This window comes from Manihot esculenta, chromosome 2 (genome assembly GCF_001659605.2).
Source record: "Manihot esculenta cultivar AM560-2 chromosome 2, M.esculenta_v8, whole genome shotgun sequence".
Lineage (NCBI taxonomy): Eukaryota > Viridiplantae > Streptophyta > Magnoliopsida > Malpighiales > Euphorbiaceae > Manihot > Manihot esculenta.
Genome location: NC_035162.2, coordinates 32,438,287 through 32,510,375, shown reverse-complemented (window position 1 = coordinate 32,510,375; position 72,089 = coordinate 32,438,287).

The window sequence follows — 72,089 nt, the reverse complement described above, 5'->3', positions numbered from 1 at the left end:
AGAGGTAGGAGAGAAAGCTCTTGCAGGGCCAGAGTTAGTAGACATTACTAGTAGAATGGTGCCCATGATCAGAGAAAGAATCAGAACAGCTCAGAGTAGACAGAAAAGTTATGCAGACGTTCGTAGAAAGCAGTTAGAATTTCAAGAGGGTAATTGGGTATTGCTGAAAGTGTCTCCAATGAAAGGAGTGGTTCGTTTTGGGAAGAAAGGTAAATTAGCTCCACGGTACATTGGACCCTTTGAGGTGTTGCAGAGGATCGGAAATGTGTCGTATAAGCTGGATTTACCTGCTTCTATGGAGAGGATTCACCCGGTATTTCATGTTTCTATGCTACGACAGTTTGTGTCAGATCCGAATCAGGTTTTGAGTGAGCCTGAGGTGGAGATTTACACAGATCTCACCTATATAGAGCAGCCAGTGCGGATTCTGGACACGCAGATCAGACAGCTAAGGAACAAGGAGATTCCGATGGTGAAAGTTCTATGGAACCACCATAACCTAGAAGAGTGCACATGGGAGACGCGAGAGTCTATGCTCCAGCAGTATCCATATTTGTTTTGAGGTTAGTTTCCTCCATGTGTTTTGTTTTTGTATGTTTTAGGAACATCCGAGGACGAATGTTCTTAAGGAGGGGAGAATGTAATACCCGGCTAGAATCCGGCATCGGAATTCCTGTTGTTTGATGGAATCCGGGGTGTCGGAATTCTAAAAAGGGTAGGATTTATGTTTTTACTAGGTGTTATGATGTGTTTAAATGTTTTAAGGATAATGACCTAAGGCAGTTGAGCCAAGTTCGGCCGCCAAAAGTAAGTTCGGCCGCCGAAAGTGTTTGGCTTCCGAAGGGAAGTTCGGCCCCCGAATGTTGCATGGTCTTGCATGTCATTGGGCAGCCGACGATGAGTTGGCCAGCCAAGCTGAGTCATGGCTTTTGACAGATGTTGGCCTCAGATTCTTGCCATGAATTAGCCACGTCTTCTATGACTCATCTGCAAGTGTTTTGAGCAGCTCATGCAGGAGTTTGCTCATTCACCAAGTTTTGAAGGGTTTGAAGCAAAAAGTGAGTTTGAGAGAGTTTGAGAGTGTGAGAAGAGGTGATTCGTTTTCCCTTGTTCAGAGTGTTTAGCTTCTTGCTACAGGAGGTAAGTGATGCACTTGAACATGTATATATGTTTCTGAGTTTATGGGGATAAAGGAAGGAGATGCATGCTTAGGGTATTAATGGTAGTTTTAAAGAGTTATGCATGTATACATGTTTATGTGTTATGTTTGATTTGTTGTTTGGGGTTATTAGATAGTTTTGGACCCCTGTGATCATATACTTATGTATATGTGTGTTGAGGAGTTGGTATATGCATGTATGGAGAGCTTGAAGGGAAGGAGGAGATGGTTTGCCATTGAAACTGAGTTCTGGATGAACTCAGGTTCGGCAGCCGAAGGTTCATTCGGCCGCCGAACCTCTTGCATGGTGGCTTAGGCTGCCATAGCTTGCCCCCGCGAGTTGTGCATGTTCGGCTCTGTTTGGGGGATTCGGCCGCCGAAGGTGCCGCCGAAGGTTAGAGACTTTCGTCTCTGGAGTGCCTTGTGGCCTCCGAAACTTGCCCCCGAAAGGGTTCGGCCGCCGAACATAAAGATTCGGCCGCCGAAGGTGCTTGAGTTTCGTCTCTGGAGAGGACATTCGGCCGCCGAACCTGCCGCCGAAAGTGTTCTGTCCAGCTTTCTTTTGCTTGCTTTGCATGACTATTAGAGTGAGTGTAAGGGGATTCTTGGGGAGTTTAATAGAGTTGGTCATAAGCTTGTTTGGTCCCTCATTTGAGTCTTTATGTGCTTATACAGACCAGAGGAACCAGAGAGAGCAGCAGTGAGTACTGCTCCAGAGATTCAGAACCTGCAGAGTCAGTCAGTACAGTTAGCCCGAGGTGAGTGGAACTACACTTAATGCTTTTAACTTGACCAAATGACATGTTTTTAGCATATCTCATGCATCATGTTTCTGCCATAGGTTGATTGCATTAGTATCCACGAATATGTTGCATTGCATTGTTATTTGATGATGTGAGTAAATGCTGAATGATCCAATAGTCACAGACAGGAAGTCCAGGAGCCTTTGACTACGCCCTGGCACGTATAGCAAAGACCAGGAGCCTTTGACTACGCCCTGGCAGGTATATAGCAAAGTCCAGGAGCCTTTGACTACGCCCTGGCAATGGTAAGTTCACAGGTGTTATATACACATATACATATATGACAGGAAGACCAGGTGCTCGATTCTACGCCCTGGCACAGAGTTACTGGGACTATGTGGTGACAGGTTTACTCTTGATGTGGCTTGTCTGTGATATGGTGCATTCCATGAGATCATATTTTATTGAGATGTTTTACTGTTCTACTCACTGGGCTATAGAGCTCATCCCACTCCCTTAACCCCAGTTTTGCAGGTTCAGTATTCAGTGTACAGTGTACAGGAAGGGACAGTCCAGCAGAGTACAGGAAAAGAGAAGAGATCTGTAATAGCTTAGAGTGGACATGTAATATCAAAGAGATGTAATAGTTGTTGCTTGACCTAGACCTAGTGATGTATGTTGTGTACATGATCTGTATATGTATATATGTTTTCCTGTATGTGAAAACCAGGCTTAACAGGTATGAGTTAACCCATCTAGAGCAAGCTCTAGTCAGGGATACAGAGTACAGAGTACATGAGTACAGAGTACAGAGATAGTGCATGCACAGGTTAAGCCTCGGTTCAGAAAAGAGTTTTATTTTCACATAAAATGTATGATCATGTATGAGGTTTACAGGTACACAGAGAGTATAGCAGGCTTGCTACGGGTTCTGGCGGCCTTAAGCCGACCTGAATCCTAGCGCCGGTGACGGTCCATTTTGGGGTCGTTACAAAAACTATCTAATAACCCCAAACAACAAAACAAACATAACACATAAACATGTATACATGCATAACTCACCAAAACTATCATTAAGAACCTAAACATGCATCTCCTTCCACAAATCCCCCTAAAACCTTCAGAAAACATATTCAAGAACATCACTTACCTCCTGTAGTAAGAAGCTACACACTCTGAACAAGGGAAAACGGATCACCTCCTCTCACACTCTCAAACTCTCTCAAACTCACTTTTTGCTTCACAATCTTCAGCACTTGGTAAATGAGCAAACTCCTGCATGAGCTGCTCAAACTCAGCAAATAAACCAGGGGAGACGTGGCCAAACTTCTGGCAACAAAGGGGACATAACACCTGTCCAAAATGCTGACTAAGGATGCCCAAAAGCTAGCTGGCCAACTCAGTTTTGGCTGCCCAAACGCATGCAAAACCATGCAACATTCAAGGGCCGAACTCACCTTCGGAAGCCGAACACCTTCGGCGGCCGAACTTACCTTCGGCGGCCGAACTTGGCTCAACTTCCTTAGGTTATTTCAACTCAAAACTCACTTCCATTAACCGTAAAACATCACTACAAATCATACCACATAGTAAAACATAAATTCTACCTTTTTCTAGAATTCCGACACCCCGGATTCCACCAAACAACAGGAATTCCGGTGCCGGACTCTAGCCGGGTATTACAAAAACAGAAATCAAACCCTGCTAGAGACCTCCGACATCAGAAACTCCATCGGAAAGTAGAAGTCCGATGCCGGACTCGAGCCGGGTATTACATTTAGCTTATGGTTAGGTTTATGGGTTTATGTTATGTTTTTGGACAATGTGGATGTTTGATGTGTTGTAGATGGGGTTTAAGATAGTTTGAAGCCCCTAGGAACTTGTATGCTTGAGTATGTATGTTGTAGATTAGGAAAAATGCATGTTTGGATGGTTTTGGGAGGCAAATGTGCATGAGGAGCCAAGTTTCTGCCCTTTGGCAAAAACCAGGTTCGGCTGCCGAAGGACTTTCGGCCGCCGAACCTGCTTGGGAGGCCAGCCTTTCGGCTGCCAAAGCCTGCCCCTGAAAGAGGACTTTCGTCTCTGGAGGTCAGTTTCGGCAGCCGAAAGTGCCGCCGAACATGCATGAGTTTTCTCTCTGTCTGGGAGTTTCGGCCGCCGAACCCGCCTGACTTTCGGCTGTAGAGGGACTTTCGGCCTCCAAACCTGTCGCCGAAAGTGCCCTGTCCAGCCTTCCTTTGCATATTTTTCTATGATTGCTTCATGATGTTTTAGGGGGTTTCTAGGGAGTGGTTTAGAGTTATGTTCATGTATGTTTGGTCCCTCATTTGAGTCCACCTGTGTAGGTTCGGACCCGAGGAACCGAGGACCCCAGCAGTGAGTCAGCTTCTTCAGTCATTGTCAGAGCTAGCTGAGGTGAGTAGAATAAACCTTTATGTTTTAAAGCAAATAAATTATAAGTTTGAGCATGTTCATGCATCTTGAGTGCCATACGATATCCTAGGTTGTTTGCATTAGAATTCACGAATATGCTGCATTGCATAATTCTATGATGGATGTGAATGGATGTTGGATGATCCTTAGTCCTCGATATGATGCGATGTGATACGATATGGTATGGTATGGAAGTCCGGTTGACCCATTCTACGTCCCGGCACTATGTAAGAGAAAGACCGGTTGACCCATTATACGTCCTGGCACTTTGGAATGTAGAGGACTATAGGTGACAACACCATCCTTGATGTGATTTACCTGTGATGTGATGCATTCCATGATAGCATGTATTTTTTTTAAATGTTTTAGTATTCTGCTCACTGGGCTCTAGTAGCTCACCCCTTTCCCTAATTCCCCAGGGTTGCAGGTACGGGCTAGACAGAGAAGTCAAGATGAATGAAGTTATGTGTATGTAATAGATAGAATATGGACATGATAAATTGTATAATGATGTAAAAGTTATGAATAGTTATGTCATGTGTATGTTGATTTTGAGATTGAGGTTTAGAAATTATGCTTGACCGAGTTTGTATAGTAATCCCTTTTGTAAACATGATCTATGTTTTATGATGCTTTTGTAACCAAACTCTATGTATATGATGTCACCCCATTGGGGCACTGTTGGGACTCCAAAGAGGAGTTAATGTTTATAACCATGTTACGTATAGTGCATGCACAGGTTGAGTTTGAAAGAATGAATGAATGTAAAGAAAAGTTCAAATTTTTATGTATGTTGTTGATCATGTATGGGATTAAACAGGTTTACAGGCTATATGTCAGGCTTGCTACGGGTCTCGGCGGCCTTAAGCCGACCTGGATCCTAGCGCCGGTAGCGGTCTGATTTTCGGGTCGTTATAGAATTGTATCAGAGCCCTAGGTTCATATGGTTAGACCTAGAGTGTCGGGCTCATAGAGGTTATAGAAGGTCAAGCACAATAGGAAGATCATGTCCACTAGGATAGGATGTGGAGTCCTGTCTTGCATGATGATGTGAAATGCCATGATTATATGCATGTGCATTAATGATATGTGATGTATGTGATGCGGGTTCATGTGTGCTCACATGAACCATATGATGCTAATTTTTTGTGTGATGTGCGCTGTTTTTCAGAAAATAGGATGAGAGGAACTCGTCGATCAGCAAGATTGACTGGAGTACCACCTGAGGATGAGGGTACGAGCGTCCGTCCTGCTGCATTGCCTAGGGCAATGTCAAGCAGGTCTAGCAGAGAAAGAGCAATAAGAGACCCTAGAAGGTCTTTGGATCTGGGTAGAAGCAGATCAGTGAGGGGAACAGTTCAGGGAGGAATGTCAGAGGACATGGGGGATGACATGGATGTAGAGCAGAGGAGGGATGGCAGTCTGGGAGTTAGCATGTCAGAAGAAGGTATGGGAGAGTCCCAAGGAGGCACCCAGGCCTCGGGATTTGTTCAGCCACCTTACTACCCACCCTTCTCACAAAACCCTGGGTATTCGATGGGAGGCACATCGGACTACCATAGCTTTAACCCTTATCCCACACAGATGCCATACCCATCTTACTACCCACCATACCCACAGTACCCCATGTACCCACCTCCACCTTACTATCCAAGTACAACAAACCCTGCCCCAGGGGATGCTGCACCTCCTCCTCCACCAGCAGAACCCACAATTCCAGAAACCCCAGTACCTAAGCCTAGCTCATCTGATGGGAGCAAGGTCAAGATGACCGACTATATGAAGTTGGGTGCTCCTCAGTATGAAAAAGGGGATGACCCGTTTGTATATCTTGAAAGGGTCAACGTGATTACAGATGAGATTGGAGCGGATGATAGTAGAGCCATTCAGATGGCTGGGTTCACGCTTAAGTGCAAGAAGGCACGAGAGTGGTTTAAGAATTATGTGAACCCGAGGGTGGACAGCATGTCTTGGGAAGAGTTTGCAAGATGGGCTTTCCCTGATAGCTCAAGGGAATTGAAGATGATAGAGTTTGAACAGTTGAGGCAGACTGATGATATGAGTGTGGATGAATTCACAGACCGATTCTTAGAGCTGTTGCCATTTGCAGGGCAAAATCTTGACTCAGACCAGAAAAAGTCAAGGAGGTATATCATAAAACTCCACTCCAGATATTCCTCCTTGATCCAGTCAGCAGATAGGGAGAGCTTTCATGCCATAGTGGATATGGACCGGAAGATGGAGGCCAGTGCCATCATTCAGGGGACAGTTAAACAGTCAGTGGCACAACCCTCTAGTTCTAAGACCCCAGGCTCTTCTTCTCTGAGTGCAGCAGCTTCAGGTAGCAAAAGGTGGGGTAACACCACTAGGAAGCCAAAGAAGAATAAGTTCTGGAACAAGATCAAGTCCAGTCTGGGACTAGGGAGTGGCTCAAGCTCTGGTACGGATAATGCAGTTTGTGCAAGGTGTGGTAAGCCACACAAGGGAGTTTGCCGGGCTGGGACAACAGCCTGCTTCAGATGCGAGCAAGAGGGACACATGGCTCGGGAGTGTCCTAGGACAGTACCTATGGCTCAGTCTCAGCAGACAGCTTCAGGTAGTGTAGCGCAGCCAGCAGCTCCAGCCACGACTCAGGCCAGTGGCAGAGGCAGAGGGAGAGGGTCAGCCTCTTCTTCAGCGGGTTTTAGAGGTGAAGGTCCATCAGCTCCAGCACGGATCTTCACGATGACTCAGCAGGAGGCAGATGCATCTAACACCGTGGTCGCAGGTAACCTAGTCATTGGTTGTTTAGATGTGCATGCCTTGATGGACCCTGGTGCATCTCATTCTTTTATTGCACCGAGAGCCGTTCAGAGGTTAGGATTAATGGTCTCTGGGTTAGAGTACCCTCTCTGGGTCAGTAGACCCAAGTGTGATCCATCAGTGGCAGAGTCAGTCTGCCAGTGCAGCCCAGTGTTTGTTGAGGGAAGATGCTTGTCCGCCGACCTGGTGGTTCTAGATTTGACTGATTTTGACGTCATTCTTGGGATGGACTGGTTATCTACCCATGGTGCTACCTTGGACTGCAGGGACAAGGTAGTCAGGTTCAGAGGTCAGGATGGGTCAGAGGTTGTCTTCAGGGGAGACAGGAGGGGTACACCTAGAGGTCTGATATCAGCTCTTCAGGCTCGTAGGTTGCTTAGAAGGGATGTCAGGGGTATTTGGCTCATGTGAGAGAGCTTAGCAGTCAGGCTAGAGAGCCCGCCTCGGTGCCAGTGGTCAGAGAGTTCTTAGATGTGTTCCCAGACGAGCTGCCAGGTTTACCACCTGCTAGGGAGATAGAGTTTGAGATAGAATTGATGCCTGGAACCCGACCGATCTCTATCCCTCCCTACAGGATGGCACCAGCAGAATTGAAGGAATTGAAAGAACAGTTGCAAGAGCTGGTAGAAAGGGGCTTCATCCGACCGAGTACCTCACCTTGGGGTGCTCCAGTTCTATTTGTGAGAAAGAAGGATGGATCCCTTAGACTTTGTATCGGCTATAGGCAGTTGAACAAAGTCACTACCAAGAATAAGTACCCATTGCCAAGGATCGATGATCTATTCGACCAGCTAGCAGGAGCAGGTTGTTTCTCCAAAATAGATCTGAGATCTGGGTACCATCAGCTGAGGATAAGAGAGGAAGATGTGCCAAAGACAGCTTTCAGGACCAGATATGGGCATTTTGAGTTCCTTGTAATGCCGTTCGGGTTAACCAACGCCCCTACAGCATTCATGGATCTCATGAATAGAGTGTTTAGCCAATACCTGGATCACTTTGTTATTGTCTTCATAGATGATATCTTAGTGTATTCCAGGAATGCAGAGGAGCATGCCCATCATCTGAGGTTAGTTTTGCAGACCTTGAGGGAACATGGCTTGTATGCCAAGTTCTCTAAGTGTGAGTTCTAGCTGAGGAGCATTTCATTCTTGGGGCATGTGGTGTCGAAAAATGGAATAGAGGTAGACCCCAAGAAGGTAGAAGCTGTGGCTAACTGGCCTAGACCCACTTCAGTGACAGAGATCAGGAGTTTCTTAGGTTTGGCAGGTTACTACAGGAGATTTGTCCAGGATTTCTCCAAGATTGCAGCTCCTCTGACCAGGTTAACCAGGAAGAATCAGATGTTTGTGTGGACCGACCAATGCGAAGAGAGTTTTGAAGAGCTTAAGAAGAGGTTAACTTCAGCACCAGTGTTAGATCTGCCATCTAGTGATGAAGACTTCTCAGTCTATTGTGATGTGTCCCGTGTGGGATTGGGTTGTGTGTTAATGCAGAATGAAAGGGTGATTGCTTATGCTTCTAGACAGCTGAAGAAGCATGAGTTGAATTACCCCACACATGACCTGGAGATGGCAGCAGTAATCTTGGCACTCAAGATGTGGAGGCACTACCTCTATGGGGTTAAATGTGAGATCTTCACAGATCATAAAAGCCTGCAGTACATCCTGAGTCAAAGAGATTTCAACTTGAGACAAAGAAGATGGGTAGAGCTGCTGAGTGATTATGATTGCAAGATTCAATACCATCCGGGTAAGGCGAATGTTGTGGCAGACGCCCTAAGCCGAAAGTCACTAGGCAGTCTATCCCACATCACGGTAGAGACGAGACCCGTGGTGAAGGAGTTTTACAAGCTCGTTGATGAAGGTCTTTAGTTGGAGTTGTCTGGTATAGGTGCTTTAGTTGCCCATATGAGAGTGGCACCCGTGTTTCTGGAGCAGGTGGCTCAGAAACAGCATGAGGACCCAGAGTTAGTGAAGATTGCCAGGACTGTTCAGTCGGGCAAGGATAGTGAGTTCAGATTCGACAACAAGGGGATCCTCCGTTATGGGAGTCGTTTGTGTGTACCAGACGACATAGGGCTAAAAGGAAACATTATGAGAAAGGCTCATAATGCAAGATACAGCGTTCACCCTGGAGCCACCAAAATGTACCAGGATTTGAAGAAAGTTTATTAGTGGCCAGCTATGAAGAGAGAAGTGGCACAGTTTGTGTCAGCCTGCGAAGTGTGTCAGAGGGTGAAGCTGGAACATCAGAAGCAGGCTGGAATGCTTAACCCGCTACCTATTCCATAGTGGAAATGGGAAAATATAGCTATGGACTTCGTAGTGGGGTTACCGGCGACGTCCAGCAGATTGGACTCTATATGGGTGATTGTGGACAGACTCACCAAATCTGCTCACTTCATCCCTGTCAGGAGTGGCTATTCTGTGGACAAGTTGGCGCAGGTGTATGTTGATGAGATCGTCAAGCTGCATGGGGTTCCTGTTTCAATAGTGTCTGATAGAGGGCCCCAGTTCACCTCCAGATTTTGGCGGAGTCTGCAGAACGCCATGGGTACTAGGTTGGATTTTAGCACTGCTTTCCATCCACAGACAGACGGACAATCAGAAAGGACCATCCAGACAATAGAGGATATGCTCAGAATGTGTGTGCTGGACTTTGGCGGTTCTTGGAGGCAGCATCTACCTTTGGTGGAGTTTGCCTACAATAACAGCCATCATGCTAGCATCGGGATGGCTCCATATGAAGCTTTGTATGGGAGGAAGTGCAGATCACCTGTTTGCTGGGAAGAGGTTGGAGAAAAGGTCTTGGCAGGGCCTGAGCTAGTAGAGATCACCAGCAGGGTGGTACCCATAATCAGAGAAAGGATCAAGACTGCTACAAGCAGACAAAAGAGTTATGCAGACATCCGCAGAAGGCAAGTAGAGTTTCAGGAGGGGATCTAGTATTGCTCAAGGTGTCTCCTATGAAAGGAGTGGTTTGCTTTGGGAAGAAAGGTAAACTAGCCCCACAATACATCGGACCCTTTGAAATCTTGCAAAAAGACTGGAAATGTGTCGTACAAGCTGGATTTACCTGCTTCAATAGAAAGAATCCATCCGGTTTTCCATGTTTCAATGTTGAGGAAGTTTGTGTCAGATCCGGGCAAGGTTCTTAGTGAGCCTGATGTGGAGATCCAAGAGGATCTCACCTATGTTGAGCAGCCAGTACGGATCATAGACACCCAGATCAGGAAGCTGAGAAACAAGGAAATTCCGATGGTGAAAGTCCTGTGGAACCACCACAATATGGAAGAGTGCACTTGGGAGACACGGGAGTCCATGCTCCACCCATATCCCCATCTTTTCTAAAGTAAGTTTTATGTGCTTAGTATGTATGTTACATGTATGCCATGCTATGTGCTGTTTGGTGAACATTCGGGGACGAATGTTCTTAAGGGGGGAGAATGTAATACCCGGCTAGACTCCGGTATCGGAATTCCTACCGTCCGGTGGAATCTCGGGTGTCGGAGACCTCTAGAAGGGTAAAACTATGTTTTCATAAAATGTTTTAATGTGTTTTATGTTTTAAGCATGAAAGAAAATGAGTTTTTGCATGAAAACAACCTTGGAAGAAAACTCAGGTTCGACCGCCGAACCTCAAGTTCGGCCGCCGAACATGTATGCGTTTCGGGTGTGCCTTAGGCCCCCGAAAGCATAAGTCAGGGAAACCAGGTTTGGCCGCCGAACCTTATGTTCGGCCGCGGAACATGGCATGCATGCGGAGGCACTTTCGGCTCCCGAATGTGGCCTGGCCAGCCACCTATAAAGGGGTCCCTTAGCCCAAAACGGGCGAGCTTTTCTCCCCATTTTCGGCCAAGGTGAGCTCTCCGCCATCCCTCGCCGGTTTTGAGTTCCTTCCTTCAAATCTTTCTCGATTTTCATTAGTTTTACCCTTGTTTTGAAGGTTTTGAACATTTGAGCAAGTTTTGGAGCTTGGAGGTTCAAGGAACTCTCTCTCTCCCATTTTCCGAGCTAGGGTCGTTCTACTCTTGATCTTCAAGAGATAAGGGCCGATCTTGAGCTTATGGCATGTTTTAAGTAAGTTTTAAGTAGATCTATGGGATAGAATGCATGTTTAGCTTGTGGTTAGGTTTATGGGTTCATGTTATGTTTTTGGACAATGTGGATGTTTGATGTGTTGTAGATGGGGTTTAAGATAGTTTGAAGCCCCTAGGAACTTGTATGCTTGAGTATGTATGTTGTAGATTGGGAAAAATGCATGTTTGGATGGTTTTGGGAGGCAAATGTGCATGAGGAGCCAAGTTTCTGCCCTTTGGCAGAAACCATGTTCGGCAGCCGAAGGACTTTCGGCTGCCGAACCTGCCTGGGAGGCTAGCCTTTCGGCTGCCGAAACCTGCCCCCGAAAGAGGACTTTAGTCTCTGGAGGGCAGTTTCGGCCGCCGAAAGTGCCGCCGAACATGCATGAGTTTTGTCTCTGTCTGGGAGTTTCAGCCGCCGAAGGTGCCGCCGAACCTGCCTGACTTTCGGCTCTTGAGGGACTTTCAGCCGCCGAACCTGCCGCCGAAAGTGCCCTGTCCAGCCTTCCTTTGCATGTTTTTCTATGATTGCTTCATGATGTTTTAGGGGGTTTTTGGGGAGTAGTTTAGAGTTATGTTCATGTATGTTTGGTCCCTCATTTGAGTCCACCTGTGTAGGTTCGGACCCGAGGAACCGAGGACCCCAGCAGTGAGTCAGCTTCTTCAGTCATTGTCAGAGCTAGCTGAGGTGAGTAGAATAAACCTTTATGTTTTAAAGCAAATAAATTATAAGTTTGAGCATGTTCATGCATCATGAATGCCATGCGATATCCTAGGTTGTTTGCATTAGAATTCACGAATATGCTGCATTGCATAATTCTATGATGGATGTGGATGGATGTTGGATGATCCTTAGTCCTCGATATGATGCGATGTGATACGATATGGTATGGTATGGAAGTCCGGTTGACCCATTCTACGTCCCGGCACTATGTAAGAGAAAGACCGGTTGACCCATTCTACGTCCCGGCATCTTGGAATGTTATGTTATGTTATGTTTAAGGGAAAGACCGGTTGACCCATTCTACATCCTGGCACTTTGGAATGTAGAGGACTATAGGTGACAACACCATCCTTGATGTGATTTACCTGTGATGTGATGCATTCCATGATAGCATGTAATTTTTTTAAAATGTTTTAGTATTCTGCTCACTGGGCTCTAGTAGCTCACCCCTTTCCCTAATTCTCCAGGGTTGCAGGTACGAGCTAGACAGAGAAGTCAAGATGAATGAAGTTATGTGTATGTAATAGATAGAATGTGGACATGATAAATTGTATAATGATGTAAAAGTTATGAATAGTTATGTCATGTATATGTTGATTTTGAGATTGAGGTTTAGAAATTGTGCTTGACCTAGTTTGTATAGTAATCCCTTTTGTAAACATGATCTATGTTTTATGATGCTTTTGTAACCAAACTCTATGTATATGATGTCACCCCATTGGGGCACTGTTGGGACTCCAAAGAGGAGTTAATGTTTATAACCATGTTACGTATAGTGCATGCACAGGTTGAGTTTGAAAGAATGAATGAATGTAAAGAAAAGTTAAAATTTTTATGTATGTTGTTGATCATGTATGGGATTAAACAGGTTTACAAGCTATATGTCAGGCTTGCTACGGGTCTCGGCGGCCTTAAGCCGACCTGGATCCTAGCGCCGGTAGCGGTCCGATTTTCGGGTTGTTACAGATATTCTTAACAATGATTTCTGCTAAGAAATTGATCAGGTACAAATTGAGAGGCAGAAAGAGACTGTCTGCAGCATCCAGCAAATTGATGTTGCGCAAGCTGAAGCCAACTTTCGGCCGCCGAATCTAGTCTCCTTTCGACCGCCGAACCCTACTGACTTGCAAACACCGAATTCTGCTTCGCAAACTAAGACCGACACACTGACTGAAGACACTTTTCGGCCACTGAACACAGGCAATCTTCGGCCGCCGAATCTGACTACCTTTCAGACGCCGAATTTTTCCTCTCCGCCTGCAGCACAGATTGAAGCCATGAGCTCTCGGCCTCCGAACTCAGCTGACTTTCGGCTGTCGAATACAGACAATCTTCGGCCGCCGAACCTTGTTCCACAGCCTCCGACGCAAGCAAGCTCTTCCAGCCCACCTCCTCTGCAGTCAAGCCAGAAAGCATCAAAGTCAGATCTGAAACCTCTCCCAAACCATCTGAAATACATGTACTTGGGAGTCGACAAGACACTACCAGTAATAGTGTCCAATGAGTTAAGCCAACATGAAGAAGCAAGCCTCTTGAAGGTACTGCAGAAGCATAAAGGAGCCATAGGGTGGACCATAGATGACATCAAAGGTATTTCTCCTTCCACAAGCATGCATAGAATACACATGGAAGATGAATGCAAGCCAGCCAGAGATGCTCAAAGAAGACTAAATCCACCCATGATGGAAGAAGTAAAGAAAGAAATAGTCAAGCTCCTTGATGCCGGTATCATATACCCAATCTCTGATAGCAAATGGGTGAGTCCTGTGCATGTAGTCCCAAAGAAAACTGGGATTACCATTGTGCTAAATACTGAAGGAGAACTTGTTCCCACAAGAGTTCAGAATGGATAGAGAGTTTGCATGGACTATAGGAAGCTCAACGATGCCACAAGGAAGGACCACTTCCCACTACTATTCATTGATCAGATGCTAGAAAGGCTTGCAGGTAAGTCTCATTATTGTTGTCTTGATGGTTATTCAAGTTTTTGTCAGATTCCAGTCGCTCCAGAGGACCAAGAAAAGACCACCTTCACTTGTCCTTTTGGCACTTTTGCCTTTAGGAGAATGCCATTTGGACTATGCAATGCGCCTGCCACCTTTCAGCGATGCATGATTAGCATATTCTCTGACTATGTGGGTAAGACAATTGAAGTGTTCATGGACGATTTCACAGTGCATGGCAACTCTTTTAAGGAATGCCTTGCCAACTTGGAAAAGATCTTACAAAGATGCATTGAGTCTAACCTTGTGCTTAATTATGAAAAATGTCATTTTATGGTTAATCAAGGTATGGTCTTAGGTCATGTTGTTTTAGCAAAGGGCATTGAAGTGGACAAAGCTAAGGTGGATACTATCAAAAATCTGCCTTACCCCACAAATGTTAGAGACATTCGGTCATTCCTTGGCCACGCAGGATTCTATAGAAGATTCATCAAAGATTTCTCCAAAATTACTTTGCCATTATGCAAATTGCTCCAACAGGATGTAACATTTGATTTTGATGCAGATTGCAAAAAGGCATTTGAGTTTATTAAAGAATTGCTTGTGACTGCCCCAATTATTCAGGGACCTGACTGGAACTTGCCATTTGAAATCATGTGTGATGTAAGCAATCATGCAGTAGGAGCAGTCTTGGGGCAACGTGTGGAAAACTCACCCCATGTCATTCACTATGCCTCTCGCACACTAGATGCTGCACAAAGCAACTACACAACAACTGAAAAAGAGCTCTTGGCAGTTGTGTTTGCTTTGGAGAAATTCAGACCTTACCTCTTGGGAACTAAAGTCATTGTCTATTCCGACCACGCAGCTTTGCGATATCTGATCAAGAAAAAGGAAGTAAAACCAAGACTCATTAGATCGATTCTTCTCCTACAAGAATTTGATTTGGAAATAAGACACAAAAAGGGCAAAGAAAATCTTGTAGCCGACCATCTCAGCCGGCTTCCATCTAGCTCTACGCCTTGTCCAGTCAAGGAAGACTTTCCAGACGAACATCTGTTCGTCACTCACTCTGCCTAAGTGATCATGCCATGCACGCCACACCCCAGAGGAGTATTCAGATTCCTTTGTTCTCTTCTTTTCTTTTACATTGAGGACAATGCATGATTTAAGTGTGGGGGTGCATATTTCCTCTTCTCCTCTTCTTCTTCTTCTTCTCCCTTCTTCCTTTCATATCTGCGAATGCTTTCAGATGCAAAATTTTTTTTCCTTTCCCTTTCAGTTATGCGATTTGCTTAGTTCAGAATTGCCACAGCTTAATTTCTTTTCAATTTCTTTCTTTTTTCATTTATGCTTTCAATAATACACACACAACCACAACCTTCTTCTTCTTTTTTGCTCTAATCAAGCTGATGAACTAGGTTGAATGAGTTTTTCTTTCCATGACCCCATTGATGTGATGACTCTTTAAACTTATGTTGAATCAATTGCAGTGAGTTGTATTCATGTTTGAGAATTGCCTTTTGAATTGAATCTTTGAGCTTGCCATGGTGAAAAATATATTGATGACCCTCAATTGATGAGGATAAATTGAAAGTTGTGTGAATGAACTTAATGTGACTTGATTTAGCAATTGGTGTTGATTTGCCCAAATCATTGAGAGAAAGAAAATTCAGCGAAGGCAAAAGACCTCAAAAGCACAAATAAAAAACTGTTCCAATGGTCAAAAGACTATGAACAAAGCTAGTAGCCACTTGGAAAGGTGACCAACTGAGTAACTGGGGGTGGGTATCACAAATATGTACCTTCACATCAAAAGGTTGGTGACTTTTTCAAGCAAAATTAAAAGTGCAAAAAGCCTAAATAAAGTACTTCAAGGTAAGGGCAAGTCACTTCGAAAGCTAGAAAAGGTCTTAATAAAAATGTGCATGTATGGTCTCTCTTGAGGAAAACAAATCCTAGCCATGGTAAGTAAAGGGAAACAAGGAAAGAAGGTGAGTAATCTTCATGCATATATTCTTCACTGCAATGATTCAAAATAGGTTTCTAGAGTAAGAGCTTAAGTGGAGATAAGGATCTAGAGCAAAGAAAACTTATTTGACTATGTTTATTTGCTTGAGGACAAACAAAAGGTTAAGTGTAGGGGTATTTGATAGAGCATATTTTAGTCCATATTATCATGATTTTATTGATATTTATTTACACATTTCCTACCTAATTTTGTGGTTTTAATCATGTTTTGAAGATATTAGGTGTAAAGAGACATTCTGGAGAAAATGCTCTTAAAACTGCCAAAAAGTGCCAGAAACAGAAAAGTCACCTTCGGAAGCACCTTCGAAAGCCGAAAGTCACCCACCTTCGAAAGCACTTTCGAAAACTGAAAGTCTGGTCCAGAGCCTAAAGTCACCCATCTTCAGAGGCACCTTCGGCCGCCGAACCTTCACTCCAGAGCTGAAAGTCCAGCCTCCGAAACTAGACTTAGGCAGACGAAAGTCCGTCCGAACAGCCTCTTCCTTGTTCAATAAGCCAAATCTTGAAGATCACATGTTTCCCACTTTATGCCATGCACATTCAAAATTCAAATCAAGGCTCCACCTTCCTCTTTAGTGCATGAATAATGTGAAGAAGGCTTCTTGGACACACTTGGACAGCAATTAAAAGACCAAAAAGGCTTGCAACTCCACACATGCACATAGAAGACAGAAGGGCACTTTGGGCAGCCTCCAAAAGATGCATGAAACCCTAAGCTGCCTCTCAAGACATATTTAAGATCCTTATGAAGGCAAGATGAAGCAGATTTTGATCCACACAACTCCTGCAAAGTTCGGCCAAGGCTCTCCAAGGCTTCTCCCCTTTGGTTTTTCATCTTCTTGCTTTCTTTTCTTTTATTTTCTGTTTTGGTTCAGCCATGAGTGGCTGAAATCCTAATTTTAGTTGAATTTTGGTTGAAACTAAGGTTGTTTAAAGGGTTGTGAGATCTGAACATAAAGTATTTGCTTTTGGTTTGTTCAATATTCATGCAATTGTGTGCTTAATTCTAAGATTACTTTGTTGTTTTGATCAAATTGGCCACTTGATTCTTAATTGCAAAGTTAATTGATTGTTAGTTGGGATATTTGTTAGTCTGTAATTGCTGGAAATATTCTGACCTAAGAACACTTGGTGTAAAAACTAAGGAATTGTATGATCTAGCAACATCTCATGCGTTTGAGTAGCTAGGGTTGGATCTCTCTCATTCTTCATGCAATTGACAATTGTTTTGATGCCTAAGGCCCAGGGACGTTCCTTGGCAATTTGTTAATTAGTAATTGATTAGAGGACATTCCCTAATTGATTTAATCATAAGGAGAGACATGGTGGTGAGAAGTGTCTTCCATCCCCATAACTAATCTATTGAACCAATCAAGAAGAACATAAGTTTCAATGATCAACCCACACAACCAAAGTGGATCCATATCTTCAACTAGACTTTTCTCATATTGATTTCCTCTTTTATTTTAATTACTTGCTGTTATAATTGCTTTCAATAGTTGTTAGTCAAATCATATCAAAACCCCCTTTTTACTTTTATTGCACTTTACTTTCATTCAGCTTTTAATTACTTGCTTTCAATTGTGTTTTCACTTAGTTCTCTTGGTCTTGATTGAGAAAAATAAATTGGTAATCAATTCTCTGTAGATTCGATCCTTCACCACTATCTGCAGTTGTAAATTGTTGATAACCAAGAAGGTTATTTTTGACCGGCTTCGACAACCGCGAGTCATTTCCCTTTGCTTACCATGGCTAGGATTTGTTTTCCTCAAGAGAGAGATCATACATGCACATTAATTTGTTAAGACTTTTTTTAGCTTTTGTATTGACTTGCCCTTACCTTGAAGTACTTTATTCAGGCTTTTAAACTTAGATTTTCCTTGAAAAAGTCACCAACCTTTTGACGTGAAGGTACATATTTGTGATACCCACTCCCAGTTACTCAGTTGGTCACCTTTCCAAGTGGCTACTAGCTTTGTTCTTAGTCTTTTGACCATTGGAACAGTTTTTTGATTTTGTGCTTTTGAGGTCTTTGCCTTTGCTGAATTTTCTTTCTCTCAATGATTTGGGCAAATCAACACCAATTGCTAAATCAAGTCACATTAAGTTCATTCACACAACTTTCAATTTATTCTCTCTAATGAGGGTCATCAATATATTTTTCATCATGGCAAACTTAAAGATTCAATTCAAAAGGCAATTCTCAAGCATGAATACAACTCACTGCAATTGATTCAACATAAGTTTAAAGAGTCATCACATCAATGGGGTCATGGAAAGAAAAACTCATCCAACATAGTTCATCAGTTTGAGTAGAGCAAAACAAAAAGAAGAAGGTTGTGATTGTGTGTGTTTTATTGAAAGCAAAAATAATAAAAATAACAAAAATTAAAAATTTTTCCTAATGCAAGCAACTAAAGATTAAAGCAAAAAATAAACTTAAAAGTAAAAATTCAGAGATATGCACCCCCACACCAAAAACATGCATTGTCCTCAATGTATAAGAAACATAAAAGAACAAAGGAAACTGAGTACTCCCCTAGGTGTGGTGTGCATGGCGCGATCCTCTTGATCAAGGCTCAAGTAATTGGGGAAGGGAAAAGCGTCTCAATTGTATTGAGCAAAAAGTGTAGCACTCCTTTTGATTTGGTCATAGCCCATCCTATTTTTTTGCATGTACTCATGAAGCAACATGATTAGCTTCTCCTTTTTTAGATGAGGTGTGCCTCTAGCTCTTATGTTTGCATTTTTTAGATGATTGGGCAACATTTTGAACTCCAATTGATGTTTCTCTATGGCTAGCTGCAATTTAGTACTGAATTCAGGCAAAACAAATTCTACCTTATCTGGAGTTTTGGGAAGGCATTGATCCGCATGCTCCTTTGGTTTAGGTGCTTGGAGTACCATTTGTTCCTTGTGAGCATGGATTGGATCTATGGCTGAAATGGTTTCAGTTTGCTCCTTCTGTGCAAGATCTGACTGAAAGGGAGGACTGGAGGAGCTTGACTGCGTTGGAAGCTGAAAGGATGCGATGGTGGTGGCTTCAGGTTGCGCAAGGCTCAGCTGCAAATTCTCCTAAAGAGGTGTGACAGAGCTCTCTTCAGTCTGTGCTTGGCTATAGTTCACCTGTTGGATGCAACAGTCAGTTTCTTTCAATTCTGGCTCTTTCTGGTTCTCTTCCCTGCAAAAATCATTGTTTAGCATATCATCTTGATTTGCATAAAAAATATCTTTACTCAAACAATCAATGATATCTAAACTATCAACAGGTTCTATTTAATCAGTTTGTTTGGACAAACAGTTTTCTGGTTGTGTTTCTTCAGTAGCTTGTTCTTGTACTTGCAAACTTTCATCATCATCCTCCACATCTTGAAGCTCTTGCTCTCTTCTTAACATGTTTGCTTTCATTGAGGTGGCCAATTGTCCTATGTCCTGTCACATGCCTTGCATGGCATTTACCATTGTTTCCATCACCTTTTCAAGGTGCTGGATGGAATTTGAAGGTTCTGGATGGGCTTAATATCCTTGAAAGTCTTGGTAGTCATTAGCCCCTGTATAACTAAAGTCTGGATAGTCTCCCCAATCTGGATTATGTGTGTGATAGTAGGGATCGTATTCTGGCTGCTCGTAGTATCCTCCAAATGCTTGTACTTATTGGTCATCCTCATAAAGTGTAGGACATTGGGAAGTTAGGTGTCCCACATGTGCACAGATCCTACATGGCTGAGATTGCTGAAGTCGTCGAGCCTGTAGTGCTATGACATAGCTTTCCACAATAGAGGTTAGGTCAGGAATTTGAGGAGGGAGATTATATGTACTTTCCATGATTTAGATCTGTGATGGTGACTATGCCATTTGGTGAGGTGTTCGGCTGCTGGAGAAGGGAAGCTTCGGCGGCCGAAAGTTGATGGGGTTCGGCGGCCGAATGTTGGGCAGAATGCTCGACAGCTTGCTTTCCTAATTTCTGAGGGTGCGTTCAATTTCTGGATCAAAGGGCAGAGTGTCCTTGTGTTCAGATCTTGTCATGAAAGAAAAATAAACAAGTTAAATCAATTCCCCGGCAACGGCGCCAATTTTTGACTTGCGGTTGTCGAAGTCGGTCAAAAATAACCTCTACGATTATCAACAATCTTACAACTGTAGATAGCGGTAAAGGATCGAATCCACAGAGAATTGAGTACTTATCTATTTTTCCCAAACAAGATCAATTAGAATCAACTGAAAGCACAATTGAAAGCAAGTAGATCAAAAGTAAAGTGCAATAAAGTAAAAAGGGGGTTTTTGATATTAATTTGACTAACAACTATTGAATGCAATTAAAATAGCAAGTAATTAAAATAAAAGATGAAATCAATATGAGAAAGGTCTAGTTGAAGATATGGATCCACTTTGGTTGTTTGGGTTGATCATTGAAACTTATGTTCTCTTAATTGGTTCAATAGATTGGTTATAGGGATGTAAAACGCTTCTCACCACCATGTCTCTCCTTATGATTAAATCAATTAGGGAACGTCCTCTAATCAATTACTAATTAACAAATTGCCAAGGAATGTCCTTGGGCCTTAGGCATCAAAACAATTGTCAATTGCATGAAGAATGAGAGAGATCCAACCCTAGCTACTCAAACGCATGAGATGTTGCTAGATCATACAATTCCTTAGATTTTACACCAAGTGTTCTTAGGTCAGAATATTTCCAGCAATTATGGACTAAAAAATATCCCAACTAACAATCAATTAACTTTGCAATCAAGAATCAAGTGGCCAATTTGATCAAAACAACAAAGCAATCTTAGAATTAAGCACACAATTGCATGAATATTGAACAAACCAAAAGCAAACACTTTATGTTCAGATCTCACAACCCTTTAAACAACCTTAGTTTCAACCAAACTTCAACTAGAATTAGGGATTTCAGCCACTCATGGCTGAACCAAAACAGAAAATAGAAGAAGAGAAGAGGAGAAGGTGGAATCGGCGGTGGCGCAAGGTGGAGGAGATCGGCGACCAAACCTTGGAGAGGTTGGGAGATTCAAGTCTAAAATCTGCCACTTCTTGTCTTCATAAGGCCTTTAAATAAGTCTTGGGAGGCTGCCTAGGATTTCTTGGGTGTCCATGCATCTTTTGGAGGCTGCCCAAAGTGCCCTTGGTCCAACATGTGCCTTCTAGGTGCATGTGTGGAGTTGCAAGGACTTTTTGGTCTTTTAATTGTTGCCCAAGTGTGTCCAAGAAGTCTTCTTCACGCACTAAAGAGGAAGGTGGAGCCTTGTTTTGAATTTTGAATGTGCATGGCATGAAGTGGGAAACATGTGATCTTCAAGATTTGGCTTCTTGAATAAGGAAGAGGCTGTTCGGGGGGACTTTCGGCTGCCTAAACTTATTTTCGGAAGCTGGACTGATAGAGCATATTTTAGTCCATATTATCATGATCTTATTGATGTTTATTTGCACCTATTCTACCTAATTTTATGGTTTTAATCATGTTTTGCAAGTATTAGGTGTAAAGAAGCAATTTGGAGAAAATGCTCTTAAAAATGCCAAAAAGTGCCAAATCTAGAAAAGCCACCTTCGGCAGCACCTTCGGCGGCCGAACCTTTAGTCCAGAGGTGAAACTCAACCCCCTTCGGAAGCACTTTCGGAAGCCAAAATTGCCAAGTCATCTTCGGCAGCACCTTCGGCAGCTGAACCTTCACTCCAAAAACGAAAGTCACCTATCTTCGGCAGCTCCTTCGGCGGCCTAACCTTGCGTCCAGAGCCAAAAGTCCTGCCTCCGAAACTTACTTTAGGCGGCCGAAAGTGCCCCCGAACAGCCTCCTCCTTGTTCAATAAGCCAAATCTTGAAGATCACATGTTTCCCACTTTATGCCATGCACATTCAATATTCAAATCAAGGCTCCACCTTCCTCTTTAGTGCATGAATAATGTGAAGAAGGCTTCTTGAACACACCTTGAGCAATTAAAAAGAGCAAAAAGCCCTTCTCTTGCCTTCACATACACATATTGGATCAAGGGCACTTTCGGCAACCAAGAAACCCTAGGCAACCTCTCAAGTCCTATTTAAAGGCTTCAAGAAGACATGAAGAGGCAGATTTTGTTCCACACAACTTCTCCAAGGATTCGTCCAGGCTTCTCCAAGGGTTCTTCCCTTTAGTTCTTCATCTTCTTGCTTCCTTTTCTTTTATTTTCTGTTTTGGTTCAGCCATGAGTGGCTGAAACCCTAATTCTAGTTGAAGTTTAGTTGAAACTAAGGTTGTTTAAAGGGTTGTGAGATATGAACATAAAGTGTTTGCTTTTGATTAGTTCAATATTCATGCAATTGTGTGTTTAATTCTAAGATTGCTTTGTTGTTTTGATCAAATTGGCCACTTGATTCTTGATTGCACAGTTAATTGATTGTTAGTTGGGATATTTGTTAGACCGTAATTGCTGGATATAGTCTGACCTAAGAACACTTGGTGTAAAGACTAAGGAATTGGATGATCTAGCAACATCTCATGCGTTTGAGTAGCTAGGATTGGATCTCTCTCATTCTTTATGCAATTGACAATTGTTTTGATGCCTGAGGCCCAAGGACGTTCCTTGGCAATTTTTTTATTAGTAATTGATTAGAGGACGTTCCCTAATTGATTTAATCATAAGGAGAGACATGGTGGTGAGAAGCGTTTTCCACCCCCATAACTAATCTATTGAATAAATCAAGAAAACCTAAATTTCAATGATCAACCCAAACAACCAAAGTTGATCCATATATTCAACTAGACCTTTTTCATATTGATTTCCTCTCTTATTTTGTTTACTTGCTATTTTAATTGCTTTCAATAGTTGTTAGTCAAATCAACCTCAAAACCCCCCTTTTTACTTTTATTGCACTTTACTTTTATTCTGCTTTCAATTACTTGCTTTCATTTGTGTTTTTAATTAGTTCTCTTGGTCTTGATTGAGAAAAATTGTAATACCCGGCTAGAGTCTGACATCGGAATTCCTATCGTCCGGTGGAATCCAGGGTGTCAGAATTCTCTAGCAGGGTCAGATTTATGTTTTTCTAACGTAATATAGGATGTTTTTATGTTATGGTGTTAAAAGAAATGAGTTTTTGAAAGAAAAGAACCAAGGCAGAAAAGCCAGGTTCGGCCGCCGAATGAGACATTCGGCCGCCGAACATGCATGGCTTTCGGTTTCATGATAGGCCGCCGAAGGTGGTCTGGCCAGCCACCTATAAAAGGCCCTCAATCGGTTGAAAGGATAAGGCTTGCTGTTTTCTTTCCCTTTCTGAGGTGAAACCCTGACCTTCTTTAGTTTTCTTCATGTTTTCATTACATCATGCAAAGATTTCAGTGATTTTCATGGGTTTTTGAAGGTGTTGAGCAAAGAACTCAAAGGTGTTAAGTTTGGAGAGTTTACAGGAGAGTTGCTCCAAAACTCCACATTAGGATCGTTCATCTTCTTGGTTTCAATAGGTAAGTGAAGATCCTGAGCTTGTTTTCATGTTTTATGGAAGATTTTTGAAGTTTTGGGGGAGAGTTGCATGAATAGGGTTAAAGAGAGTTTTTGATGATTTTGTGAGAAGAGTTTGTATATGTGTTATGCTTTGTTGTTTGTTGGGGTTTTTAGGTAGTTTTTGACCCCTTTGAGCATATACTTGGGTGTATGCAAGTTGAGGAATTGAGGTGTTTGAGATTGGGAGAGTTTTATGCATTTGGCGAGAGGCAGAGCAAGTTTCTGCCTTCTGATGAACTCAGGTTCGGCAGCCGAAGGTACATTCGGCCGCCGAACCCCTGAGGAGGTGGCTTCGGCGACCCAAACTTGCCCCCGAGCTTTTGGACTTTCGGCTCTGGAGGGGAGTTTCGGCCGCCAAAGGTGCCGCCGAAGGTTAGAGACTTTCGTCTCTGGAGTGCCTTTCAGCCCCCGAAACTTGCCCCCGAAAGCGTTTGGCTGCCGAAAGTTGAGCTTCGGCCGCCGAAGGTGCATGAGTTTCGGCTCTAGAGAGGACTTTCGGCCGCCGAACCTGCCGCCGAAAGTGTTCTATCCATCCTTGTTTGAGTGAGTTTAAGGGGATTCTTGGGGATGTTAATAGAGTTGTTCTTGAGTTAGTTTGGTCCCTCATTTGAGTTTATCTGTGCCTACACAGACCAGAGGAACCAGAGAGAGCAGCAGTGAGTACTGCTCCAGCGTTTCAGAGCCTGCAAAGTCAGTCCAGATAGCCAGAGGTGAGTGGAACTAAACTTGATTCTTTTACTTGAGAAATGGAATGTTTTTAGCATATTTCATGCATCATGGTTATGCAGTAGGTTGTTTGCATTAGAATTCACGAATATGTTGCATTGCATAGTGATTTGTTGATGTGGGTGAATGCTGAATGATCCAATAGTCACTGAGATAAGTCCAGGAGCCTCTGACTACGCCCTGGCAGGTATAGTAAAGTCCAGGAGCCTTTGACTACGCCCTGGCAAGGGTAAGTACAGGTGTTATATACACACATATATATATGAGACAGGAAATCCAGGTGCCTTTGACTACGCCCTGGTATGAGATACTAGGACTATTTGGTGACAGGTTTACCCTTGATGTGGATTGTCTGTGTGATGATGCATTCCATAAGATCATGTTTTAATGACATGTTTTACTGTTCTACTCACTGGGCTATAGAGCTCATCCCACTCCCTTAACCCTAGTCTTGCAGGTTCAGTATACAGTGTACAGGGGAGATCAGCAGAGTACAAAAAGAGTAAAGAGATTTGTAATAGCTTAGAGTGGACATGTAATATTCAAGAGATGTACTAGTTGTGTATACAGTTACAGTTGTGCTTGACTTAGTTATTTTGTGTTGTAAATCTTTTGTTATGTACATGATCTGTATATGTATATGTTTTACAGAGTATGTGAAAAATCAGGCTTAACAGATATGAGTTAACCCATCTAGAGCAAGCTCTAGTCAGGGGTACAGAGTACAGAGTACAGAGATAGTGCATGCACAGGTTAAGCCTTGGTTCAGAAAAGAGGTTTTATTTTCACAGAAAATGTATGAACATGTATGAGATTTACAGGTACACAGAGAGTATAGCAGGCTTGCTACGGGTTATGGCGGCCTTAAGCCGACCTGAATCCTAGCGCCGGTGACGGTCCATTTTGGGATCGTTACAAAAATAAATAGGTAATCAATTCTCTGTGGATTCGATCCTTCACCACTATCTGCAATTGTAAATTGTTGATAACCAAGAAGGTTATTTTTTACCGGCTTCGACAACCGCGAGTCAAAAATTGGCGTCGCTGCCGAGGATTTGATTTAACTTGTTTATTTTTCTTTTCATGACCAGATCTGAGCATAGGGACACTCTTCCCTTTGATCTAGAAATTGAGCGCACCCTCAGAAGGCTAGGAAAGCAAGCCTCAATCGCAGAACATTCTGCCCAACCTTCGGCCGCCGAACCATCCCTACATTCGGCCGCCGAACCTTTCTTGCTCCAGCAACTAAATCTTGCACCAATGGCAGAACCTAATGCACAAGCTGCTGCTCCTAATGGACGTGCTGTCCAAAACCAAATCATTCAAGAAAATCCAGCAATAAGGCCACAAGCACCAAGAAAAAGAACCATGAGAGAGTTAGCAACTCCTGTGGGTGATCATGCACCACTTTGCATCACCTATCCGCCTCTGACAGTTCCCTTTGAACTAAAGACAGGTTTGATACATCTTCTTCCTAAATTCAGAGGTAGAGAAAATGAAAATCTACACAAGCACTTGAAAAAATTTACTATTGTTTGTTCATCCATGAGACCTCAAGGGATCTCTGAAGATCATGTTAAATTAAGAGTTTTTCCCTTCTCATTAGATGACTATGCTAAAGATTGGTTATTTTATTTGCCACCTGGATCTTAATAATAATAATAATAATATATTTATTATTATTAATTATTGATAGAGCATATTTTAGTCCACTTATTCATTATGTTCTTGATGTTTATTTGCATCTTTTCTGCTTAATTTTATGGTTTTAATCATGTTTTGCAGATATTAGGTGTAAAGAGACAATATGGAGAAAATGCTCTTAAAACTGCCAAAAAGTGTCAAATATGGATAGTGCCAAAAAAGGAAAGTTTTCAAATAAAGAAAGTTTTCAAAAAAGGAAAGTTTTCAAATAAGGAAAGTGCAGAAGCAAAAGCAAATAAGGAAAGCTCAGTCAGAAGATTATTTGAAATTCAAAATGCAGATCTTTCTTTCCTTATTCAATGATGTGCACACACTGCAGCAGTCATATCTTCCTATTTAGGCAACAAGATTTCAAAAAGACGCACCTGCCTCTTCTACATTCAGCATTCAAAATTCAAACGAAGGCTCCACCTAAAAGGAAAGACTGGACAAATATCTTTCCACTTCTGCACATTCATGCCGCGCGCCCCACCTTCCCTCTGAAGAGCATCCACGTGTGCCACCTTCCCTCTGCAGTGCATTCAACGCAATTCTTTCCTTTTCAAACACAACTTTGGCAGCAAGTACCTCTAGGGCAGCAAGGTCAGCCTCTAATCCTATTTAAGAAGCTCTTAACCAAGCCGAGAACACTTTTTGCTCATCTTCACGCCTCTCATCCGCGGATTGCACAAGGACGGCCTCCATTCTTCTTCTTCTACCTTTCTTCTTTTCTTTTATTTTTGATTTTGGTTCAGCCATGAGTGGCTGAAATCTTTTATTCTAGTTGAAGATTGGTTGAAACTAAGGTTGTTTAATTGATTGTGAGATATGGACATAAACTGTTTGTCTTTGGTTTGTTCAATATTCATACAATTTGGTGCTTGAATATATTATTAGTTTATTGTTTTGATCAAATTGGCCACTTGATTCTTGATTGCAAGGTAATTAATTGTTAGTTTGGATAATTTTAAGTCCGTAATTGCTTGAATTGTTCAAACATAAGAACACTTGGTGTAACAACTAAGAAATTATATGATCTAGCAACATCTCATGCATTTGACTAACTAGGATTGGATCTCCCTTTTTCTTCATGCAATTAACAATTGTTTTGATGCCTAAGGCCCAAGGATGTTCTTTGGAAATTTGTTAATTAGTAATTAATTAGATGACGTTCCCTAATTGGTTTAATCACAAGGAGAGACATGGTGGTGAGAAGCATTTTCCATCTCCATAACTAATCTATTGAATCAATATAAAGAACATAAGTTTCAATGATCAATCCAAACAACTGAAGTGGATCCAACTCTTCAACTAGACCTTTCTCATATTTGATTTCTCTTTAATTTACATTATTCGCTCATTTAATTGCTTTCAGTAGTTGCTAATCAAATCAATCTCAAAACCCCCCATTTTACTTTTATTGCACCTTATTTTTATTCTGCTTTCAGTTACTTGCTTTCAGTTGCGCTTTCAATTGATTCTCTTGGTCTTGTTGAGAAAAATAGATAAGTTTTCAATTCTCTGTGGATTCGATCCTTTACCACTATCTGCAGTAGTAATATTGTTGATAACCGGAAAGGTTATTTTTGACCGGCTTCGACAACCGTGAGTCAAAAATTGATGCCGTTGCCGGGGAATTGATTTAACTAATATGTTTTTTTTTCTTTCATGACCAAATCTGAATGTAGGGACACTCTGCCTTACAATCCGAAAATTGAACGCACCATCAGAAGGCTAGGAAAGCAAGCCATTCGGCCTGGAGAACCATTTGAAGCCGAACCCGCACCTGAAGACCACCTCTGCACAGAACCTTCTTGTGAAACATCAAGATCGCACCACCAAGCTCCTGAAATGGCAGAAAACGTGGCACAACCTGCTGTCCACAATCAACATGCTCTCCATGAGGAAATTATACACCAAAATCCAGCCATGAGAGCTCCAATGCCAAGAGAAAGAACGATGAGAGAGTTGGCAACACCTATAGGTGATAAAGCACCTCTTTGCATCACCTATCCACCTCTGACAGTTCTCTTTGAACTGAAAACAGGTTTGATTCATCTTTTGGCTAAATTTAGAGGTCTTGAGAATGAAAATCCACACAACAACTTAAAAGAATTTAACATTATTTGTTCAACCATGAGGCCGCAAGGCATAACTGAAGACTATGTTAAGTTAAGAGCTTTTCCTTTTTCACTTGATGATTATGCTAAGGATTGGTTGTTTTATTTGCCACCTGGATCTATTACTTCTTGGGATGACATGGTAGTAGTTTTTTTGAATAAATACTTCCCAACTTCTAAATCCATTGGCATAAGAAGAGAGATCAGTAGCATAAGACAAAAGCCATCTGAGGATTTATATGATTATTGGGAAATGTTTAACAGATTGTGTACAGGTTGTCCTCAACATGATATTTCAGATAAGGCACTCATAGAATTCTTCTATGGAGGATTGCTTTCATCAGAAAGGAGATTCATTGATGTAGCCTGTGGAGGATCCATTGCAGACAAGACACCTAGGGAGATGAGAGAGTTGATCTCAACACTTGCAGCCTCATCTAGGCAATATGGAGAAGAAAAACAATTGCAGAGAGGAGTCAATGAGGTAAGCTCAACTTCTATTTATGAACTAACATCTTTTATGAAAGATTTTGCCATAGGACTAGTTCAACAGGTTCAAGCATCCCAGCCACCTAGGCTATGTGGGATCTTTGCATATATAGGACATCCAACTGATCAATGTCCTACTCTTCAAGAAGATAGCCAGTAGTGAATGCCATTGGAGGATACAACAACCAGGTAAGACATTATCCATTTCTAACACTAACAACCCAGGTTGAAGAGACCACCCCAATTTAAGCTATGGAAGGGCCAACCACAACCAGAACTACCAAAATTACTAAAGGAATCAAGCCCAACCAGCACTTCCAAATCCTAACCAGCACCTTGAAAAGATGATGGAGACAATGGTAAGCTCTATGCAAAGCATCCAACAGCACCTAGGATAGCTGACCGCATCCATGAGCAAGTCTGAATCCTAAGGTAAGCTCCCTTCTCAAACTGAAACTAATCCTAGACAGAATGTGAGTGCCATTACTTTGAGAAGTGGAAAAGAGCTTCAAGATACCAGATATGAGGAAGAGAAGCAAGTTGCACAAGAGCCTATGCAGACTGAAACACCTACGCACCACTTGCCTGAACCAGCTGGCCGAACTCTGTCAGACACCACTCCTGCGCAGAAAGCTGATCAACAGGTACGTTTTCAGATTCCACCTCCTTTTCCAAAAAGATTTGAAAGAACACAAAAAGAAAAAGAAGAAAAGGAGATCCTTGAGACTTTTAGGAAAGTGAAAATCAACATACCTCTGCTAGATGCTATTAAGCAGATTCCTAGGTACGCAAAATTTCTGAAAGAACTGTGCACCAATAGAAGTGTAACGACCCGAAAATCAGACCGCTACCGGCGCTAGGATCCGGGTTGACTTAAGGCCGCCGGGACTCGTAGCAAGCCTGACATGAAACCTGTAAACCTGTTTAATCCCATACATGATCAACAATCATACATAAAAATTTAAACTTTTCTTTCATTCATTTCTCATACACCAAACTCAACCTGTGCATGCACTAACATAATCATAAACTTGACCCCTCAGTGGGATCTCAACAATGCCCAATGGGCGATACATCATAAGTTGAGTTGGCTAAACATAACATCAATAGACATTAAGATCATGTATCAACAAGGGATTTCAATACTCATAGGGTCAAGCACATCTATAACCTCAATATACCTCATTACATAACATACTGCAATCTCTTACATTACATCATAATACAATTGTCATGTCCACAATCTAACTATTACATAAACATACTTCAAACTCTGGCTAACCTCCTGGTCTACCCTGTACCTGCACATCTGGGGTTAGGGGAGAGGGGTGAGCTACAAAGCCCAGTGAGCAGAATAGTGAAATCATATATTAAAATTTCATGCCGTTATGTAATGCAACACATCACAACTAGTCACATCTCGGATGGTATTGTCACCAATAGTCCTCTACATAGTCCAACTGTACCGGGATGTAGAATGGGTACAACCGGTCTTTCCCTTAACATAACATATCATACAGTCCAACTGTGCCAGGGACGTAGAATGGGTACAACCTGGACTTTCTCTTACATCGTGCCAGGGACGTAGAATGGGTACAACTTGGACTTCCATACCATATCATGCCGTAGCATCATCATGCCATATGAGGACTAAAGGGTCATCCAATAACCAATCCACATCAACATCATAAATGCAATGCAACATATTCGTGAGTACTAATGCAAACAACCTACTATATCTCATGGCATTCATGATGCATGGATCATGCTCAAAATTCATATTTCATTTAATTTAAAACTTAAGGTTTATTCCACTCACCTCTGGCTAGCTCTGACAAACTCTGTAGCAGCTGGCTCACTGCTGGGGTCCTCGGTTCCTCGGGTCCGAACCTACACAGGTGGACTCCAATGAGGGACCAAACATACATAAACATAACTCTAATAAACTCCCCAAAAACCCCCTAAAACATCATGAAACAACTACATAAAAACATGCAAGAAATGGCTGGACAGGGCACTTTCGGCGGCAGGTTCGGCGGCCGAAACTCCCAGACAGAGGCGAAACTCATGCATGTTCGGCGGCACCTTCGGCGGCCGAAAGTGCCAGACAGAGACGAAAGTCTCCTTTCGGGGGCAACTTCGGCAGCCGAAAGGCCTGCCTCACCAGCCATGTTCGGCGGCCGAAAGTGCCTTCGGCTGCCGAACCAGGTTTCTGCCAAAGGGCAGAAACTTGGCTCCTTTATGCACATTTGCCTCCAAACTCTTCCAACATGCATATAACTCAACCAAATCATGCAAAAATACATACAATGGTTCCTAGGGGCCTCAAACTAACTTAAACCCCAACTACAACACACAACAACACAAAAAAATCAACATACATTGTTCATCAAAACATCAAAACCCATAAACTCATCAACAAGCCTAAACATGCATCTCTACCCATAAAACAACTTAATGCTTGTTTAAAACACATAACAAGGGTGGATCCGAGCTTACCTCTTGAAGAAACGATAGGAAAGACGATCCTAGCTTGGAGATGGAGAGATTGAGCTCTTTGAACCTCCAAGTACCCAAAACTTGCTCTTTACTCACAGATCTTCAAAACAGAAGTTAAAACTCGTGAAAATCATGGAAGATCTAAGGAAAACACTCAAGATCGAGGGAGGGGTGGCGGAGACTCACCTTGGCCGACAACGGGGGAGAAAAAGCTCGCCCGTGCGGACCTAAGGGACCCTTTTATAGGTGGCTGGCCAGGCCACGTTCGGGGGCCGAAAGTGCCTCCGCATGCATGCCACGTTCGGCGGCCGAACTTGGGTTTCGGCGGCCGAACCTGGACTTCCCTCACTCATGCTTTCGGGGGCCTAACATGCCTCCAAAACGCATGCATGTTCGGCGGCCGAACTTGACTTTCGGCGGCCGAACCTGGGTTTTCCTCCAAAGACTTTTCATGCAAAAACTCATTTAATCTTCATATTTAAAACCATGAAATACCTTAAAACATTTTATGAAAACATGTTTCTACCCTACTAGAGGCTTCTGTCATCCGAGATCCCACCGGACGGTAGGAATTCCGATACCGGAGTCTAGTCGGGTATTACATTCTCCCCCGCTTAAGAACATTCGTCCCCGAATGTACCTCAAATAGCACACATAGCATGGCATAAAACATAACATACCTAGCACATAAACACACATAGATCTAACCTTAAAAGAGATGAGGGTACTGCTGGAGCATAGACTCCCGTGTCTCCCAAGTGCATTCTTCCAAGTTGTGGTGGTTCCATAGAACTTTCACCATCGGGATTTCCTTGTTCCTTAACTTTCTGATCTGGGTGTCTAGGATCCGTATTGGCTGTTCAACATAAGTGAGATCCTCTTGGACCTCCACATCAGGCTCACTAAGAACCTTGCTCGGATCTGACACAAACTTCCTCAACATTGAAACATGGAAAACCGGATGGATTCTTTCCATTGAAGCAGGTAAATCCAGCTTGTACGACACATTCCCAATCTTTTGCAAGATTTCGAAGGGTCCGATGTATCGTGGGGCTAGTTTACCTTTCTTCCCAAAGCGAACCACTCCTTTCATTGGAGACACCTTGAGCAATACCAGATCCCCCTCCTGAAACTCTAACTGTCTTCTGCAGACGTCTGCATAGCTCTTCTGTCTGCTGGCAGCAGTCTTGATTCTCTCTCTGATTATGGGTACCACCCTGCTGGTGATCTCTACTAGCTCAGGCCCTGCCAAGGCCTTTTCTCCAACTTCCTCCCAGCAAACAGGTGATCTGCACTTCCTTCCGTACAAAGCTTCATATGGAGCCATCCCGATGTTAGCATGATGGCTGTTGTTGTAGGCAAACTCTACCAAAGGTAGATGCTGCCTCCAAGAACCGCCAAAGTCCAGCACGCACATTCTGAGCATATCTTCGATAGTCTGGATGGTCCTTTCTGACTGTCCATCAGTCTAGGGGTGGAAGGCAGTACTGAAATCCAACCTAGTACCCATGGCATTCTGCAGACTCCGCCAAAACCTGGAGGTGAACTGGGGCCCTCTAGCTGACACTATCGAAACAGGAACCCCATGCAGCCTGACGATCTCATCCACATATACCTGCGCCAACTTGTCCACAGAGTAGCCACTCCTGACAGGAATGAAGTGAGAAGATTTGGTGAGTCTGTCCACAATCACCCATATGGAGTCCACTCTGTTGGACGCCGCCGGTAACCCCACTACAAAGTCCATAGCTATATTTTCCCATTTCCATTCTGGAATAGGTAGCGGGTTAAGCATTCCAGCCGGCTTCTGATGTTCCAGCTTCACCCTCTAACACACTTCGCAGGCTGACACGAACTGTGCCACTTCTTTCTTCATAGCTGGCCACCAATAAACCTTCTTTAAATCTTGATACATCTTGGTGGCTCCGGGGTGAATGCTGTATCTTGCATTATGAGCCTCTCTCATAATGTCTCCTTTTAGCCCAATGTCATCTGGTACACATAGTCTGCTCCCATAGCGGAGGATCCCCTTGCTGTCGAATCTGAACTCACTATCATTGCCTGACTGAACAGTCCTGGCAATCTTCACTAACTCCGGGTCCTCATGTTGTTTCTGAGCCACCTGCTCCAAAAACACGGGTGCCACTCTCATCTGGGCCACCAAGGCACCTGTACCAGATAACTCCATCTGTAGACCTTCCTCAATAAGCTTATAGAACTCCTTCACCACTGGCCTCCTCTCTGCCGATATGTGGGATAAACTGCCTAGTGACTTTCGGCTTAGGGCGTCTACCACGACATTCGCCTTACCCGGATGATACTGAATCTTGCAATCATAGTCACTCAGCAGCTCCACCCATCTCCTCTGTCTCAAATTCAAATCTCTTTGACTCAGGATGTATTGCAGCCTCTTATGATCTGTGAAGATCTCACATTTTACCCCATAGAGGTAGTGCCTCCACATCTTGAGTGCAAAGATTACTGCTGCCATCTCTAGGTCATGTGTGGGGTAATTCAACTCATGCTTCTTTAGCTGCCTAGAAGCATAAGCGATCACCCTCTCCTTCTGCATTAGTACACAACCCAGTCCCACACGGGATGCATCACAAAAGACCGTGAAGTCCTCATCACTAGATGGCAGAGCTAAAACTGGTGCTGAAGTCAACCTCTTCTTAAGCTCTTCAAAACTCTCTTCGCACTGGTCGGTCCACAGAAATTTCTGATTCTTCCTGGTTAGTCTTGTCAGAGGAGCTGCTATTTTCGAGAAGTCCTGAACGAACCTCCTGTAGTAACCTGCCAAACCCAATAAACTCCTAATCTCCGTCACTGAAGTGGGTCTAGGCCAGTTAACCACAGTTTCTGTCTTCTTGGGGTCTACCTCTATCCCATTCTCTGACACTACATGCCCCAAGAACGAAATGCTCCTCAGCCAGAACTCACATTTAGAGAACTTGGCATACAAGCCATGTTCCCTTAAAGTCTGCAAGACCAACCGCAGATGATGGGCATGCTCCTCTGCATTCCTGGAATACACCAAGATATCATCTATGAAGACAATAACGAAGTGATCCAGGTACTGGCTAAACACTCTGTTCATGAGATCCATGAATGCTGCAGGGGCGTTTTTTAACCCGAACGGCATTACAAGGAACTCAAAATGCCCATATCTGGTCCTGAAAGCTGTCTTTGGCACATCTTCATCCCTTATCCTTAGCTGATGGTACCCCGATCTCAGATCTATTTTGGAGAAACAACCCGCTCCTGCTAGCTGGTCGAATAGATCATCGATCCTTGGCAGAGGGTACCTATTCTTGGTAGTGACTTTGTTCAACTGCCTGTAGTCGATACAAAGTCTAAGGGATCCATCCTTTTTCCTCACAAACAAGACCGGAGCACCCCAAGGTGAGGTACTCTGTCAGATGAAGCCCTTTTCTACCAGCTCCTGCAATTGCTCTTTCAACTCCTTTAACTCGGCTGGGGCCATCCTGTAGGGAGGGATAGAGATCGGTCTAGTTCCAGGCACCAACTCTATCTCGAACTCTATCTCCCTAGCAGGTGGTAAACCTGGAAGCTCATCTGAAAAGACATCCTGAAACTCTCTGACAACTGGCACCGAGGCCGGCTCCCTGACCTGACTGTCTAGCTCTCTCACATGAGCTAAGTACCCCTGACATCCCTTCCTAAGCAACCTACGAGCCTGAAGAGCTGATATCAGACCTCTAGGTGTGCCCCTCATGTCTCCTCTGAAGACGACCTCTGACCCGTTCTGTTCTCTGAACCTGACTACCTTGTCCCTGCAGTCCAAGGTAGCACCATGGGTAGATAGCCAATCCATCCCTAGAATGACGTCAAAGTATGTCAAATCTAGAACCACAAGGTCGGCGGAGAGGCATCTTCCCTCAACAAAAACTGGATTGTACTGGCAGACTGACACTGCCACTGACGGGTCACACTTGGGTCCACTGACCCATAGGGGACACTCTAACCCAGAGACTATCAGACCCAACCTCTCAACGGCTCTCGGAGCAATAAATGAATGAGATGCACCCAGGTCCATTAATGCATACACATCAGAACACCCAATGACGATATTACCTGACACCACGGTGTTGGATGTGTTAGCCTCCTGCTGTGTCATGGTGAAGATCCTGGCTGGAGCTGATGGACCTTCACCTCGGGAACCAGAAGAAGAGGCTGCCCCTCTCCCTCTACCTCTGCCACTGCCCTGAGTTGTGGCTGGAACTGCTTGCTGTGCCACACTACCAGAAGCTGTCTGCTGGGGCTGGCCCATAAAAGGCGCTCTAGGACACTCCCGAGCTATGTGTCCCTCCTGTCCACATCTGAAACATGCATTAGTCCCAGCTCGACACACTCCCTTGTGCGGTCTTCCACATCTCTGGCATTCTGTACCATCTAAGCCCGAGCTTGAGCCACCGCCAAATCCCAAACCGGATTTCAACTTGTTCCAAAACTTATTCTTCTTCGGCTTCCTGGTGGTACTATCCCACCTCTTCTTACCTGAGCTCTGAGAAGAGAAACCTGGTCCTCCTCTGCCTGGGGTCTTAACCCCTAAAGACTGGGTCACTGACTGCTTCACTGACCCCTCAACTATAGCACTTGCTTCCATTCTTCGAGCCATATCCACCACAGTGTGGAAACTTTCTCTCTCAGCTGACTGAATCAACGATGAGTACCTGGAATGCAGCTTCATAACATACCTCTTGGCTTTCTTCGTATCTGTATCTAGAGCTTGCCCTGAAAAAGGCAATAGCTCCAAAAATTTATCCGTGAACTCCTCTACACCCATGTGCTCTGACTGCCTCAGTTGCTCAAACTCAATCATCTTCAGTTCTCTAGAACTGTCTGGAAAAGCCCATCCAGCGAACTCATTCGCAAATTCTTCCCATGTCATACCGTCCAGTCTCGGGTCCACATAATACTTGAACCATTCCCGTGCCTTCTTGCACTTTAAAGTGAACCCTGCCATCTGAATGGCCCTGCTGTCACTTGCCCCTAGCTCATCAGTTATTGTCTTCACCACTCTCAAATACTCAAAGGGGTCATCCCCTGACTTGTATTTGGGAGCATCTAGCTTGAGGTAATCTGTCATCTTTACCTTGCTCCCATCGACTGAGCTAGGTCTAGGAGGTTGAGTAACTGGGGCTGCTGGTTCTGTAGGTGGTGGAGGTGGAGGTGCAGCATTCCCCGAGGTGGGGTTTGCCGGGTTTGGATAGAAGGGTGAGGGTGGATAAGCTGGGTACTGTGTGTAGGGCGGATAGAAAGGTGGATAAGGCATGTAGGTAGGGTAGGGATTAAAGCTGGAGTAATCCGATGTACCTCCCATCGGATACCCTGAACCCTGCGGGAAGGGTGGATAATGGGGTGGAAAACCATACCCCGAGGCCTGAACGCCTCCCTGAGACTCCCCTGTCCCTTCTTCCTCAATGCTCACATCCAGGTTCCCATCCCTCCTCTGATCCTCTCCTGTAACCTCCCTCACATCTGAAGAACTTCCTCCCCTATCTGTCCCCCTTCTGCTAGCATCAAAAGACCTTCTAGGGTCCCTTGACACTCTTTCTCTGTTGGCTCTACAAGACATTGCCCTAGGCAATGTAGGAGGATGGGCGCTCGTGCCCTCATCCTCAGGTGGCACTCCAGTCAATCGTGCAGATCGACGAGTTCCTCTCATCGTGTTTTCTGAAAAACAGTACACATCATACAAACATCAGCATCTTATGGTTCGGGTGGGCACACATGAACCCTCATCACATACATCACATAGCATAGCATATCATTAATGCACATGTATAAAATCATGGCATTTCACATCATCATACAAGACAGGACTCCACATCCTATCCTAGTGGACATGATCTTCCTATTGTGCTTGACCTTCTATAACCTCTATGAGCCCGACACTCTAGGTCCGACCATATGAACCTAGGGCTCTGATACCATTGTGTAACGACCCAAAAATCGGACCGCTACCGGCGCTAGGATCCGGGTCGACTTAAGGCTGCCGGGACCCGTAGCAAGCCTGACATGAAACCTGTAAACCTGTTTAATCCCATACATGACCAACAATCATACATAAAAATTTAAACTTTTCTTTCATTCATTTCTCATACACCAAACTCAACCTGTGCATGCACTAACATAATCATAAACTTGACCCCTCAGTGGGATCTCAACAATGCCCAATGGGCGATACATCATAAGTTGAGTTCGCTAAACATAACATCAATAGACATTAAGATCATGTATCAACAAGGGATTTCAATACTCATAAGGTCAAGCACATCTATAACCTCAATATACCTCATTACATAACATACTGCAATCTCTTACATTACATCATAATACAATTGTCATGTCAACAATCTAACTATTACATAAACATACTTCAAACTCTGGCTAACCTCCTGGTCTACCCTGTACCTGCACATCTGGGGTTAGGGGAGAGGGGTGAGCTACAAAGCCCAGTGAGCAGAATAGTGAAATCATATATTAAAATTTCATGCCGTTATGTAATGCAACACATCACAACTAGTCACATCTCGGATGGTATTGTCACCAATAGTCCTCTACATAGTCCAACTATGCCGGGACGTAGAATGGGTACAACCGGTCTTTCCCTTAACATAACATATCATACAGTCCAACTGTGCCAGGGACGTAGAATGGGTACAACCTGGACTTTCTCTTACATCGTGCCAGGGACGTAGAATGGGTACAACCTGGACTTTCTCTTACATCGTGCCAGGGACGTAGAATGGGTACAACCTGGACTTCCATACCATATCATGCCGTAGCATCATCATGCCATATGAGGACTAAAGGGTCATCCAATAACCAATCCACATCAACATCATAAATGCAATGCAACATATTCGTGAGTACTAATGCAAACAACCTACTATATCTCATAGCATTCATGATGCATGGATCATGCTCAAAATTCATATTTCATTTAATTTAAAACTTAAGGTTTATTCCACTCACCTCTGGCTAGCTCTGACAAACTCTGTAGCAGCTGGCTCACTGTTGGGGTCCTCGGTTCCTCGGGTCCGAACCTACACAGGTGGACTCCAATGAGGGACCAAACATACATAAACATAACTCTAATAAACTCCCCAAAAACCCCCTAAAACATCATGAAACAACTACATAAAAACATGCAAGAAATGGCTGGACAGGGCACTTTCGGCGGCAGGCTCGGCGGCCGAAAGTTTCTCCAGAGCCGAAAGTCAGGCAGGTTCGGCGGCACCTTCGGCGGCCGAAACTCCCAGACAGAGGCGAAACTCATGCATGTTCGGCGGCACCTTCGGTGGCCGAAAGTGCCAGACAGAGACGAAAGTCTCCTTTCGGGGGCAACTTCGGCAGCCGAAAGGCCTGCCTCACCAGCCATGTTCGGCGGCTGAAAGTGCCTTCGGCTGCCGAACCTGGTTTCTGCCAAAGGGCAGAAACTTGGCTCCTTTATGCACATTTGCCTCCAAACTCTTCCAACATGCATATAACTCAACCAAATCATGCAAAAATACATACAATGGTTCCTAGGGGCCTCAAACTAACTTAAACCCCAACTACAACACACAACAACACAAAAAAATCAACATACATTGTTCATCAAAACATCAAAACCCATAAACTCATCAACAAGCCTAAACATGCATCTCTACCCATAAAACAACTTAATGCTTGTTTAAAACACATAACAAGGGTGGATCTGAGCTTACCTCTTGAAGAAACGAGAGGAAAGACGATCCTAGCTTGGAGATGGAGAGATTAAGCTCTTTGATCCTCCAAGTACCCAAAACTTGCTCTTTACTCACAGATCTTCAAAACAGAAGTTAAAACCCGTGAATATCATGGAAGATCTAAGGAAAACACTCAAGATCGAGGGAGGGGTGGTGGAGACTCACCTTGGCCGACAACGGGGGAGAAAAAGCTCGCCCGTGCGGACCTAAGGGACCCTTTTATACGTGGCTGGCCAGGCCACGTTCGGGGGCCGAAAGTGCCTCCGCATGCATGCCACGTTCGGCGGCCGAACTTGGGTTTCGGCGGCCGAACCTGGACTTCCCTCACTCATGCTTTCGGGGGCCTAACGTGCCTCCAAAACGCATGCATGTTCGGCGGCCGAACTTGACTTTCGGCGACCGAACCTGGGTTTTCCTCCAAAGACTTTTCATGCAAAAACTCATTTAATCTTCATACTTAAAACCATGAAATACCTTAAAACATTTTATGAAAACATGTTTCTACCCTACTAGAGGCTTCCGTCATCCGAGATCCCACCGGACGGTAGGAATTCCGATACCGGAGTCTAGTCGGGTATTACAAGAAGAAAGCTAGCTGAAAGAGAAAAAGTAAGTGTAGGTGAAGTAGTCACTGCTGTGATTAAAAGAGAACTCCCAATGTAACACCCCTTACCCGTCTATAAAATAGCTTAGTAAAGGATGCCACATACTATACTATATGCAATTATATATGTGGACATAATTTAGCTTTTACATGATAAATTGTTATTTGATTTGTTTAAATACATATTAATTCACCAAACAATTTTAAATGGTGAAACTGCAAGAGTCTCCCCTGTTTATTACCAATTATCCCTATGAAAAATAGTCATACAATCTCAATGTTTGCTCATTTCACATTATTAAATCCATAATAGAACATAATAACTTCAAATAGTAAACACATTTATTTATATTCGTACTATTTTCAACACTCATTTACAAACTCTTGGTAGACTACTAATGTACATGCCAAACGTAAACAACCTCTGTACAAATCTTGTGAATAACTGGTTATGATGATGTCCCTATGCTGATGCAGAACCAGACCTCCTAACTGTTGCTTCCTCTATCTAATACCTGCATATGGAAAGTCCAATGCGCTGAGTTTATGCCCAGTGGGTGAATAGCAAATATATATATATTCATTCAAGTATAATATGAATACTCATGACAGACATAATGAAATCATATTATAAAAATCATATAAAAATTTTATGTGTCAGTGGGTGAAAAGTGGACAAATCAGGTCATGAAATTTTATAACAGTAAGGTCATTCATATTTTGGTAACCATCTTATGTGCATGCTAGCAAAGCATTAACAAGTCATATAATTAAATCTTAGCCCCTATAACGAATTGTGTGTCAAACGACTATGGATAAGCTAGCACCTCCCCTATTTAGCTTGAGGTCAAGCTAGCACCTCCCCTGAAGCTAATTACTCTAACTTTTTAATGGTACAATTTAAATCTAACAGTTGCTTTATTTCTATTTGTAGGTTTTGGAATGTGACAATTCTCCTCCCCTTTTAGAAAAAATTTCATCCTCGAAATTTACCTATCATGAATAGCTGGGGGTGTTGTTGCCTCATTAATTGCTCACTTTCCCATGTAGCTTCCTCTGTTTTGTGGTTTCTCCAAAGAACCTTCACTAATGTAATCTTCTTATTCCTCAACTCCTTTATTTCTCGTGCTAAAATCTTCACTGGTTCCTCCTCATAAGTGAAATCAGGTTGAATATCAATTGTCTCAGAAGAAATGGTATGAGAAGGATCAGATCTGTATCTTCTCAGCATAGATACATGGAAGACATTATGTATCTTATCTAATTCTGGGGGTAATGCTAACCTGTAGGCTACCAGACCCACACGTTCAATTATTTCATATGGACCGATAAACCTAGGACTTAACTTTCCCTTTTTGCCAACTCTAAGCACCCTTTTCCATGGAGAGACTTTAAGAAACACTTTATCTCCAACTTCATATGCTATATCTTTTTTCTTCAAATCTGCATAAGACTTCTGTCTATCTGAAGCTGCTTTCAACCTTTCCTTGATAGTTCTAACTTTCTCTTATGTTTCCCTCACCAAGTCTGGACCTATCAATTTAGCCTCACTGAGTTCTGTCCAGCACAATGGAGTTCTACATTTCCTTCCATACAATGCTTCATAAGGTGCCATTTTGATACTTGCTTGATAACTGTTATTGTATGCAAATTCAATCAATGGAAGGTATCTCTCCTAGCTCCCTTCGAATTCAATGACACAACTTCTAAGCATATCTTCCAGTGTTTGAATTACCCTTTCTGATTGCCCATCTGTTTGGAGATGAAAAGTTGTACTAAAGTTTAACTTAGTACCTAGTGCTTCATGTAATTTCTCCCAAAATCTGGATGTGAACCTCGAGTCCCTGTCTGAAATAATGGAAAGAGGTACTCCATGTAACCGAACTATTTCATTGATGTATAATTCTGCATATTTCTCCAATGAGTAATCAGTTCTCACTGGTAAGAAATGTGCTGATTTAGTCAATCTATCTATAATCACCCATATTGCATCTCTTTTCCTTGGTGTCAATGGCAATCCCACAACAAAATCCATAGTGATCCTATCCCACTTCCATTCTGGTATGGAAATAGAGTGTAAAAGACCAGATGAAACTTGATGCTCAGCTTTCACCCGCTGACAAGTCAGACATTTAGCCACAAATTCAACTATATCTTTCTTCATACCTGGCCACCAATAATGCAGTTTAAAATCTTGATATATTTTAGTGCTACCAGGATGCATAGCATATGAACTACTATGTGCTTCCACCAGAATGCTCTTCCTCAGGTCATCAACATTAGGTACACATATTCTGCCTTCATAATGCAAATAGCCATCATCCCGAACCACATGTTTCTGCTTTTTCCCCTATTGGACTTGCCTTATCTACAAAGCTATTTCAGTATCCCCTTTTTGTGCTTCTTGGACTTCTTGAAGTAGATTGGGTCTAAGCTTTAGTTCTGCTATGATAGCCCCATCATTAGCTAAAGATAGACGAGCATTCAAAGCTCTTAGAGCAGCAAAGGATTTCCTGCTAAGTGCATCTGCTACCAGATTAGCCATACCTGGATGATAGTCAATAATGCAATCATAATCCTTAAGCAACTCTAACCATCTTCTCTGTCTCAAGTTAAGCTCCTTTTGTGTGGGTAAATATTTTAAACTTTTATGATCTGTATAGATATAACATTTTTCTCCATGCAAGTAATGCCTCCATATCTTTAATGCAAAGACTATGGCTGCTAACTCTAAATCATGGGTAGGGTAGTTCTTCTCGTGTGGCTTTAATTGTCTTGGAGCATAAACAACTACCTTCCCCTCCTGCATGAGTAGACAACCCAGTCCATTATGTGAGGCATCACTGTAGATCACAAAATCTTTACCCGATTTTGGCTGTGTAAGGACAGGTGCCTCTGTAAGCATCTTTTTAAGCTTTTAAAAACTCTTATGACATTTGTCATCCCAGTCATATTTAACATTCTTATGCAATAATTTAGTCAATGGGGCAGCAATGATTGAAAATCCCTTTACAAACCGCCTATAGTATCCAGTCAAACCCAGAAAACTCCTAATCTCTGCTACATTCTTAGATGGTTTCCACTCAAGGATAGCTTCTATCTTTTTAGGGTCTACTGTGATTCCTTCAGCTGACACAACATGTCCAAGAAATGATATATCATTTAGCCAAAACTCACATTTACTAAGCTTGGCATAAAGTTGTTTCTCTCTCAAAGTCTGTAATACTATCCTCAAATGTTGATCATGTTCTTCCTTAGTCTTTGAGTATATTAAGATATCATCTATAAACATTACCACAAACTGATCTAGGTAGGGATGGAAGATGTGGTTCATCAGATCCATAAAATCTGCAGGAGCATTAGTCAACCCAAAAGGCATAACAAGAAATTCATAGTGTCCATATCGGGTTCTAAGAGCAGTTTTAGAGACATCTGTTTCTTTTATCTTCAACTGATGGTAACCCGATCTCAAATCGATTTTAGAAAAGACACTGGCTCCTTTTAGTTGATCAAACAAGTCATCTATTCGGGGCAAAGGGTATTTATTTTTAATTGTCACCTTATTTAGTTGCCTGTAATCTATACACAACCTTAGTGTCCCATCCTTCTTTTTAACAAACAACACAGGTGCGTCCCAAGGTGAAATACTAGGTCGTATGAAACCCTTGTCAAGCAATTCTTGTAATTGTATTTTTAACTCTTTTAGTTCAGTAGGTGCCATCCTATAAGGAGCAATAGAGATAGGTGCGGTGCCTGGTATAACATCTATGGAAAATTCCACCTCTCTTTCTGGTGGTAACCCGGGAAGATCATCAGGAAAAACATCAGAGAAATCACACACTGTGGATATGTCATGCACACCTAGATTCTCCTTTTTGGTTTCAAGTGCAAAGGCTAGGTAGGCTTCACAACCCTTGCTGATTAATCTCCTAGCTGTAGCTATTGATATAATATTAGACAGGTAATTTGACCTCTCCTCTACTGTAATACCCGGCTAAACTAAGGCATCAGAATTCCTACCATCCGATAGGATCACGGATGTCGGAGATCTCTAGAAGGGTAAAGTAAAGGTTTTCTAAAATATTTTTACATGTTTTTATGGTTTTAATTAAAAAGGATTTGAGTTTTGAAAGAAAAGACCAAGGAGGGAAGAACCCAGGTTCAGCCGCCGAACCTCAAGTTCGGCCGCCGAACATGGGATTGTTTAGGAGGCACGTTAGGCTTCCGAAAGTGGCTTCCTTTTGCTGCCGCCGAACGTGGTGAAATTTTGGAAGCAGCTTTGGCCGCCGAAGGAGGTTTGGCCGGCCACCTATAAAAGGCCCTTAGTCCGGAACATGGGCGAGTTTTCTCTCTCTTTTTGGGCATAGGTGAGTTCATGCTCTCCTTTGGTTGTTTTTATGCTTTTTCTTCAAATTTCTCAAGTTTTCATGAGTTTTATCTTTTTTTTGAAGAGTTTTAAGCTTTGATCAAGGTTTTGAGAGCTTGGAGACTTTTGGAGCTTGGGTTCTCCATATCTCTCAATTTGGGTCGCACCAACCCTCGATCTTCAAGAGGTAAGTGTAGATCTTTATATTTTATGATGTTTTAAGTGAGTTTTATGAGGGGTTAAGGGCTAGGAATGCATGAGTTGTATGGATGTGCATGTTAGGGTTTTGATACCCTTTATGATAAAAGTATGTTAATGCATGTTTATATGATGTTTGTTGGGGTTTTAGGCTAGTTTGGGACCCTTATATGCTTGTTGTATAGGTTTTGCATGTTTTGGAAGTGTTGGATGTGAGCGTGGGAGGTTTTGGAGGCGGATTGCATGAGGCGGGAACGGGTTCTGCTTGCTGGGGAACCCAGGTTCGGCCGCCGAAAGTAGTTTCGGCTTCCGGACCTGCCTGTGGAAGCAATCTTTGGCCACCTAACCTTACCCCTGAAAATGGACTTTTGGCTCTAGAAGGGACTTTCGGCCGTCGAAGGTGCTGCCGAAGGCCTGGCTTTCGTCTCTGGAGTAGACTTTCGGTCGCCGAACCTGCCTCCGAAAGTGCCTGACTTTCGGATCTGTGGGAGCATTCGGCCGCCGAATGTGCCGCCGAAGGTGCCCTGTCCAGCCTTTCTTTGCCTGTTTTGCATGCATGTTTTGAGGTGTTTTAGAGGGGTTTTTGGGGAGATGTTTAGTGTTATGTTAGAGTTGTTTAGTCCCTCATTTGAGTCCACCTGTATAGGATCGGACCTGAGGAACCGAGGTGTTCTGCAGTGAGTTAGCTGCTCCAGAGTTAGTAAGCATCAGCCAGAGGTGAGTAGAACATAACTCTTTTTATATTAAAGAAATCAAATGTTTTAAGCATGTTCATGCATAATGAATACCATGTTATGTAATAGGTTGGTTGCATTAGAATTCACGAATATATTGCATTGCATAATTTGATGATGATGATGTGGATGGATATTGGATGATCCTCTAGCCCTCAATATGATACCATATGACATGATATGATATGATATGATATGATATGAGATGAAAAGAACAGGTGTGGCCTAATCGCCCCTGGCACAGAGTAAGAGAAGACCAAGTGTGGCCTAATCGCCCCTGGTACAGTTGGACTAGATATGATATGTTATATGTAAGAGAAGACCAGGTGTAGCCGTATCGCCCCTGGCATAGTTGGACATGTTATGCTATGTTATGATATGCTTAAGAGGAAGTCCTGAGAAGCCCCGTTGAGGGTCGGGCATCTATTGGATTTGTAGAGGGCTATTGGTGACAAGTTCATCCTTGATATGTATTGTTTGTGTTGTGATGCATTCCATGAAAGCATATGTTTTAATATATTATTTTATTGTTATGCTCACTGGGCTTTATAGCTCACCCCTCTCCCCTAATCCCAGGCTTGCAGGGTCAAAGATAATTTAGGAGGCCAGCAGGTTATGGCTATGGTTATGTTATGTAGTAGAATAGTAGTAGACATGATGTAATGTAAAGATGTGTAATAAAATGTAAAATGATATAATGTAATGAAATGGATAGAGTTATGCCTGGCCCGAGAGTATGGTTAATCCCTTTGATACATGATTTTATGTTAATGTTTAAATGATGATGCTTATGTAAACCAAGCTTAACATATGATATGTTACCCCATTGGAGCATTTGATGAGGGCTCCAGTGTAGGGCTCTATGATATTGAGTCTGTGCATGCACGGATTAAGCTTGGTGAATGAAAGAAAAGCTTAAAGTTTTTATGTATATGTATGATCATGTATGGCATTAAAAGGTATACAGGATGTATGTTAGGCTTGCTACGGGTCCCGGCGACCTTAAGTCGATCTGGATCCTAGCGCCGGTAGCGGTCCAGTTTCTGGGTCGTTCCAAATTGGTATCAGAGCCCTAGGTTCATATGGTCGGACCTATAGTGTGTCGGGCTCATAGAGGTTATGGAAGGGCAAGCACAATAGGAAAAATCATGTCCACTAGGATAGGATGTGGAGTCCTGTCTTGTATGATGATGTGAAATGCCATGATGATATGCATGTGCATTAATGATATGTTATGTATGTGATGAGGGTTCATGTGTTCCCACATGAATCATATGATGTTATGTTTAAGTATATATGTTGTGCTTTTCATAAAGCAGGATGAGAGGAACTCGTCGATCTGCTAGATTGACTGGAGCTCCATCAGAGAATGAGGGCATAGATGCCCATCCTCCTGCTCTGCAAAGGGCAAGGTCTTATAGGACAAGAAGAGAAGGAATATCAAGGGACCCTAGAAGGTCTTTTGATGCAAGCAGGAGGAGATCAGTTATGGGCAGAATGTCAGAAGATGCGAGGGAAACAGAGGACGAGAATCAGAGAAGAGATATGTAACGACCCGGAAACCGGTACCCCTCTGTAACGGCCCGAACCATCACTGGCACTAGGATCCAGATCGGCTTAAGGCCGCCGGGACCCGTAGCAAGCCGACTATACTCTCTGTGTACCTGGCACCACTGTGTTCCGTGTGTCTGTCTCTGGCTGATCCTGGGTGAAAATCCGAGCCGGAACTAACGGACGTCCACTGAAGGAACCTCCTGAAGAAGGGACTACCCCTCTTTCTCTACCTCTGCCCTGTACCGAGGCTGGAGCTTCTGGTGGCATTATATTGTCTGCGGATGTCTGTGGGAACTGTGCTGACATGACCGTAATGGGACACTCTCGTGCCATGTGCCCCTCCTGTCCGCACCTGAAACATGCTGTTGTCCCAGCCCGACATACACCTTTGTGCCTCCTACCGCACTTCACACATCTAGAACTATCCCAACCAGAACTCGAACCCTCGCGACAACCTATGCCAAACTTTACCCTATTCCAAAACTCCCTTTTCTTTGACCCTTTCAGGCCTCTCACTTTCTTTTTATTCTTTGCAGCAGCTTCACCCAAAGGAAAACGATCACTAGTCTCTGGGTCATTTTCTATACTCATGTTTTCTGTCTGCCCTGGCTGCTCACAGTCACTCTCTTTATGCTCCCTTGAGCTATCTGAACAAGCCCATCCTGCAAACTCTATAGCAAACTGTTCCCAGGATAAGTTTTCTACCCTCGGATCCACATATTGGGTAAACCATTCCCTTGCCTTCTCACATTTCAATGTAACCCCTGCCATCTGTATGGCTCTACTCTCATTAGCTCCCAACTCATCGGTTATCAGCTTAACCATTCTAAGATACTCAACAGGGTCATCACCAGTCTCAAATTTGGGAACATCCAACCTCAAATAAGCTGTCATCTGCACCATACTTTCCCCAGGTGAACTAGGCTTGGGTGTTTGGACAATTGGGGCTACTGTTTCTCCTGGTGGTGGAGGAGGTGCAACATTCCCTGAGGTAGGGTTTGCTAAACTTGGATAACCAAAGAAGGGTGGAAACATGGTATACTGTGGATGTGGCGGTGGATATGGCGGATAAAAGAAAGGATAGGGCATAAAGGTGGGATATGGGTGATAACTAGGAAACTCTGATGTACCTCTCATCGGGTACTCTACCCCCCACTGGTAGGGTGGATACTGAGGTGGAACAAATCTCGAGGCCTGAGTGCCTCCTTGGGACTCACCCATATCTCCTCCCAACCCACTCCTGCCAAAGCTACCATCTCTACTCTGCTCATTCTCCTCTATTTCTCTCATACACCCTGACATACCACTCTGGACAACTCCCCTTCTACTCTCATCATCAGACCTTCTAGGGTCCCTTGATGTACCTTCTCTGTTTATACTATCTGATGTTGCCCTTTGCAGAACGGGGAGATGAGCATCCATGTCCTCATCCTCCGGCGGAGCTCCTGTCAATCTAGCAGATCGACGAGTTCCTCTCATCCTGCCTCTGAAAAGCACAACATCACACAAAAATATCATCAAATGATCCATGTGAAAACACATGAATCCTCAGCACATATTAAATATATCAATAATGCACATGCAACACATCATGGCATTTCACATCAGCATGCAAAACAGGACTCCACATCCTATCCTAGTGGACATGATTTTACCTATTGTGCTTCCCCTCCTATACAAGACAACACCTCTTTCCGATGTGGGATATCTCTAATCCTTGAGCAAAGATGCTCAACACACCGTACTCTTGAGGCCCTATGCTCTGATACCAATCTGTAACGACCCGGAAACCGGTACCCCTCTGTAACGGCCCGAACCATCACTGGCACTAGGATCCAGATCGGCTTAAGGCCGCCGGGACCCGTAGCAAGCCGACTATACTCTCTGTGTACCTGATAAATCCCATACATGATACAAAGATACTCAACAATCCTGTAAAACTCTGTAGGCTTAACTACTGCTACTCAGATATATCAATCTGAAATGGCCCTCAGGGCCTATACCAGGGACTACTATCTGCTGTGGATCAAGGGATTGAAACCCTTTTACTCTGTAACACAATCCACTGGTATCACATCAAAGCCATACATTAAGCCTAACTCACACATTTCTCATCAAGAAATGTAAAACAGGATTCATGTACAAGGGATTAATCATACATCACACTATAGCAATGATACTAGGAAAAGCACAAGTCTATCCAGTATACGACAGTACATATCTATACATTACATTACATTACAACTACTCTTTTAATTACATCATGTCCACTACGCTATTACAACATACATTGAAGCACAACTTTCCTCTGTACTCTTGCTGACTTTGACTTCCCATAGCTATCTCAGAACCTGCAAAACTGGGGTTAAGGGAGTGGGATGAGCTCTATAGCCCAGTGAGGAGGAACAGTAAAACAGTTCATTAATTACATGTTATCATGAAATGCGTCACATCACAAACAAATCATCAAACGGATGAACTTGTCACCTATAGCCCCCTACTATAAACAAATACCCTACTTGCTAGGGAGGCAGAGCCATCACCTAGACTTCTATACCCAACTGTGCTAGGGAGGTAGAACCATCACCCAGTCTTCTCTGTACTGTATCATATCACAACAAATCCAATAATGCTAGGGAGGCGGAGCCATCACCCAGTCTTCTCTTATGCTGTATGTCTATCTGTAACTGAGTACCAGGAGCGACCTGGACTATCCAGGAGCGACCTGGAATGGCTATCTCATGCCATATCTCTGTAGTAGTATCTTATCTCATGTCAAGGGCTAAGGATCATCCAACGTTCATCCACACCACAACAACAACTTATGCAATGCATCAAATTCGTGGAGTCTAATGCAATACAACCTATTACATAACATGGCATTTTATGATGCATGGATCATGCTAGAATCGTGTCATTTCTCAAAATAAAATATTCAGTTTAGTTCCACTCACCTCTAGCCAATGCTGGCTAACTCTGGGCCAACTCTAACTCTGGAGCCTCCTCGGTTCCTCGGTCCAATCCTACACAGATGGACATAAATGAGGTACCAAACATACTCTAACATAACTAGGAACATCTCTCCAAAAACCCTCTAAAACATCACAAAACATGCATGCAAAACAAGCAAAGGAAGGCTGGACAGGGCACCTTCGGCAGCACCTTCGGCGGCCGAATGTCTCCTCCAGAGACGAAAGTCAGGCATGTTCGGCGGCCTAACTTGGACTTTCGGGGGCCGAACCTGAGTTTAGCCAGAACTCAGTTTCGTGCACAAGGACGCCTGCCAGTCCCTCCATCACCTGTTCAGACCTCAACACATGCATTTAACCCTTCTAAAACATGCATAAACACTTCAACAAGCCTAAGGGAGCTTCAAATAACTTTAAACTCCAACAAACAAGCTCACAAGACACACATCAAACATAAAGGATTCATAAACCCTATGATGCACATCTCATGCAAACTCATGCCTAGCTCCCTTTTCCCTTTACAACACTCATAAAAACATCAGAAGAACCATGGATCAACACTTACCTCTTGAAGAACAAAGGCTGAGATGATCCAAACTCAAAGATATGGAGAAACCAAGCTTCAAAAGCTTCAAACTCCAAAACCTTGTTTCAAGCTCACAACTCTTCAAAACAAGGGTAAAACTCATAAAAACCATGAAAGATTTGAAGAAAAACCATGAAAATACTTTAAGGAGATCAAGACCTCACCTAGGTCAGAAGGAGAGAAGAAACCTCCTCCTTTTTCTGCCACTCGGTGCACTTATAGATGAGCAACCGCCTCAGGTTCGGCTGCCGAATCGCATGCAAAACTATGCAACTTTCGGGGGCCGAACATAACCTTCGGGGGCCGAACATTGGGCACTTTAGGCGGCCGAACTTAACCTTAGGGGGCCGAACATTGGGCACTTTAGGCGGCCGAACTTAACCTTAGGGGGCCGAACATGGCAAAATGCCTCCTTGGCCATATCTCTTCAAAACTCAATCCTTTTCTACGCTAAACCTTTAAAACACTTGCACATATTTTAGAAAACTTTCTCTTACCCTTCCAGAGACCTCTGACATCCTCGAACTCCCCCGGACGGTAGGAATTCCGATGTCTGAATCTAGCCGGGTATTACAAGATAGTAGTCTGGGCATGAGTATGTCAGTAGAGGGTATGGGAGTGTCCCAAGGAGGCGCTCAGGCCTCGGGTTTTGTTCACCCACCCCCGTACCAACCCTATCCTCAAGGCCTAGGGTATCCGATGGGGAGTACATCGGATTACTCCAGTTACCATCCATACCCCACCTTCATGCCCTATCCTCCTTTTTATCCACCATACCCACAGTACCCCATGTTTCCACCCTCACCTTTCTACCCAGGTTTAGCAAACCCTAACCCAAGGAATGCTGCACCTCCTCCACCACCAGCAGAACCAATAGTCTCTAATGTCCAAACATCCAAACCTAGCTCATCAGTTGGGGGTAAGGTAAAGATGACGGACTATCTGAAGTTGGATGCCCCCAAGTTTGAATCAGGTGATGACCCTTTTGAGTATCTCAAAACGGTAAAGATGATAACTGATGAGTTGGGAGCAAGCGATAGTAGAGCCATTCAGATGGCAGGGTTCACATTGAAATGCAAGAAGGCAAGGGAATGGTTTAAACACTATGTGGACCTAAGGTTGGAGAGCTTATCCTGGGAGCAGTTTGCCAATGAGTTTGCAGGATGGGCTTTTCCAGACAGTTCAAGGGAGCTTCAGATGATTGAGTTTGAGCAACTGAGGCAGGCGGAAGAGATGAGTGTTGATGAGTTTACAGATAAGTTTTTGGAGTTGTTGACGTATGTGGGGCAAGCCTATGATACAGACCAGAAGAAGGCTAGGAGGTATACCATGAGGCTCCATTCCAGGTATTCCTCTTTGACTCAATCAGCAGAAAGGGAGAGCTTCCATGCCATAGTGGATATTGCCCGGAAGATGGAGGCTAGTGCCATCATTCAGGGGACAGTTAAGCAGTCTGTGGCACAGTCTTCGGGTTTCAAAATCCCGGGGACAAGCGATGTTGATCTCTCTCCTCTAAGCGAGGCTGTCACGAAGAGTAAAAAGGGAGACAGAGCCCTCAAAAGATCAAAGAAGAACAAGTTCTGGAACCGGATAAAGTCTAATCTGGGAATAGGTGATGGTTCGAACTCTGGTTTGGATGGCTCCAGATGTACGAGGTACGGTAGACCGCACAAGGGAGTCTGTCGGATTGGGACAACAACATGTTTTAGGTGCGGACAGGAGGGGCACATGGCACGTGAGTGTCCCACTGCAACCTTGTTGGCACAGTCCCAGCAGACAGGTTCAGACAGTATGGCTCCACCAGTAGCTCAAGCCATGTTTCAGGGCAGTGGTCGAGGGAGAGGAAGGGGGACGGCCCCTTCTTCAGCAGGTTCCCTAGGAGAAGGTCCATCAGCTCCAGCACGGATCTTCACCATGACACAGCAGGAGGCTAACATATCGGACATGGCGGTGACAGGTAATTTTCACTCCCTTATGTTTTGATGTGTATGCTTTTATGAACCCTGATGTTTCTCTTTCCTTGTTGCTTTGAAAGCCATAGAGAGGTTGAGTTTGATAGCTTTTAGGTTAGAGTGTCCTTTTTGGGTCAATGGACCCAAGTGTGATCCATCAGTGGCAGAGTCAGTCTGTCGGTATAGTTTAGAGTATGTTGAGAGTAGATGCCTTCCAGCAGACCTAGTGGTTCAACCTTTGACTGATTCTGATGTCATTCTAGGGATGGATTGGCTATCTACTCATAGTGCTACCTTGGATAGCAGAGACAAGGTAGTCATGTTCAGAGATCAGGATGGATCAAAGGTAGTCTTTTGAGGGGACAGAGTAGGTGACTCGCGGTTGTCGAAGCCGGTCAAAAATAACCTCTATGGTTATCAACAATCTTACAACTGCAGATAGTGGTAAAGGATCGAATCCATAGAGAATTGAATACTTATCTATTTTTCTCAAACAAGATCAACTGAAAGCACAATTGGAGGTAAGTAACTGAAGGCAGATCAATAACAAAGTGCAATAAAGTAAAAGGGGGGTTTTGAGATTGATTTGACTAACAACTATTGAAAGCAATTAAAACAGCAAGTAATCAAAATAAAAGATGAGATCAATATGAGAAAGGTCTAGTTGAAGATATGGATCCACTTTGGTTGTTTGGGTTGATCATTGAAACTTATGTTTTCTTGATTGGTTCAATAGATTAGTTATGGGGATGGAAAATGCTTCTCACCATCATGTCTCTCCTTATGATTAAATCAATTAGGGAACGTCCTCTAATCAATTACTAATTAACAAATTGCCAAGGAACGTCCTTGAGCCTTAGACATCAAAACAATTGTCAATTGCATGAAGAATGAGAGAGATCCAACCCTAGCTACTCAAACACATGAGATGTTGCTAGATCATACAATTCCTTAGTTTTTACACCAAGTGTTCTTAGGTCAAAATATTTCCAGCAATTACGGACTAAAATTATCCCAACTAACAATCAATTAACTTTGCAATCAAGAATCAAGTGGCCAATTTGATCAAAACAACAAAGCAATCTTAGAATTAAGCACACAATTGTATGAATATTGAACAAATCAAAAGCAAACACTTTATGTTCAGATCTCACAACCCTTTAAACGACCTTAGTTTCAACCAACCTTCAACTAGAATTAAGGGTTTTAGCCACTCATGGCTGAACCAAAACAAAAAAGTAGAAAAAGAGAAGAAGGAAGGAGGAACCGGCGGCCGAAGGTGGAGGAGGAGCGGCTGCCGAACCTTGGTGGTGATTGTAACGATCCAGAAACCGGACCGCTACCGAACCGCTACCGGCGCTAGGATCCAGATCGGCTTAAGGCCGCTGGGACCCGTAGCAAGTCTGCTATGCACTCTGTGTACCTGATAAATCTCATACATGATCAACATTTTCCATAAAACTTTGAACTTTTCGTTCCCTTTAAAACTTTTCTCTATATACCAGGCTTAACCTAAGCATGCTCTGTAACTGATACCTGCTCTGGTATCACTAAAACTGTAAACATAAAAAACCCCTTACTGGAACCCTCATAATGCTCCAGTTGGGTTAACATACTATATGTTAAGCCTGGACCAAGCTTAACCTGTGCATGCACTATCTCTGTGATCTCTGGGATCATAAACCCATATACTAGAGTTCTCATCATATACTCTAGAAGGGCAACATTACATATCAAGCTTGGTTATCATAAACCATCATAAAACATAAAAAGATCCATGTACAAAGGGATTATCCATACACTAGGGCCAAACACAATACTATAACTCTGTATACATTACATGCCATAACATGTCTGTACATAACATAACTTTATTTTACATCATGTCCACTAAACTTCTATTACATAAACATACCCATAGCCATGCTCAAACTCTACTCTTGCTAACTCTGACTTCTCTGGCCCTTAAAACATGGGGTTAGGGAATGGGGTGAGCTATAAAGCCCAGTGAGCAGAACTATAAAAACAGTAAAACATATGCCATCATGGAATGCATCACATCACAATAATTCACATCAAGGATGGACTGACTCAAAACTCCCTCTACTCTGTGCCCGGCCCTCGAAGGAGCTCCTCAGGATTTCTGTTACATACATAGCTTTGTGCCCGACCCTCAGGGGGCTCCTCAGGACTTCTGTGACATGCAATATAAACTAGAGGGCTGATGAGTCGTCCTATTGTCCATCCACATCCACAATAAACAATGCAATGCATCATCTTCGTGGTTACTAATGCAATACAACCTACTATAGACATGGCATTCGTGATGCATGGAACACGCTAAAACATTCATTGAAGTTAAAACATAGTTTAGTTCCACTCACCTCTAGCAACTGCTGGACTCACTCTGAAGCAGCTAACACTGCTAAACACCTCGATTCCTAAAGTTCGATCCTACACAGGTGGACTCAAATGAGGGATCAAACAACTCTATCATAGCTCTTCACATTCCCCCAAAAACCCCCTAAAACACCTCAAGCATGCATGGAAAAACAAGCAAAGAAAAGCTGGACAGGGTACCTTCGGCGGCCGAACCCCCTCTCCAGATCCGAAAGGCAGGCACTTTCGGCAGCACCTTCGGCAGCCGAACCCCCTCTTCAGATCCGAAAGTCAGGCATCTTTGGCGGCTGAACCTTCCTTCGGTGACCGAAAGTCTACTTCCAAGCCGAAACTCAACTTTCGGGGGCAAGGTTAGGCGGCCAAACTATGCATCCACAGGCAGCTTCGGCGGCCGAAACTACCTTCAGCGGCCGAACCTGAGTTCGTCCAGAACTCAGCCTCTCATGCATACAAGCCTCCCAAACCTTTCAAACACCCATAACATGCATCCAACCTCTCCAAAACATGCATAAACCCTTAACCATGCACAAAGGAGCTTAAAATAAGCTTAAACTCCAACAAACAACATCAAAGCAACATATAAAGCATAGATAGGCATAAAGGGTACATAAACCCGATCATGCACAACCATGCAAAACCATGCAATCCTAACCCTTTTCCCTTCATAAAACTCATTTAAAACACTATAAAAACCAAGGATCTACACTTACCTCTTGAAGATCAAGAGTTGGTGCGACCCAACTTGAAGATCTGCAAATCCAAGCTCCACCTCTTTGCTCCAAGCTCACAACTCTTCAACACAAGGAGAAAACTCATGAAAACCTTGAAGGATTTGAAGAAAAACCATGAAAACAACCCAAGGAGAGCATGAACTCACCTTAGCCCAAGAATGGAGAGAAAACTCCTCCTTTTTTCGGATAAGGGGCCTTTTATAGGCGGCCTAGTCAACCATTTCCGGCGGCCAAACCTGCATGCAAACCTCCACCACGTTCGGTGGCTGAACATGGGCTTCGGAGGCAGCAAAACCATGCAACGTTCGGCGGCCGAACTTCACTTTCGGCGGCCGAACCTAGCAAATGCCTCCTTGGCCTTTTCTCTTCAAAACTCAAATCCTTTGCATTCAAAACCATAAACCACTTAAAAATATTTTAGAAAACCTTTCTCTTTTACCCTTCTAGGAACCTCCGACCTCCTCGAATTTCAGATTCCAACGGAAATCCCGCCGAAAAGTAAGAATTCTAATGCCTGCGTCTAGCCGGGTATTACAGTGATTGAGTTCTTCAAGTCTGAAATCTGCCACTTCTTGTCTTCATAAGGCCTTTAAATAAGTCTTGGGAGGTTGCCTAGGGTTTCTTGGATGTCCATGCATCTTTTGGAGGCTGCCCAAAGTGCCCTTGGTCTCATATGTGCCTTCTAGGTGCATGTGTGGAGTTGCAAGGACTTTTTGGTCTTTTAATTGTTGCCCAAGGTGTATCCAAGAAGTCTTCTTCATGCACTAAAGAGGAAGGTGGAGCCTTATTTTGAATTTTGAATGTGCATGGCATGAAGTGGGAAACATGTGATCTTCAAGATTTGGCTTCTTGAATAAGGAAGAGGCTGTTCGGGGGGACTTTTAGCCGCCTAAACTTATTTTTGAAAGTTGGACTTTCGACTCTAGAGAAGACTTTCGGCCGCCGAAGGTGGGTGAATTTCGGCTTCTGAAGGTGCTTCCGAAGGTGGTTGAGTTTCGGCTCTGGACGAGACTTTCAGCTTCCGAAGGTGCTTCCTAAGGTGGGTGACTTTCGGCTCTGGACGAGACTTTCGGCTTCCGAAAGTGCTTCCGAAGGTGCTTTCTCCAGTTTTGGCACTTTTTGGCAGTTTTAAGAGCGTTTTCTCCAGAATGTCCCTTTACACCTAATATCTGCAAAACATGATTAAAACCACAAAATTAGGTAGAAAAGGTGTAAATAGACATCAATAAGACAATGATAATATGGACTAAAATATGCTCTATCAGTAGGGATACCTAGAGGTTTGATATCAGCCTTACAGGCTCGTAGGTTGCTCAGGAGAGGTTGTCAGGGGGTTTTTTTAGCTCATTCAGTAGTCCGGTCAGGGAACCCGCCTCAGTACCGGTAGTCAGGGAGTTCTTAGATGTTTTTCTAGACGAGCTGCCATGTTTACCATCTGCTAGGGAGATAGAGTTTGAAATTAAAGTGATGATGGGAACCAGACCCGTCTTTACCACTCCCTACAGGATGGCACCTGCAGAGTTAAAGAAGTAGGAAGAGCTAGTTGCAAGAGCTGTTAGTTGACGGTTTCAGCCGACCGAGTACTTCATCTTGGAGTGCTCTAGTGTTGTGTTTGAGGATGAAGGGTGAATCCTCAATACTTTGTATCGACTACAAGTCGTTGAACAAAGTCACTACCAAGAGTAAGTATCTGTTACCTTGGATCGACGATCTATTTTAGACCAGCTAGTAGTAGCCGGTTGTCTTTCCAAGATAGATCTGAAATCTAGGTACAATCAGTTAAGAATGAGAGTAGAAGATGAGCCGAACATGGCGTACAAGATCAGATGTGGGCACTATGGGTTCTTAGTAATGTCGTTCGGGCTAATAAATGCCCCTACAACATTTGTGGATCCCATAAGCAGAGTACTTCATTATTGTCTTCATTGACAATACCGTGGTGAGTTCCAGAAATGCAGAGGAGCGAGCCCATTATCTGAAGATAGTGTTGCAGACCTTGAGGGAACATGGCTTGTATGCCAAGTTCTCCAAGTGTGAGTTCTGGTTGAGGAGTATTTCATTCTTCGGATATGTTGTATCAGAAAAAGGATTTGAAGTGGACTCAAGAAGGTAGAAGCTATAGCAACTGGCCTAGACCCACCACAGTGACAAGGATTAACAGTTTTCTAGGTTTGGCAGGTTAGTACAGGAGGTCCGTCCATGACATCTCTAGAAGTTGCCGCTCCTATTACCAGATTGACCAAGAAGGACCAGAGGTTGTGTGGTATGATCAGTGTGAAAAGAGTTTTGAAAAGCTGAAGAAAAGGTTGACGTCAGCACCGGTGGTAGCTCTGCTTACCAGTAATGAAGATTTCACAGTGTCCTGTGATGCGTCCCATGTGGGACTAGATTGTGTGTTAATGCAAAGTGACAGGGTAATTGCTTATGTTTCTAGGCAGCTGAAGAAGCATGAGTTAAATTATCCTACACATGATCTAGAGATGGCAGTTGTAATCTTTGCACTCAAGATGTGGAGGCAGTACTTGTATGGGGTAAGATGTAAGAGGCAGAGGAAATGGGTAGAACTGCTTAGTGACTATGATTTCAAGCTTCAGCATCTTTCGGGTGAGGCAAATGTTATGTTAGATGCCCTCAGCTGGAAATCGCTTGGTAGTTTATCCCGTATTACAGTAGAGACAAGGTCGATGGTTAGAGAAACAATAAGAACTGATGTGAGTCAGCAGAAGTGTTATGTAGATGTCCGCAGGAGGTATGTAGAGTTCCATAAAGGAGAAAAGTTTTATCAGAGTGTGCAGCAAAAGTTTGTTAAGGTTCAAGAGAAGGTTGAGGTATTGCTGGAGGTGTCTCCTAAAGAGAAGGTGATTCGGTATGGGAAGAAGGGTAAATCAGCTCTAAGATACATCGAACCCTTTGAAATCCTGCCAAGGATTGGGAATGTATCCTACAAGCTAGATTTACCTACTTCAATGAAGGAGATCCATCCGATTTTCCATGTTCCCAAGATATATGAGTTCGTGTCGGATCCGAGTAAGGTTCTTAAGGAAACTGAGGTGGAGATCACAGGGGATCTCACCTATGTTGAGCAGCTAGAACGGATCATAGACACGCAGGTCAGAGAGTAGAGGAACAAGGATATCCCGATGGTGAAAGTCCCTTGGAATCACCTCAGTATGAAAAGTACGCCTGGGGTATGTAATCTTTAAGAGGTAAGGGCCGATCTTGAGCTCATTTTATGTTTTAAACAAGTTTTAAGTTGATCTATGGGGTATGTAATACCCGGCTAGACTCCGATATCGGAATTCCTACCGTCCGGTGGAATCTCGGATGTCGGAGATCTCTAGAAGGGTAGAACCATGCTTTCATAAAATGTTTTCATGTTTTTAATGGTTTTAAAGTATGAAACTAAATGAGTTTTTGCATGAAAATAGCATTGGAGGAAAACCCAGGTTCGGCCGCCGAAAGTCAAGTTCGGCCGCCGAACATTTGCATGGATGCGGAGGCACATTCGGCCCCCGAACGTGGCCTGGCCAGCCACCTATAAATGGGGCACTTAGCCGAAATGGGCGAACTTTCTCCCATTTTCGGCCACAGCAAGCTTCCGACCTTCCCTTTTGCAACTCTTGTGTTCTTCCTCCAAATCTCTTCCATTTTTCTTAAGTTTTAAACTCACATCGCAAGTTTTGAACATTTAAACCAAGTTTTGGAGCTTTGGGAACTCAGGAGCTCATTTTCATGAATCTCCAAGTTTAGGTCGTCTCCCTCTCGATCTTCAAGAGGTAAGGGCCGATCTTAAGCTCCTTATATGTTTTAAGTAAGTTTTATGCTAGATCTATGAGTAGAAATGCATGTTAGGTTATATTTTGAGTTATGGGTTAATATTGATGTTTTGGTCAATGTGTGTTGATTGTGGGTGTTTGAAGTGTTGTAGTTGGGGTATTTGATGTTTTGAGGCCCCTAGGAACTTGTATGCATGATTTGGTTGAGATATATGCATGATTGGCGAGTTTGGAGGCGAAAATGCACAAAGGAGCCAAGTTTCTGCCCTTTGGCAGAAACCAGGTTCGGCAGCCGAAGGCACTTTCGGCCGCCGAACATGGCTGGGGAGGCAGGCCTTTCGGCTGCCGAGGTTGCCCCCGAAAAGAGACTTTCGTCTCTGTCTGGCACTTTCGGCCGCCGAAGGTGCCGCCGAACCTACCTGAGTTTCGTCTCTGTCTGGGACTTTCGGCCGCCGAAGGTGCCGCCGAAAGTGCCCTGTTCAGCCACCCCATGCATATCTCTATGTGATATTTTCAGGATGCTTTAGGGGTTTTTTTGAGGAATATATTAGAGTTATGTTTATGTATGTCTGGTCCCTCATTGGAGTCCACCTGTGTAGGTTCGGACCCGAGGAACCAAGGACCCCAGCAGTGAGCCAGCTGCTACAGAGTTTGTCAGAGTCAGCCAGAGGTGAGTGGAACTAAACTTAACCTTTTAAATTAAGAAATGAAATGCTTTTATCATGCTTCATGCATCATGATCATATTATAGGTTGTTTGCATTAGAATTCACGACTATGCCGCATTGTATTGTTGTGATAGATGACAGTGGATGGACATTAGGATGATTCATTAGCCTTCTGAATACGAAGTCCTGTGGTGCCCATAATAGGGCCGGGCAATACAAAGTCCTGTGGTGCCCATAATAGGGCCGGGCAATAACTCCGAGTACGAAGTCCTGTGGTGCCCATAATAGGGCCGGGCAATACGAAGTCCTGTGGTGCCCATAATAGGGCCGGGCATGGAGCTGAGGGATTTTTGAATCAGTCCATCCGTGGTGTGATTTGTTTGTGCAGTGACGCATTTCATGATAGCATGTTTTAAATATTTTCTTTATAGTTCTACTCACTGGGCATCTAGCTCACCCCTCTCCCCTAACCCCCAGGTTTGCAGGTACGGGATAGATAGAGAAGGCAAGACGAGAAAAAGTCATATGTATGTAATAGTTAATTTGTGGACATGACAATTGTATTATGATGAAATGTAAAAATATTCAGGATGTTATGTAATGAGGTTATTGAGGATAGAGTTGTGCTTGACCATAATATATTGTTAATGCCTTTTGTATATACATGATCTTATGTTATGATGTTTATGTAAACTAACTCAACACAGGTTGTTTTGCCTTTAAGGCTTGATGAGATCCCACAGAGGGACTATGTTATGAATATGTTCAGAGTATGCACAGGTTGAGTTAGTTGATGACAGTTTGTATGAAGAAAAGTTTTAATACCCGGCATGTTCAGACATCAGAATTCCTATCGTTCGGTGGAATCGAGGATGTCAGAGCATCCCTGAAGGGAGAGTGGAGGTTTTCTAAAATGTTTTTAGATGTTTTAAGCTTTTGTTTTAGCAAAGGAATAAGTTTTGAAGAAAAAAGGCTAAGGAAAGTTTTGCCACTTTCGGCCCCCTAAAGTGTAAGTTCGGCCGCCTAAAGTAGCTCATGTTCGGCCCCCTAAACTCAATGTTCGGCCCCCGAACGTGATGAGGTGTTACATGTAGCTTTGGCCACCGAACGTGAAGCGGTGGTTCACTTTTTTTAAGTGGATATGGCCGACTATGGAGGTGCTTAAGCTCTCCTTTGGGTCAGGAACAAGCACATGTTTCCCCTTGGTGATTTTCTTGAGTTTCTAATCAAATCTTTCAAAGAAAAATAAGTTTATGGTGAGTTTTAACTAGTTTTGAGAAGTTGTGGAGTTTGAGAACTTGTGAAGCTTGAATCTTCATTTCTTCAAGTTTGGGGTCACGCCAGCCTTTGTTCTTCAAAGGGTAAGAGTGAATCCTTTGTTTTTATCATGTTTTAAATGAGTTTGATGATGGGAAAGGGGAGTTGTGCTTGAGTATGCATAAGTTGTCCATATTAGGGTGTATGGATCCTATGCTTTGTGTATGGTTGTTGTGTGTTGTTTGTTGGAGTTTAATTTATTTGAAGCTCCTTTATGCTTATTGAAGTGTTTATGCATGTTTTAGAAGGGTTAAATGCATGTGTTGAGGTCTGAGCAGGTGATGGAGGGATTGGCAGGCGTCCTTGTGCACGAAACTGAGTTCTGGATGAACTCAGGTTCGGCCCCCGAAAGTCCAAGTTAGGCCGCCGAACATGCCTGACTTTCGTCTCTGGAAGGGACATTCGGCCGCCGAAGGTGCCCCCGAAAGTGCCCTGTCCAGCCTTCCTTTGCATGTTTTCTATGTTTGGTCTAAGGTGTTTTAAGGGGTTTTAAGGGGAGATGTTTAGCGGTATGTCCGAGTATGTTTGGTCCCTCATTTGAGTCTATCTGTGTAGGCACAGAGCAGAGGAACCAGAGAGAGCAGCAGTGAGTACTGCTCCAGAGTTTTCAGAGCCTGCAGAGTCAGTCAGTCCAGATAGCCAGAGGTGAGTGGAACTAAACTTAATGCTTTTTGAATTGATCAAAGACATGTTTTAGCATATCTCATGCATCATGATTATGCCATAAGTTGATTGCATTAGTATCCACGAATATGTTGCATTGCATTGTTATTTGTTGATGTGGGTAAATGCTGAATGATCCCATAGTCACAGACAGGAAGACCAGGAGCCTTTGACTACGCCCTGGCAAGTATAGCAAAGACCAGGAGCCTTTGACTACGCCCTGGCAGGTATATAGTAAAGTCCAGGAGCCTTTGACTACGCCCTGGCAATGGTAAGTACAATGGTGTTATATACACATATACATATATGACAGGAAGTCCAGGAGCCTTTGACTACGCCCTGGCACAGAGTTACTGGGACTATGTGGTGACAGGTTTACTCTTGATGTGAAATGTTTGTGTTATGACGCATTCCATGAGAGCATCTGTTAATGAATTGTTTTACTGTTCTACTCACTGGGCTATAGAGCTCATCCCACTCCCTTAACCCCAGTTTTGCAGGTTCAGTATACCGTGTACAGGGACAGTCCAGCAGGGTTCAGAGAAAGAATAAAGAGAAATGTAATAGTCTAGAGTGGACATGTACTGTTAAAGAGATGTAATAGTTATATATGTGCTTGACTTAGTAGTTGTAAATCTATTGTGTTGTACATGATCGGTATATGTATATGTTTTACTGTATGTGGACTACCAAGCTTAACAGGTATGAATGAACCCATCTAGAGCAAGCTCTAGTCAGGGGTACAGAGTACAGAGTACAGAGTACAGAGTACAGAGATAGTACATGCACAGGTTAAGCCTTGGGCCAGAAAAGAGTTTTCTTTTTCACAGAAAATGTATGATCATGTATGAGATTTACAGGTACACAGAGAGTATAGCAGGCTTGCTACGGGTTCTGGCGGCCTTAAGCCGACCTGAATCCTAGCGCCGGTGACGGTCCATTTTGGGGTCGTTACAGATTGGTATCAGAGCCCTAGGTTCACATGATCGGACCTATAGCGCTAGTGTCGGGCTCATAGAGGGTGGTCAAGCACAATAGGAAATCATGTCCACTAGGATAGGGTGTTGCGTCCTATCTGTTTCATGCCATAAGTTATGCATGTGCTGTATTGATATGTGATGTTTATGTGCTAAGTGTTATGTTATGTATTGTTTTCCAGATAGAATAAAGATGCGAGGAACTCGTCGATCAGCTCGATTGACTGGAGTCCCACCAGATAGTGAGAGACCAGCTGCTCGTTCTCCTGCATTGCCGAGGGCAAGGTCTCAGCGATTTAGCAGGAAAGGTACGTCAATAGACCCTAGAAGGTCTGTGGACGAGAGCAGAAGAGGTACAGCAAGAGGAGGAAGATCAGAGGAGGAGATTGAGCAGTCGAGGGATGACAGTATGGGTATAGGCAGATTTGAGGAAGGTATGGGAGAGTCGCAGGGAGGCGCTCAGACGTCAGGCTTCGGCTACCCAGAGTATCAGATGGGAGGTATGTCGGAGTACTCGAGTTTTGTCCCCTATCCTCCTTACATGCCATATATGCCTTATCCTTCTTATTACCCACCATATCCTATGTATCCATCTTCCCCTACTCATCCAAGTGCAGCACACCCAGAACCAAATGAGCCAGTATTACCATCAGAACCAGTAGCCCCTGTTGTTGACAGACATCAACCTAGCTCATCTGGAGGTAAGGTGCAAATGACGGAGTACTTGAAATTGGATGCTCCTAAGTATAACACGGGAGATGATCCATTTGAATACCTCAGGTCAGTTAGGATGATAACCAGTGAGTTGGGAGCTGATGATAGTCGAGCCATTGAGATGGCAGGTTTCACGTTAAAATGCAAGAAGGCCAGAGAATGGTTCAAGAATTATGTGGAACCCAGGATGGATAATATGTCTTGGGTAGAGTTCGCCAATGAATTTGCAGGGTGGGCTTTTCCTGATAGCTCCAGGGAGATGAAAGTCATAGAGTTTGAACAGTTGCGACAGACAGATGAGATGAGTGTTGATGAATTTACAGATAAGTTCCTGGATTTGCTTCAGTATGTGGGTCAAGCCTATGATACTGACCAGAAGAAGGCAAGGAGATATACTATGAGATTGCATCCCAGGTATTCTTCCTTGATTCTTCCAGCAGAAAAGGAGAGTTTTCATACGATAGTAGATGCAGCCAGGAAAATGGAGGCTAGTGCCAATATTCAGAAACAGTCAAAGGCACAGGCTTCGAGTTCTAAGGCCCCTAGTGCAGCAGCCGCAGGTGGCAAGAGATGGGATCGAGCAAAAGGAACAAAGAGTAAGTTCTGGAGTAAAGTGAAGTCAGGTCTGGGAATAGGTAGTGGCTCAAGCTCTGGCACAGCTACAGTCTGCAGAAGATGCGGAAAACCACATGGCGGAGTTTGTCGGTTGGGATCTACAGCTTGTTTTAAATGTGGACAGGAAGGGCATATTGCTCGGGATTGTCCTCAGATGACTTTTGTACCATCCCAGCAGATGAGTTCAGGCAGTGTGGTACAGCCAGGTGTTCGGCCAGCAGCTTCAGTCATGCCTCAGAGTAGCGGTAGAGGTAGAGGGAGAGGGGCAGCCTCTACTTCAGCAGCAGGTTCCCGAGGTGGAAATCCGATAGCCCCAGCACGGATTTTCACTGTGACACAGGAGGAGGCTAACACGTCGAACACAGTGGTGTCAGGTAATCTCATCATTGGGTGTTCAGATGTGTATGCTTTGATGGACCCCGGTGCTTCTCATTCCTTTATTGCTTCGAGAGCCATAGAGAGATTGGGTTTGATCAGTTCTGAGTTAGAGTATCCTCTCTGGGTCAGTGGACCTAAATGTGACCCATCAGTGGCAGTGTCAGTCTGTCGTTTCAGTCCAGTGTTCATAGAGGGTAGATACCTTCCAGCTGACCTTGTGGTTCTAGATTTGACGGATTTTGATGTCATTCTAGGGATGGATTGGTTATCTACATATAGTGCGACTTTGGACTGTAGAGAGAAGATAGTGAGTCTCAGAGACCAGGATGGGTCAGAGTGTGTCTTCAGAGGAGACAGGAGAGGTACACCCAGAGGTATGATTTCAGCCCTTCAGGCTCGTCGTTTGCTTAGGAGGGGTTGTCAGGGGTTTCTAGCTCATGTGAGAGAGCTAGACAGTCAGGTGAGGGAACCAGCCGCAGTACCAGTAGTCCGAGAGTTTCTTGATGTGTTTCCAGATGATTTACCAGGACTACCACCTGATAGGGAGATAGGGTTTGAAATTGAATTGCTGCCAGATACCAACCCTATCTCTATTCCTCCCTACAGGATGGCGCCAGCAGAGTTAAAAGAGTTGAAAGAACAGTTGCAGGACTTGGTAGATAAAGGGTTCATCCGCCCTAGTACCTCACCTTGGGGTGCTCCAGTGCTCTTCGTCAGAAAGAAGGATGGATCCCTCAGACTTTGTATCGACTACAGACAGTTGAACAAGGTCACTACCAAGAATAGGTATCCTCTACCTAGGATTGATGATCTGTTTGACCAGCTAGCTGGAGCAGGTTGTTTCTCGAAAATAGATCTGAGATCCGGGTATCATCAGTTGCGAGTCCGAGAGGCAGATGTGCCTAAGACAGCTTTCAGAACTAGATATGGGCATTATGAGTTCTTAGTGATGCCGTTCGGGTTGACTAACGCCCCTGCAGCATTCATGGATCTCATGAACAGAGTTTTCAGTGAGTTTCTGGATCACTTTGTCATTGTTTTCATCGATGATATATTAGTGTATTCCAGAGATGCAGAGGAGCATGCCCAGCATCTGAGGATAGTTCTGCAGACACTGAGAGAGCATGGTTTGTATGCCAAGTTCTCGAAGTGTGAGTTTTGGTTAAGGAGCATTTCCTTCTTGGGACATGTGGTATCAGCAGAAGGTATTGAGGTAGATCCCAAGAAGATAGAAGCTGTAGCTAACTGGCCCAGACCCACGACAGTGACTGAGATTAAAAGCTTTCTAGGACTGGCAGGTTACTACAGGAGGTTCGTTCAGGACTTTTCAAAGATAGCGACTCCTATGACCAAATTGACTCAAAAGAACCAGAAGTTTGTCTGGTCTGACCAGTGTGAAGAGAGCTTTGAGGAGCTCAAGAAGAGATTGACTACAGCACCAGTCTTAGCTCTGCCTGTAAGTCATGAGGATTTCACAGTGTTCTGTGATGCATCCCGAGTGGGATTGGGCTGTGTATTGATGCAGAGTGATCGGGTAATAGCTTATGCTTCTAGACAGTTGAAGAAACATGAGTTGAATTACCCCACCCATGACCTAGAGATGGCAGCAGTTATCTTTGCACTTAAGATGTGGCGGCATTACCTCTACGGGGTTAAATGCGAGATCTTTACTGATCACAAGAGTTTACAGTACATCTTGAGTCAGAGAGAGCTGAATTTGAGGCAAAGACGATGGGTCGAATTGCTCAGTGATTATGATTGTAAGATCCAGTATCATCCGGGTAAGGCGAATGTGGTGGCAGACGCCCTCAGCCGGAAATCACTAGGCAGTTTATCCCATATATCAGCAGAGCGAAGACCAGTTGTGAGGGAGCTTTACAAACTCTTAGAAGAGGGACTACAGCTCGAGATGTCTGGTACAGGTGCATTGATAGCACAGATGAGAGTGACACCTGTGTTTCTGGAGCAGATAGCTCAGAGACAGCACGAGGACCCTGAATTAATGAAAATTGCCAGGACTGTTCAGTCAGGCAACAGTGCAGAGTTCAGATTTGACAGTAAAGGGATCCTTCGTTATGGGAGTCGACTTTGTGTACCCGATCGTGGCAATGTGAAGGAAGACATTATGAGGGAAGCTCATAATGCGAGATATAGTGTTCACCCAGGAGCCACCAAGATGTACCAGGATCTAAAAAAGGTCTATTGGTGGCCAGCTATGAAGAAAGAAGTAGCGCAGTTTGTGACAACCTGTGAGGTTTGTCAGAGGGTGAAACTAGAGCATCAGAAACCAGCAGGAATGCTTAACCCATTACCGATTCCCGAATGGAAATGGGAAAACATAGCTATGGATTTTGTAGTGGGTTTACCAGCAGCGTCCAACAGAATAGACTCGATATGGGTGATTGTGGACAGACTCACGAAATCTGCTCATTTTCTTCCAGTTCGGAGTACCTATTCTGTGGATAAGTTGGCTCAGGTCTATCTAGATGAGATAGTGAGATTACATGGTGTTCCAGTATCAATAGTCTCAGATAGAGGACCTCAGTTTACCTCTAGATTTTGGCGAAGTCTGCAGAGTGCGATGGGCACAAGATTAGAGTTTAGCACTGCTTTCCACCCACAAACTGATGGACAGTCAGAGAGGACCATCCAGACCATAGAGGATATGCTTCGATTGTGTGTGTTAGACTTTGGCGGTTCTTGGAGGCAGCATCTACCTTTGGTGGAGTTTGCCTACAATAACAGCCATCATGCTAGCATAGGGATGGCTCCGTATGAAGCGTTGTATGGGAGGAAATGCAGATCCCCTGTTTGTTGGGAAGAGATAGGAGAGAAGGCTCTGGCAGGGCCAGAGTTAGTCGAGATTACTAGTAGAGTGGTGCCCATGATCAGAGATAGAATCAGAACAGCTCAGAGTAGACAGAAAAGTTATGCCGACGTTCGCAGAAAACAGTTAGAATTTCAGGAGGGTAATTGGGTATTGCTGAAAGTGTCTCCGATGAAAGGTGTGGTTCGTTTTGGGAAGAAGGGTAAATTAGCTCCACGGTACATTGGACCTTTTGAGGTTGTGCAGCGGATCGGAAATGTATCATATAAGCTAGATTTACCTGCTTCGATGGAGAGGATTCACCCGGTCTTTCATGTTTCTATGCTACGACAGTTTGTGTCAGATCCGACTCAGGTTCTGAGTGAGCCTGAGGTGGAGATTCACACAGATCTCACCTATGTAGAGCAGCCAGTGCGGATTGTGGACACACAGCTCAGACAGCTAAGGAACAAGGAGATTCCGATGGTGAAAGTCCTATGGAACCACCATAATGTAGAAGAGTGCACGTGGGAGACGCGGGAGTCTATGCTCCAGCAGTATCCATATCTGTTTTGAGGTTCGTTTCCTCCTTTTTGTATGTTTCTAATTTGTTTTAGGAACATCCGAGGACGAATGTTCTTAAGGGGGGGAGAATGTAATACCCGGCATGTTCAGACATCAGAATTCCTATCGTTCGGTGGAATCGAGGATGTCAGAGCATCCCTGAAGGGAGAGTGGAGGTTTTCTAAAATGTTTTTAGATGTTTTAAGCTTTTGTTTTAGCAAAGGAATAAGTTTTGAAGAAAAAAGGCTAAGGAAAGTTTTGCCACTTTCGGCCCCCTAAAGTGTAAGTTCGGCCGCCTAAAGTAGCTCATGTTCGGCCCCCTAAACTCAATGTTCGGCCCCCGAACGTGATGAGGTGTTACATGTAGCTTTGGCCACCGAACGTGAAGCGGTGGTTCACTTTTTTTAAGTGGATATGGCCGACTATGGAGGTGCTTAAGCTCTCCTTTGGGTCAGGAACAAGCACATGTTTCCCCTTGGTGATTTTCTTGAGTTTCTAATCAAATCTTTCAAAGAAAAATAAGTTTATGGTGAGTTTTAACTAGTTTTGAGAAGTTGTGGAGTTTGAGAACTTGTGAAGCTTGAATCTTCATTTCTTCAAGTTTGGGGTCACGCCAGCCTTTGTTCTTCAAAGGGTAAGAGTGAATCCTTTGTTTTTATCATGTTTTAAATGAGTTTGATGATGGGAAAGGGGAGTTGTGCTTGAGTATGCATAAGTTGTCCATATTAGGGTGTATGGATCCTATGCTTTGTGTATGGTTGTTGTGTGTTGTTTGTTGGAGTTTAATTTATTTGAAGCTCCTTTATGCTTATTGAAGTGTTTATGCATGTTTTAGAAGGGTTAAATGCATGTGTTGAGGTCTGAGCAGGTGATGGAGGGATTGGCAGGCGTCCTTGTGCACGAAACTGAGTTCTGGATGAACTCAGGTTCGGCCCCCGAAAGTCCAAGTTAGGCCGCCGAACATGCCTGACTTTCATCTCTGGAAGGGACATTCGGCCGCCGAAGGTGCCCCCGAAAGTGCCCTGTCCAGCCTTCCTTTGCATGTTTTCTATGTTTGGTCTAAGGTGTTTTAAGGGGTTTTAAGGGGAGATGTTTAGCGGTATGTCCGAGTATGTTTGGTCCCTCATTTGAGTCTATCTGTGTAGGCACAGAGCAGAGGAACCAGAGAGAGCAGCAGTGAGTACTGCTCCAGAGTTTTCAGAGCCTGCAGAGTCAGTCAGTCCAGATAGCCAGAGGTGAGTGGAACTAAACTTAATGCTTTTTGAATTGATCAAAGACATGTTTTAGCATATCTCATGCATCATGATTATGCCATAAGTTGATTGCATTAGTATCCACGAATATGTTGCATTGCATTGTTATTTGTTGATGTAGGTAAATGCTGAATGATCCCATAGTCACAGACAGGAAGACCAGGAGCCTTTGACTACGCCCTGGCAAGTATAGCAAAGACCAGGAGCCTTTGACTATGCCCTGGCAGGTATATAGTAAAGTCCAGGAGCCTTTGACTACGCCCTGGCAATGGTAAGTACAATGGTGTTATATACACATATACATATATGACAGGAAGTCCAGGAGCCTTTGACTACGCCCTGGCACAGAGTTACTGGGACTATGTGGTGACAGGTTTACTCTTGATGTGAAATGTTTGTGTTATGACGCATTCCATGAGAGCATCTGTTAATGAATTGTTTTACTGTTCTACTCACTGGGCTATAGAGCTCATCCCACTCCCTTAACCCCAGTTTTGCAGGTTCAGTATACCGTGTACAGGGACAGTCCAGCAGGGTTCAGAGAAAGAATAAAGAGAAATGTAATAGTCTAGAGTGGACATGTACTGTTAAAGAGATGTAATAGTTATATATGTGCTTGACTTAGTAGTTGTAAATCTATTGTGTTGTACATGATCGGTATATGTATATGTTTTACTGTATGTGGACTACCAAGCTTAACAGGTATGAATGAACCCATCTAGAGCAAGCTCTAGTCAGGGGTACAGAGTACAGAGTACAGAGTACAGAGTACAGAGATAGTACATGCACAGGTTAAGCCTTGGGCCAGAAAAGAGTTTTCTTTTTCACAGAAAATGTATGATCATGTATGAGATTTACAGGTACACAAAGAGTATAGCAGGCTTGCTACGGGTTCTGGCGGCCTTAAGCCGACCTGAATCCTAGCGCCGGTGACGGTCCATTTTGGGGTCGTTACAGATAGAGCACATGAGTGTAGAGGAGTTCACGGATAAATTCCTGGAGCTATTGCCTTTTTCAGGGCAAGCTCTAGATTCAGATACGAAGAAAGCCAAGAAATATGTTATGAAGTTGCATTCCAGGTACTCCTCGTTGGTTCAGTCAGCTGAGAGAGAAAGTTTCCACACTGTGGTGGATATGGCTCGAAGAATGGAGGCAAGTGCTATAGTTGAGGGGTCAGTGAAGCAGTCAGTGACCCAGTCTTCAGGGGTTAAGACCCCAAACAGAGGAGGACCAGGTTTCTCTTCTCAGAGCTCAGGTAAGAAGAGGTGGGATAGCACCACCAAGAAGCCGAAGAAGAATAAGTTTTGGAACAAGTTGAAATCCGATCTGGGATTTGGCGGTGGCTCGAGCTCAGGCTCAGATGGTACAGAATGCCAGAGATGTGAAAGACCACACAGGGGAGTGTGTCGAGCTGGGACTAATGCATGTTTCAGATGTGGACAGGAGGGACACATAGCTCGAGATTGTCCTAGAGAGCCTTTTATGGGCCAGCCCCAGCAGACAGCTTCTGGTAGTGTGGCACAGCCAGCAGTTCCAGCCACAACTCAGGGCAGTGGCAGAGGTAGAGGGAGAGGGGCAGCCTCTTCTTCTGGTTCCCGAGGTGAAGGTCCATCAGCTCCAGCCAGGATCTTCACCATGACTCAGCAGGAGGCTAACACATCCAACACCGTGGTGTCAGGTAATCTCGTCATTGGGTGTTCTGATGTGTATGCATTAATGGACCCGGGTGCATCTCATTCATTTATTGCTCCGAGAGCCGTTGAGAGGTTAGGTCTGATAGTCTCTGGGTTAGAGTGTCCCCTATGGGTCAGCGGACCCAAGTGTGACCCGTCAGTGGCAGTGTCAGTCTGCCAGTACAGTCCAGTTTTTATTGAGGGAAGATGCCTCTCCGCCGACCTTGTGGTTCTAGATTTGACAGACTTTGACGTCATTCTAGGGATGGATTGGCTATCTACCCATGGTGCTACCTTGGACTGCAGGGACAAGGTAGTCAGGTTCAGAGATCAGAACGGGTCAGAGGTCGTCTTCAGAGGAGACAAGAGGGGCACACCTAGAGGTCTGATATCAGCTCTTCAGGCTCGTAGGTTGCTTAGGAAGGGATGTCAGGGGTACTTGGCTCATGTGAGAGAGCTAGATAGTCAGGTCAGGGAGCCGGCCTCGGTGCCAGTTGTCCGAGAGTTTCAGGATGTCTTTCCAGATGAGCTTCCAGGTTTACCACCTGCTAGGGAGATAGAGTTCGAGATAGAGTTGGTGCCTGGAACTAGACCGATCTCTATCCCTCCCTACAGGATGGCCCCAGCCGAATTAAAGGAGTTGAAAGAGCAATTGCAAGAGCTGGTAGAAAAGGATTTCATCCGACAGAGTACCTCACCTTGGGGTGCTCCGGTCTTGTTTGTGAGGAAGAAGGATGGATCCCTTAGACTTTGTATCGACTACAGGCAGTTGAACAAAGTCACTACCAAGAATAGGTACCCATTGCCTAGGATCGATGATCTATTCGACCAGCTAGCCGGAGCGGGTTGTTTCTCCAAAATAGATCTAAGATCGGGGTACCATCAGCTAAGGATAAGGGATGAGGATGTGCCAAAGACGGCTTTCAGGACCAGATATGGGCATTTTGAGTTCCTTGTGATGCCGTTCGGGTTAACTAACGCCCCTGCAGCATTCATGGATCTCATGAACAGAGTGTTTAGCCAGTACCTGGATCACTTCGTTATTGTCTTCATAGATGACATCTTGGTGTATTCCAGGAATGCAGAGGAGCATGCCCATCATCTGCGGTTGGTCTTGCAGACTTTGAGGGAACATGGCTTGTATGCCAAGTTCTCTAAATGTGAGTTCTGGCTGAGGAGCATTTCGTTCTTGGGGCATGTAGTGTCAGAGAATGGTATTGAGGTAGATCCCAAGAAGACAGAAACTGTAGCTAACTGGCCTAGACCCACTTCAGTGACAGAGATTAGAAGTTTCTTGGGTTTGGCAGGTTACTACAGGAGGTTCGTTCAGGACTTCTCAAAGATAGCAGCTCCTCTGACCAGACTGACCAGGAAGAATCAGAAGTTTCTGTGGACCGACCAGTGCGAGGAGAGTTTTGAAGAGCTTAAGAAGAGGTTGACTTCAGCACCAGTTCTAGCTCTGCCATCTAGTGATGAGGACTTTACAGTCTTTTGTGATGCGTCCCGTGTGGGACTGGGTTGTGTACTGATGCAGAATGAGAGGGTGATCGCTTATGCTTCTAGGCAGCTGAAGAAGCATGAGTTGAATTACCCCACACATGACCTTGAGATGGCAGCAGTAATCTTTGCACTCAAGATGTGGAGGCATTACCTCTATGGGGTGAAATGTGAGATCTTTACAGATCATAAGAGCCTGCAGTACATCTTGAGTCAGAGGGATCTGAATCTGAGGCAGAGGAGGTGGGTGGAGCTGCTGAGTGACTATGATTGCAAGATTCAGTATCATCCGGGTAAGGCGAATGTCGTGGCAGACGCCCTAAGCCGGAAGTCACTAGGCAGTCTATCCCACATCGCGGCAGAGAGGAGACCAGTGGTGAAGGAATTCTACAAGCTTATTGAGGAAGGTCTA